General features: G+C 37.7%; 1 protein-coding gene across 2 annotated transcripts; it reads left to right on the forward strand.

Moving 5' to 3' along the window:
- Positions 1–17,303: 17,303 nt before the first annotated feature.
- LOC115222133 (cytochrome c-type heme lyase) lies at positions 17,304–60,666 on the forward strand. Of its 2 annotated transcripts, none has more exons than XM_029792266.2 (6): positions 17,304–17,426; positions 26,990–27,409; positions 38,110–38,257; positions 48,160–48,280; positions 59,097–59,180; positions 60,345–60,666. In XM_029792266.2, exons 2-6 carry the CDS (start codon positions 26,999–27,001, stop codon positions 60,649–60,651), a joined length of 1,071 nt encoding a protein of 356 aa, XP_029648126.1. In that variant the 5' UTR covers positions 17,304–17,426; positions 26,990–26,998; the 3' UTR covers positions 60,652–60,666. The 2 variants fall into 2 exon arrangements, with proteins under 2 accessions (XP_029648126.1, XP_036367009.1); XM_036511116.1 differs by having other exon boundaries at positions 17,422–17,518.
- Positions 60,667–67,042: the final 6,376 nt, after the last annotated feature.

Raw genomic sequence — 67,042 nt, forward strand, 5'->3', positions numbered from 1 at the left:
CTGACACCCAACATGGTTTCCGACCAGGAAGAAGCTGCTTAACTCAGCTCCTACAACACTATGACTTGGTGCTGAAACGACTGCTCAACCACTCAAATGTGGAAGTGATATATCTCGAGTTTGCAAAGGCCTTTAATAAAGTCGATCATGGGATAATATGTCACAAACTGCATGATCTTGGCATAGTTGGAAAATTGGGAGAATGGCTTCATGACTTTCTGAAGGATAGAAGTCAGGTGGTAGTAGCCAAATAGAAGTCAGGATAGAAGTCAGGTGGTATTAGCCAAATAGTGAGCGGTGTTCCACAAGACACTGTTCTGGGACCACTACTGTTCATAATGGCCACGCAGAGAGCCACGATCACAAGTTATGCAGATGATACAAAAGTTTCACAGACAATACAGAACCCTGAAGACACTAACCACCTGCAATGTGAGCTGGACAAATATACAAGTGGGCTGAAAAGAATAGCATGCAGTTCAATGCTGAAAAGTTTCAAGCTTTATACTATCAGCATGCTAAACTAAATGAAATACCCAATAAATACACTGAACCTGGAGGGATTGCAATCCCAGAAGCACAATAAGTGTGAGACCTGGGTATTTACATGAGTGATGATGCAACCTTTCATGTGCATGTTGCTAAATTGGCAATGAAATGTAGGCGGCTGACCTGATGGATTCTTAGAACCTTTAGAACAAGACACCAGGAAACCATGATAGTCCTCTGGAGGACACTTGTCCTAAGCCACTTTGACTATTGCTCTAAGCTATGGTCACCATCCAGTGTCAAGTTAATCACAGAACTTGAGGCGATCCAACGAAGCTACACGAAGAAGATAGCCTCTGTGCAGCATATAAGCTATTGGGAAAGACTCAAGAGATTGAGACTCTATTCCTTAGAGCGTAGGCGAGAAAGATATGCCATAATATACATCTGGAAGATCCTAGAAGGTCTTGTCCCAAACTTTGGCATTGAGAGTTACACAAATGCCAGAACTGGGCGCCACTGCATAGTGCCAAGGACTCCAAATTTGCCATCAAGATGTAGGGCAAAATACTGTGATAGCCTGGGCTTCCGAGGCCCACAGCTCTTCAATATCCTCCCGAAGATCCTAAGAGACCTGAATGGGGTGGATGCAGATGTCTTTAAAATGAAACTGGATCTCTTCTTGTTAGGTGTTTCAGATGAACCAACTTCACGGCAGGAGGTGCAGATGAGGGCAGCTGCATTGAACTCTCTCATGCACCAGATGGCATTTGCTAAAAAGCATTCGTGAAGTAAAATCATGTAGCAACACCAAATGGCGGTGCCCCAGCATGGCCACAGCTTGTGAGCTGAAACTAAATAAAATTTTTTAAAAAATTAAAAAATTACTCCTTCGATCCTTTTTGTTAGAGTTTCTATGCAGTTCTGAAATATGTCTTAAGGCCTATTTGAAGTTTGTTAACCATGTAGAGACCATTGGTTGTATTTGCCAATACACATGCTTTGAATTGAGTGAAGAAAGATTTTGCATCTGACATATCAAAGAAAATAGTGTCAATTGATGGAATGAGAAAAGAATAGGTGTCAATATGTGTATTTAAATGAACCTTGTAATTTACACAAATCCATCTTTTTATTTCTCAACCATACCACAGGTGAGGCACATCTCACTCCAGAGTAATCCAACAGAGTTATGGTACCCATCATTTCCAACCTCTTCGATGCATCTTTAACTTCTTTTGCTAAATGTACTGGAACACTTCTTGCTAAACTCATTACACTATAACTTGCATAAGAGCAACTAACTCGAGCTACAAAATCTTTTACCTCTAGGAACACATCCATGTTCAAACTGAAACGAGACAAACTGTCTTTACTAACATCTTTTCCAATCAGCCCATCAGTGTGGTTGAGATTAAATGTCACTCGCATAGATCCAACAACCTTTAGATCTGAACCATCAAAAGTGGGTAATCTATTGTGGAATGATTCATCTGCAATATCTAAATGTGAAACAAATGATAATGAATACTATCAAACAAGCTTCCCCATTATCCACTTTCATATCTATGTTTCTGTTATAAATAAAGCACTTGCAAAAACCTGCATGATCTGCACTCTCATTCTTATGCATGTTTAGCAACAAACTGTTGATGGATCCAGTCTCGCTTGGAGATACATGTATGTTGTCCACACAGCGATTGTTTCTTGATTGGCTAAATATTGTGAAATGCCCTAATTTGCCACACTTATTACAATTTTTCCCATAGGCATAGGAGTGGCTGTGTGGTAAATAGCTTGCTTACCAACCACACGGTTCCAGGTTTAGTCCCACTGCATGGCACATTGGGCAAGTGTCTTCTACTATAGCATCGGCCCGACCAAATCCTTCTGAGTGGATTTGGTAAATGAAAACTGAAAGAAGCTCGTTGTATATATGTGTGTGTGTATATATATATATACACATACATATATAACATCATCATCATCATCATCGTTTAATCATCCGTTCTCCATGCTAGCATGGGTTGGACGGTTCGACCGGGGATCTGGGAAGCCAGAAGGCTGCACCAGACTCCAGTCTTATCTGGAAATGTTTCTACAGCTGGATGCCCTTCCTAACGCCAACCACTCCGTGAGTGTAGTGGGTGCTTTTTACGTGCCACCTGCACAGGTGCCAGGCGAGGCTGGCAACGGCCACGGTCAGATTGGGGTATTTTATGTGCCACCGGCACAGAAGCCAGTCGAGGCGGCACTGGCATCGGCCACGAGTCGGATAGTGCTTTTTACGTACCACCAGACCAGGGATCCTGGCTGGTTCAATTCGATTTCGATTTCACTTTCGCTTGCCCCAACATGTCTTCGCAAGCAAAGGGGGTTGGCATGGGTGCCTGTCGTCGGATGAGGTTCTATATCGACTTCGCTTGCCTCAACAGGTCTTTGTGTCCAAGGGAGGAAAGGCATTCATAAGTGGGCTGGGCTCACTTGTCCTGCCTGGTCTTCTCACGTACAGCATATTTCCAAAGGTCTCGGTCGCTGGTCATTTCCTCAGTGAGGCATAAAGTTTGAAGGTCGTGCTTCACCACCTCGTCCCAGGTTTTCCTGGGTCTACCTCTTCCATGGTTTCCCTCAACTGCTAGGGATTGGCACTTTCTCACACACCTGTCTTCATCCATTCTCGCCACATGACCATACTAGCACAATCGTCTCTCTTGCACACCACAACTGATGCTTCTTAGGTACATTTCTCTCAAGGTACTAATGCTCTGTCGAGTATGTACACTGACATTACACATCCATCGGAGCATACTGGCTTCATTCCTCACGAGCTTACGCATGTCCTCAGCAGTCACGGCCCATGTTTCACTGCCACGTAGCATGGCTGTTCGTACACATGCATCATACAGTCTGCCTTTTAATCTGAGCGAGAGGCCTTTAGTCACCAGCAGAGGTAAGAGCTCCCTAAACTTTGCCAAGGCTATTCTTATTCTAGCAGTTACACTTTCAGTGCACCCACCCCCACTACTGACTTGGTCACCTAGATAACGGAAGCTATCAACTACTTCTAGTTTTTCCCCCTGGAAAGTGACGGAAGTTGTTTTCTGCAGATTTTCGGAGGTTAATGCTCCCGAGCATCTGCCACATACAAAAACTATCTTCCCAGTTAGCCTACCTTTGACATTGCTGCACCTCTTATGTGTCCATAGCTTACACTGGGTACATCTTATAGAGTTTCTACCTACACCTTTTCTACAGATTGAGCAGGGCCATCTTGCTGAAGACATTTGTGGATTGTCTACCTTCCTACTTATTAGTACTTTGGTTTTAGCTAGGTTGACTCTAAGACCCCTCGATTCTAAACCCTCCTTCCACACCTGGAACTTCTCCAGTTCTGATAGTGACTCAGCAATTAGAGCAAGGTCGTCAGCGTAGAGGAGCTCCCAGGGGCAACCTGCCTTGAATTCCTCCGTAATTGCCTGGAGGACTATGATAAATAGGAGGGGGCTGAGTACTGAACCCTGGTGGACCCCAACCTCTACTTTGAATTCTTCTGTGTACATGTTGCCAACCCTAACCTTACATATAAATATATATATATAATATATATATATATATATATATATATATACATATATATATATATACATACATATACATACATACATACATACATATATATATATATATATATATATATAATATATATATATATATATATATATACGGCGTTAGGAAGGGCATACAACTGTAGAAACACTGCCAGATCAGACTGACTGGAGCCTGGTGCAGCCTCCTGGCTTCCCAGAACCCGGTCAAACCGTCCAACCCATGCTAGCACAGAAAACGGACGTTAAATGATGATGATTATGTGTGTATGTGTTTGTCCCTCAAACATTGCTTGACAACTGATGCTGTTCTGTTTACATCCCCGTAACTTAGCAGTTTGGTGAAAGAGACTGATAGAATAAGTATTAGGCTTACAAAGAATAAATCCTGGTGTTGATTTGCTTGAGTAAAGGAGTATATGCTCCAAACACCATAACTTTGTCTCTGGCAATGACAATGCTGTAATGATAATGTGTTTCATAATATCTTCTGGATTTTCTTTCAACCTATTTGAATGATAGAAGGAAGCTTGAGAATTAATCCTAATAAGGAAGTCTTTGATTGACTCATTTACCAGTTGCTTCAGTCCCAATAATTTTAATCTGTCAGCACTTAACAGTCTTTCTTTCAGCTTTATTAGTTGCTGTAACACATTCATTATTTGTTGGTGTATTGCATTCTGAAGGCTTACCGGGAAAGGAACATCCTTTAAGTTTATTATGACTTCAACTCCACAGGTAGAAAGATATGTTGGCTTCTTTTTGACATCTTCAACATCATCAGAATCAATTTTTGCTTTGAACTGTTTCAGACAGGCATAAGCTTCTTCTAAGTTGTTCAAGTTTAGATGTTTTCCGGTTGTCATGTTTATCCCAAAGAATTGTATTTCATTCTTATAGGACATATGTTGAATATTCATAACTGCAAGTTATACAGCTCACTTTTCAAGAACCACATTCTACTTTTCTTGTGTGTATAGTAGTTATTCCCCTTTTATGGTTGCCAGCTTTTTCATCTCTCATTTCATGATTTTTACATGGTTGCACAAGACTAACTTTGAGAGTTCTATATACATATCAGGATACCAAATCAGCAACTCAATGCAACTATGGTATATTCTTCTAAATATTTTTTGCTGTTTTCAGATCTGGTGGTGCACTCGCAATGGATACAGTAAATGCCTGTCAGTAAGAACAGGGAAATGGCTGGAAGGCTATATTATTATTTAATATGTCCTTCATTTTTAAAATGTTAGAGCATAGTGAGATGGAGATTTGGCTGTTATTTCAAGCAAATGGAACAACATCACAGAGATTACCTCATTGGCACATTTGCTGATGTATATAAATAAACCATAACTGTAAGAAATGGATCTTCATCTGTTTCTAGGATGATCATTCCATTCGTATGATCAACTGAACTGGTTACACATTCAACTGATACTTATTTTATTAACCCTGAAAGGATGAAAGGTAAAGTCAACATAGGTGGGATTTGAACTCAGAATGTAAAGCATTTTGACTAGTGTGCTAATGATTCTGTCAGCTTGTAGTCTTATGGTTGCACAATATTTTAACATATAACTGGTTGAGTATACTATAGCACACATGTACCCACAACATAATTGATAAATAGAATCAGTACAACCCAGTGTGACATGGCTAGGCCTTTTAATTATAGGTCCAGGATCTAATTATAGTGTAATGTAGTTGAGTATTCCATAGATATATGTGGCCTTAATGTTATTCTGGGACAGAATCAGTGTGATACATGATAAAATACACCATTTGCTGAATAAATTATGGAAAGTCACAACAAAATTAAACTATATATCAAATGAATAATTTTATTGACAGGGAGCAGTGGGGAGCTGTGGGTCACAGACTTCTTCATTCCTCCTTATTGGTTACATATTTCATGTGAGACTAGGTTGGCTCTTTAAATTACTTGTATTTCATTTAGCAGGGTTCCACACAGTTTCCTTTTAACTATTTTTACTCCCAATGCTTTGGCCAGCTGATATAACTATCAAGTATCTCACAGACTTGCTCCATCCTCTGATGTCCAGACATTCTATTTTCCCTCTCTCTACCATTTCTTCTGCTATTATTTGGCTTCTACTCCTTTTTAGATGAAATAGTATGTTAAATTTTGCTTGTTTCTCCAATTTCTGTTAGTCTATTGAATATTTTCAGTGAGATTAGTGGTTAAGTTGGAGGGGGGGGGGTTACTTCCACTTTCTAGCAAGCTGGTGCATCGTGCACCCTCTAATATATTTATTGCCTTCACAGTGTTTACCGTTTACAAAATTAAATTAAGAAATTAGACAAAACAGAGAACTCAATTGAAAGAATTAAAAAGAAAAAAATGAAAAGAGAGGAACAGAATTATTGTATATCTGTTTTATGCTAATATCGCTTGCTACGACTAATGTTATTGTTGATATTATTATCAATTATTTAGATTTGCTTCTGCTGATGATGATAATAATCTTAACAAGTATTCAGATAAAAATTTAATCATTTATATATATATATTATATATATATATATATATATATTACGGAGATGTACTCGCATAGCAAGTAATTTGATCTGAGATCGTGTGCTGAAACGAAAACAATTGCAGCGTGGAAGGTGTTTATAAGCCATTTAAGAAACACACAAAAGCCGTTCTATTCACTTCAACATTTAAGTTTAATTTGTCAAAATATTTTCGTCGCTAAAATCCGCGACCTGTTCACTGACAAAGTCCGTGCTGCATCTAAGAAAGTAACAGTTAGTTCGTCATATATATGTACGTATGTATGTGTGTATGTATGCATACATGTGTGTATGTATGTACGTATGCATGTACGCACATACGCCTGTGTATGCATGTATGTATGTATGTATGTATGTATGTATGTATGTATGTGTGTGTATATGCACGCACATACACTCTATAAAACATAAAGCTATAAACCTGTAGCGATGGATGGATGTAGAGTGACCACTCATCACAAAGCTATCAAATTTCAACTTCCTACGGCCGAAGCTAGAGAGTGATTTATGACGCTTACTCCCAAAACTATACCCTAAAATCTATTATCAGATTTTTATCTCTATATCACAGAACTATTGTTTTACTATTGTGCGTATGTATGTATGTATGTGCGTATGTATGTATGTAGGTATGTATGTATGTATGTATGTATGTATGTATGTATGTATGTATGTATGTATGTATGTATGTATGTATGTATGTGTGTATGTATGTGTGTATGTACATACGTACGCATGTGCGTATGTATACGCGCTCGTGTGCATGTGCCCATGTATGTGTGTGCGTATGTACGTGTGTATGCCCATACGTAGGTATGTATGTATGTTTGTATTCATGTGCTACGTATGTATGTGAGTGTCTAGGAGAATGGGCAGATGTGTCTGTGAGAGTGTGTACATGTGTATGTGTATGTGAACGTATGTCCGTGTACTGGCATGTGTCCGTCCAAGTTGTGTACATGACTGTTACTTTGCTGAAGGTTGTATACATATTTACATATATGTTTGTATAGACGCACACACACATATATATATGTGTGTGGGTGTGTGTTTGTTCCTCTCATTATCGTCTAACCGTGAATGGATACAACGCCTAGGTGCAACTGTTCGTATCAAACAACGTCTGCTCATACCGTTGTATATAACTGCACATACGCGTTGCAACCCGTATGTAAGAACTACAGGTAAAAGGGAGAGAGAGAGAGGGGTGGTTATAGAATAATCCTTCTGAATGGGATCTGGATGTTATTCCATTCGGACTTTCGGTTGAGAGTAGGTTTGTATTCTTGTATACAAACAGCTTCTGTGACCTGTCTCAACATTGCATCGGATGATAGGATGTTCAACTTAAGCTCCCCTAAGGATCCCTTGTGACAGTCTACAGCATGTTGGTAGAAGATGGAGTTTGGCTTCCTTTCAATGTAGTTGTCCAGGTGTTCTTTGAACCCTATCATTGATGCTTCTAGAGGTCTCACCTATGTATGACTCTGGGTTAGTCGCGCAAGCTCCCTCCTGGCACTTAATCTGGTATACAGTGCCCTTGGTTTTACAATTTACATGTGGATTTGTCGAACATACTGCACAATTACTTTGACAGGTGATTCTATCAAATGGATATGATCTGCATAATGCCGATTTGATAGTCCTACCTGTCTTTTCTACAACTTTAACTTTTAGGCCCGTAGTGCGCAGGACTTTCTTGAATGCCTTACTTAGCTCGTTCTTAGGTGTGGCGTCAACGAACATCACTCCGTGAAATCTCCTGTTATCGTACCAAGTAACGTTTCTCATCTTTTTGTTGGTGTCCCTCTCTAACCTATTCCAGAACTTGTTGCGGTACAGGGGGCATATACCGTTTTCGTCGTTCCTTAGAATGCGTTCGAATCTAGCTTTCGCTCCTTTGTACACCCTGACTCTATCGTCTTGTGTGTATCCGGAGCGTTGCATTCGGAATATGTATATAATGCAACATGCAGCGATTCATAACACAAGGAGTTCTTTTCTACTTGTAATATTCCAGAATTTTCCGTGTGTAGAACAAAAATTCGCAAAAAAATTTGTGAAAATTACAAAATTTAAAAAGGCTACATGGGATGTTTAAAGCAGAATTCTGCTCTTAGACATCTCAAATCACGTTGTGGTTCTGATCGGTCCAGATGAAAAAAAAAAAAAACATAATCCTATAAAAGGATTCAAACTCTTTTATGTTTCCTGAATAAAAAATGTAGGATCTTTTCCTTTTGAACGGCACTTTGTAACATAATTTCTAGGTAACTAAAAAGTTTTAAACTTCTTATACTGGTAGAATGTGTTAATAAGACATCATTTTCTCTTGGCTCTATTGAAAAAATTCTATAGGTTGTAAGATATTTTGTCTTTAATTTCGAGCATTTCAGCAATTTTAACCAATCGCTGACCTCTATTTAGGTAAATAACATTCTGTGCATAATGAATATGTCCCTCCTTTAAGAAACAGATTGGGTTTATTTACATTTGTGAAGAAAAAAAGATACCCTTCCCCAACCTCTAACCCTAAATGTAAAATAGATTGAAATGCAATAGATCGATACTGGGGCCATAATTATGGGTGACATTTTCATTTGACACTACTAGAAAAAAATCCCTTTTTCCGTAGCGGTGTCATATGAAATTGTCACCCATAAATATAACCCTAGTATCGATCTATTGCATTTCAATCTATTTTAGATTTAGGGTTAGAGTTAGGGTTAGGGGTGGGGAAGGGTATCTTTTTTCTTCAAAAATGTAAATAAACCCAATCTGTTTCTTAAAGGAGGGACATATTCATTATGCACAGAATGTTATTTAACTAAATGGAGGTCAGCGATTGGTTAAAATTGCAGAAATGCTCGAAATTAAAGACGAAATATGTTACAACATATAGAATTTTCTCAATAAAGCCAAGAAAAAATTATGTTTTATAAACACATTCTACCAGTATACGAAGTTTAAAAGTGTTTAGTTAACTAGAAATTGTGTTGAAAAGTGCCGTTCAAAAGGAAAAGATCCAAAACGTATTTCCATATCATAAAAACGTAACTTTATGATGTATCAACATTTATATCACAAATTTACTACATTGAAACCTTACGACGCATCGAGACATGTAACAAACCGGAAGTAGAATTGAAAGATGGTAAAAATTGTGTATGGATGAACAATCAGGTAAGAAATAGTTCCATACAAAAACTAATCAGTTTAGTGTTTTTTCAAAAATCCTTATGAAATACTCTTTCATACTCTTTTACTCTTTTACTTGTTTCAGTCATTTGACTGCGGCCATGCTGGAGCACCGCCTTTAGTCGATCAAATCGACCCCGGAACTTATTCTTTGTAAGCCCAGTACTTATTCTATCGGTCTCTTTTGCCGAACTGCTAAGTGGCGGGGACGTAGACACACCAGCATCGGTTGTCAAGCAATGCTAGGGGGACAAACACAAACACACACACACACATATATATATATATATACATATATACGACAGGCTTCTTTCAGTTTCCGTCTACCAAATCCACTCACAAGGCATTGGTCGGCCCGGGGCTATAGCAGAAGACACTTGCCCAAGATGCCACGCAGTGGGACTGAACCCGCAACCATGTGGTTGGTTAGCAAGCTACTTACCAAAATAACTTATTTATTTTTTTATCTCTTCTCTTTTACTCGTTTCTCCCCCCCTGGACTCGAGCCATGTTGGGGTTCCGCTTTGAAAGGTTAGGTCAAACAGTTCTTTTTCGTTTTCTCCCAACCATTTACAGATTTTTCGATTCTTAATGAATGGTTTTCAGAGTTTTTACACGAATGTAGTTTAGCATTCATTTTTTTTTTCGAAAATAAATTATTATATACAAGATAGAAGCAATTAAAGTTTTTAGACAATGAAATGAGCTGTTTCTTTACAAGGGGTCGTAATTGATTCATATCATAGTTGCTATGGAAACAAACATCGTTGAAACTGAAAAGGGAAGTGCCTAAACTGAATGTTTTTTTTTTATTTAATAACACCAAACAAACAAACAAAATGAGAAGTTTTTTTTTTTTCGAATAAAAAGAAAGAATTTAATGAAAGTTATAACTAACAAAGAGGTTTAAGGCGATGTTTCGCTTGTCATAGCACAAGTTTCCGTCGATTTCCGTAAAAAACTTTTATTTTTTTACATAAGTAATGAGAGCGAAAGAGACTAAGAGGAAGCGATTTTATGACGAGGAAATTTCTCCTTGAAGTCCCCGTGTGTGTGTTTGATGGGGTGTGGGAGACAGACAGTATGTTGTGTAAGTGAAGTGCTTCTGTTAGTGTGTGTGAAGAGACAGAGTAATGTGTGAAAGAGAGAGATAACTGAAATTTTTTACTCGGTGTATGTGTATATGTATGTCTGCATGTATGTGTATATGTATGTCTGCATGTATGTGTGTGTGTATGTATCTATGTATGTGTGTGTGTGTATGTATGTGTGCATGCATGTATGTATGTATGTATGTATGTATGTATGTATGGCCGATTCAGTGTTTACTTTTTTTACGGAAATCGACGGAGGAAACCGACGGAAACGTGTGCTACGACAAGCGAAACATCGCCAGATTTTCTTTTCTTTCAAATAAGATTTTTTGTTTTTTATTAAAGCAAAATAATAAGGAAATAATATTTTCAACGTGCCGCTAGAAATAACAGACGAAATGAAACGAAAATACATGGACTGTCAATAAAAAACAACAATGATGAAATGAAACAAAATGTTATGAAATAAATGAAATTAAGGTATGCACTGCAATATTTTTGAGAACAAGTCTCGTTTTTATACAGGCGAAGCTACAAAAACTTAGAGTAATACAAATCTATTGTAGAACGATTAGTATCGCAGAGCTATTCTACAAGTTTACAAGCTCAATGCTATATTTCACCATTCTAATACATAATTGGTACTCTGACATCTCAGTAACATTCGAGTATGTGTGTCACAGGTCACTGTAAATAGGTGTTCTCAGCAGAATTGATTGCAGAATGTAATCTATGAGTGCACCACAAATTCAAGGGGGCACAGTGAAATATTCCTGATTTTCACAACACACATCACTGAAAACCCTCTGTTTAGGTAACAGTCGGACATTGGTTGTATTTTCTCCTTGAAAATAATGTTTCATCTTCTGAAGCAATTCTGCCAAGACCACCATTAATCTTCATTGGATTGAAGAGCAAATCTTCTGGGCAGATCTCCAGTAAGTAGTTTTTATAGATTACTACAAAAGTGATACCAGTTCCTAATTCCTCCTTACAAAACTCAGCAGCTGTCAATTCTTTCATCCACAGTAATATGAGTAAATAATGATACACTGGAGTTTCCATGACAACAAACAGTTTCGAATTCTGCAATGAGGACACTAGCTTAAAACTGACTGTCTAAAAATACTATATCAAAAGTACATTTTTTGACAATTTCCTGATTAAGATTTGTGGCTGGAAGAAAACAAAAATAAATCCAATTTAAGCAAATTCATCTTAGTACTTCATTTTTAAAATATGGTACATTCCTATTGTTTGTTTTTTTTTAGAATAAACTGCTAAGTTACAGGGATGTTAACAAGCCATCAATTATCAAGCAGTGGAAGAAAAATTACAGAGACTCCTGAGACCTTTGATGATGTGTTTTGCTTGAGAGGAATCGTCAAGTCAAGTGAAATCATAGTTGTGTTGACTGGCACCCATGCTGGAGGCACATAAAGAACACCATTTGACCGTTGGGCCTCACGGAGGCAAGTGGCTGAATTCTTTTTGAGTGTTAGGTCTCATGAAGCCAAAGTGGCTAAGTTCCTTTCAAGTCTTTGGCATCATGGAGGCAATGACAGCTCTTTGGCATTATGTTGTCCTTGAGAAGCATACTCATCAACCTATGTAAAATCACAGTCATGGCAGATACAGATGTCATGCAGACAGCACCTGTGCCAGTGACATGTAAAAGCCACCCATGTAACACAAATGGCATCCATGCTGGTGGTATGTAAAAGCACCCATTACTTGGTGGTAGGAAGGGCATCCAGCTGTAGAAAACCATTCCAAATAAGACTGAAGTCTGATGCAGCATGCTAGCCAGGTTAAACTGTCCAACCCATATATATATATATATATATATGTTTCCTACTCTGCCATACACTCTGCCACTGTAAGGTATTATGAGACAAGAAAGAATAACAGCATAGGTCAGTCATGTCATCCAAAAGTGACTTGTAAATCAAAGGATAAGTTCATCAGAGTCAACAGTCTTCAAAACAGGTGCCTGACATGAAATGAAATCACTGCACAGGTAGGTGAAGCCAGCAACGCTAATGTGTCTCCTACAACTGTGGGGAAAAGACTCATTGCTGCCAGTCTAAATGGCCAGTGCATTCCCAGGAAGCCACTACTTCAATCTGCGAATAGACATAAGCGACTCATAATGGCCAAACAACACCAAACCTGGACAATTGATCAATAGAAATGATTTCTTTGGACTAATGAATCAAAGCTTGAAATCTTCAGATAACAGCATAAAGTTTATGCAAGGTGAAGAATTGGTGAGCAAATGACTCCTAAGTGTATGGTTCCAACTGTAAAGCATGGTGGGGAAGTGTGATGATTTGGGAGGTGTTTTGCAGGCAATAGTGTTAGCGATATTCGCCAGGTAACAAATATATTGAACCAAAACGGGTATCACTCTATTCTCCAGTGTCATGCTATTCCATCAGGGACGAAGCTGATCAGTGATAATTTTATGCTGATGCAAGATAACGATCCTAAACATACTTCTAAGCTTTGCAAAAACCATTTACAGAAGAAAATAGATGAAAAAGTTGAGTGTAATGGAATGGCCAGTCCAATCCGCCAATTGCAACCCTATCGAAATTGTATGGGATGAATTGGATCACAGTATCAAAAAGTGACAGCCAACTGGTGCAGAAACCCTCTGAAGACTATTAGAAAAAGGAGTGGCAGAATATTAATAGTGAATATTTGCTTACATTTGTCAAAAGAATGCCCAGTGTATGCTCCACAGTGATCAAGGCCAAGTGCGGATATTTCGATGAGTCTAAGATTTAGAGTTTTTCTCTGATTTTTCACAGCTTTGTTCAGTTGCTGAGTTAATTATGCCATCCAATAAATGTATCTATACATTAATAAAATATTTCAACGGAGTCTTTCAGTTATTTCCATAAGTACAGAGTTTTTCAAAATAAGTTTAGGTGGTATTAAACTTTTGGATGGTAGTAGTAGTATGTGTGTGTATATATATATATATATTTTGTGACTGAGGGTACTGAAGCAACTGTGTTGCAAGAAGCAAAATTTCATAACTCTTAATGATGTATGATGCACACAATATATATACACTGACAGAGGCGATGACTGCCTCATGAACAACTCTAGAGATCATTGGACTATACTAGTTACACCTATCAGTTGTAGACTAGTCTAGTTCAATGATCACTCATCATTCATGGGGTGATTATCTGTCCTGTTAGTTTATATATTTTATGCACATCATAGAGCATTGAGAGTTTTTAACTCTTATTTCTTGCAATATAAATGCTTCGTCATCCTCACTCATAATGAGTGAAAAAGTTTTCCTTTATTGTTTTATTTTGTGCCTAGCTGTTTATATTAATTTTTAATATACACATTAGCATTTCGCTGAATCAGCCATTAAATAAAATAGTAAATATATGTATACTAGCAGTGCAATTTAGCCAAACCATAGAGTAATTGAGTAGTCACTGCTGACAAGTCTACAATTGATAGGTGAATCTAGTCTTGTCCAGTGATCTCTAGGCATTTATGGTGCAGTTAACTCCCCCATCAGTGTATATATATTATGTGCTTCATACAAGATTAAGAGTTTTTAACTCTTATTTCTTCCTTTATAGATAATTCAGCACCCTCAATTATGAATTAAAGTTTTCCTTTTTGGTTTTATATTACACGTAGCTGTTTACATATACACACATATATAGTCACTCACATAATCAGGTTATTCAGTAACATGTAATACCCAGTAACTGGGGTAGTGACATTGTTATTAGATACTACAAGGGTAAGGGGGATGTGTTACACAGAAGCAATTATAAAGGCATCAACCTTCTGGGCCAGGTGAATACAATAATGGATAGAGTTATAACCCAATTAATTAGGAGCAGAATTAGACTAGATGAAATGCAGTTGTGTCTTTGTACCAGGAAGAAGTACTTCTGATGCTATTTTCATAATCTTAGCTAAGAATAAACCTAAGAATAATTACTTGGCATTTGTTGATCTACAGGAAACTTTTGATAGGAAGTATCCCCACTGTGTGGTATTGTTAGCACTGAGGAGGCTAGGGATAGATTAGTGGTTTGTCAAAGCTGTACAAATCTCATGTACAGAGATGCTGTTAATAAGGTAAGTGTTAACAAAAAGTATGATGAAAAATTTGAACTCTGCACCATACCACACAAGCATCTGCTGTAGTCCTTGCATGAGCACATTGCTTCCACTCGTATGTATATATATATATATATGAATTTTTATATATTTATAAATGTTCATGTATATGTTTCTGCCTATGGATAATAGTAACTAATTGTGCCTATATAAGTCAAGTGTATTGAGGTGGTAGGCAGTTGAAAATGAGGTACTTATATATATATATATGAATTTTTATATATTTATAAATGTTCATGTATATGTTTCTGCCTATGGATAATAGTAACTAATTGTGCCTATATAAGTCAAGTGTATTGAGGTGGTAGGCAGTTGAAAATGAGGTACTTATATATATATATCCCTAGGCCTCGTCAGAGATTATAAAGTACAATCAAAAATATAAATATATATATGAAACAAGATACACACACAATTTAATATATATATAAATCATCATCATCATCCACTTTCCATGCTAGCATGGGTTGGACATTTCAACTGGGGTCTGGGAAGCCAGGAGGCTGCACCAGGCCCAGTCTGATCTGGCAGTGTTTCTACAGCTGGATGCCCTTCCTAACGCCAACCACTCCATGAGTGTAGTGTGTATTTTTTACGTGCCACCAGCACAGGTGCCATGCGAGGCTGGCAACGGCCACAATTGGTTGGTGCTTTTTACGTGCCACCAGCATGGAGGCTAGTCGAGGTGGCACTGGCAACGGCCACATTCGGATGGTATTTTTACGTGCCACTGGTACTGGTATCACAACTGCATTTTCCATTGATTTTTGATCGATTTCGATTTCACTTGCCTCAACAGGTCTTCAGATGCAAAGTTTTGTGTCCCAAGAAGGAAAGGTATGCATAAGTGGACTGGCTACATCTCAGGTAGAGGCCACAGGTTATGGTCTCACTTGTCCATATATATATATATAAATAAACATATTTATACACACATACAAGCATATAGACAATTATATATACTGGCGCATACATATACATCCATATCCATTAGTACACATATAATATTTAATTATTACTAATATTATTATTATTATTAATAATAATATTAAATTCTGTGTATTCTTCACTTCACAATACATAGTATAAGAAATTCAAATATAGAATATACTATAATATAAACATATTTATGAAATATGTAATCTTATTAATTTTAAAATCACAGTCAGTATATTCATATATCATACAGTTAATATAAAGTTATTACATTATTATTTGGCATACACATATGTACATGCGTGTGGGCAACAAATACATGCATATGCATATATATACATACGTACAAATATACACCAAAACCTATATGAAATTTTTTCTTTTCATCATAAGAACAATATACATACATATTACAACAAATTATTCATTATTTAATTTCAAAGAATAATACGTAATAAAAGTCCATATAATAAGAGATAAGCTAAGTGAGCCTTGTTATTCATTATTTATTAATATTTTAGTGGTTTAATATATAGTAGCATGTAACAAAGCACCCACTACACTCACGGAGTGGTTGGCGTTAGGAAGGGCATCCAGCTGTAGAAACACTGCCAGATCAGACTGGAGCCCGGTGCAGCCTCCTGGGTTCCCAGACACCGATCAAACCATGCTAGCAGGGAAATCGGACGTTAAACGATGATGATGATATATATATATATATATTAATCTTTTGCTTAGGCATTGCACACATCTGTAGTTAGGCAGTAGCTATAAATGCAAGCGTAGCTGTGTGATATGAAGTTTACCTCCCAAATACATAGTTCCAAGTACAGTCACACGGCATGGCACCGTGGACAAGTGCCTTCTACTTTTGTCTTGCGCTCACTAAAGACTTTTAAGTGGATTTGGTAGATTGAAACAAACAGAAGCTTGTCGTATATGTATTTATAACTATTTGTGTATGTGAATCTTTGTGTTTAGGTTTGTCACTAAGCACCGCCTGACCACTGGTGTTCGTTTCTTTTCAGCTCAGTAACTTATCGGTTCGGCAGAAGCCTCCGACTTAATAATTGCCAGGTTTAACAAAAAATATGTACAGGGGTCGATTGTTTCTACTAAAACCCTACAAGGCAGTGCCCCAGCTTGGCCGCGGTCTAACGTCTGAATCAAGTGAAAGATATAAAACATTTATACGTGTGTGTGTGTGTGTGTATGTATAAAATTAAACGCCTCTATATAATTAAAACAAGAAGCATCAACTACTTATTCCCAGTTGAATTACAAATTGTAACACTTTTAGACTTCCGTACATTGCACCAGCGTGTTCTCCGTTTATCGAACGTCAACATCGAAGGACGCGTTGTTACCGAGTTGGATTGTTTGGTGAAGGGTAAGTGAAATACTCTCCGAAATCCGGCCTTGCTAGGTTTACAATATTTGGGGGTTTCTTGTAAACGGATTGCTTTTTCTGTTATGTACCAAGTATTTTAAATTTCTTTCGTTTTTTAATTGATTACTGTTGTTACATTGTGGCTCATTTTGCAATCGACCGCAAACACACACACACACACACACAGATTCCCGTCTTTATCTTCCGTTTAAAAAACATTTAATATAATGAAATTATTGTATACGGTGCTCAGGTGCACCACAACTTAATTTCAGGCATTGCAATGCACCCAGCTGGAGCACCGACCTGAACGGCTTCGAGACGAACAAATCGACTACAGTTCTTTTTTAAACAGGTTTTTACTTATTCTGTCTTTTATGCCGAATACTGAACACATGGAAATATACGGATATATATATATTATCAATAATAAAGGGTAAAATCAATTAATTATTAATTAATTTCACCAAGTAGTGTTCAGTATGTAAAAGGACCATTCAAGGTATATAAGTTTCAGTATGTGGTAAAGTAAATTATTTTACTGAGCCCTAATTATATAACATTATATATATATATATATATATATATATATACATACACACACACAAACACAAATGATATTTACGGATGTTTTTATTCAATTCTCTACCGAAATCATAAATTTTTTTAACGATACTACTTCAAAAAATGGCAAAGATTCTGCCGTTGTCAGACCTGGAGCATGAAATGTCAATCAGCTGATACGGGATCAGATCACACTACCAGAAACTAAGTCGCCAATGTCAAAGGGTTAAATAGAAATATATTTAATATTTCGCCTCTCCTCGTTTTTATGAGTAGCGATTCAAGAAAGAAATCAATAGAATAATTATCAGGCTTAATAAGATTAATTACTAGGCTCCAGTGTCCCAGCATGGCCAAAGTCCAATGACTGAAATATAAAGGATATATTCTTTTCGTATGACCCTATCAATGGATTTATGTCTATCTCGTTGCTAATTGTTTCTCGACGATTAAGGGTTTCACTATTTTCTTTTATGGATCTTAGTTATTTTGTAGTTTTCATTCAATACAGAATTTCATCCTCATTTATTGATTAATACCTTAACGTAATGCCAATAAGTTCAATTCGTTACGGATAAAGTTAATTTCTTTACCATTTTATTCATTGCAGCCACAAATTGGTGGATGTTTTGCCTTAAAAATAAACGAAGCTAAAATCCCACCGAATAAACTTAACCATCTCTCTCTTACACACACACACACACACGTATGTGTATATATGTGAGTGTGTGTGTGTATATATATATATAATATATATATATAATATATATATATATAATATATATATAATATATATAATTATAATTTAGGGTATCTACAAGATACCGCCATGCTAAAAATAGCAGTCAAAATCCCGACTCGAAAACCACAATAACGGTTTTAGAGTCATATTTTGGCTGCTATTTTCAGCATGGCAGTTTCTTGTAGATACCTTAAATTATAATTTTAATAATAATTATTACATTTGAAGGCTTTTATTCCCATGCTGGCCACTTTGTAAGATCGATATTTTAAATTGACGATCTTATCCTTATATATATAAACTATGAAAAGGCAATTTTGAATTTAAGGCCTTAAAAACAATGATAGCCTCCTATACTTCTATATTTCTACTACTTCTGAATTGAAACCACTTCAGTCTAGGTTCTAAGCTTTCATCGCTGACTTAGCTACCTCGCTGCGCTTGAAGATGTGGCTATTGATGATAATGGGTGGTCTGAATTTAAAATTATGTCCTATACGGCTTGTTTCTTTTACGTTTTCATCTTTCTCAAGGACATTCCTACTGATTTAGTCTTGTGAAAATTTAGTGAAGGCCTGCTTCTGTTAGGTACTCAAAGCATGATAGCAGTGTTCTCGCAGCTTATACCACTCACGTATCTTAGAATGTGATGTTTTGAGGTGTTTTTATGCTTTTTTTGTCAAGGACATTAGCGTTAATGAATGAAGGGAAAACATTAGAAAAAAAAAATGAGTGGGTGGCAAAGGAAGATTTATTTATAAAGACAGGTGCGGTGAATGAAGATTATTATATTGGTAAGATAATTAGGAATACAAGAAGAGAAGACCACTACAAAAATTACACAACACAATCCGATTTGCTCTGCTGCTGCTACTACTACTAAATTCTAATAATAATTCCTGGTCCAATAGGCACAAGGCCTGAAATTTTGGGGGAAGGGGCTAGTCGATTACACCCCCCCCCCCAAGTAATCAACAGGAGCTTATTTTATCGACTCCAAAAGTATGATTAATAAGGAAAGAAAAGAGAATCATTAATTTTAAATATGTTAGGACTTTTTGTTTTATATGGTGCCCCAGCATGGCCGCAGCCCTCGAGCTGAAACTAATGAAAGAAAAAAACAGTGTGTGTGCATATCTCAGCATACTCATGCAACTGCCTATCTCTACGCAATCACCGTCGAGGTTTATAGCGTTTACACGCATCCTAATCATTATCGATCTCTCAGTCGATCGAGCGATCATTTGATGAATGTGGCTCTTTTCGGTTGGGCTGCTCACGTGTGTGCGTGTCTGCATGCATTTTTCCACAGCCATCTACGTGTTACAAAGTAATTACTTTACACTGCAGTCTCCTTGGTGTCCTCTACACATGTTTCCACCTGTTCCTGTAGACCACCTCCTAACCATCTATATCCCTCTTTGCCTTTTTTTTTCTTAATGACAAGTCCATATTAAAAAAGTAGACCCAGTAAGGCTTTCTGGGGAATGGGGCAGCTGTACTCGGTTTGATATACTATGTTAAGACCAAGGAAAAAGTAGTGAAAATAATAAATATAATAAACAATTTATTTCTATATCTCTTTATTGGCTGTTTTTATAAAGTCTTTTGCTTATTTCAGGCATTGAATTGTGGCCATACTGGGGCACCATCTTGGAGTTTTAAGTTGATCAAATTGACCCTAGTACTTATTTTTTAAGAGTCTGATACTTATTTAATCCTCCCCTTTTTTTTTTGTGGTTTGACTGCTAAGTTAGTGGAACAAACTGACAGCAATTGTAAAATGGTATTGGAGAGATACATATGCCCAGGCACACACTCACATTATGGGTTTCTCTTCAGTTTCAATCTACCAAATTCACTCACAAAGAATTGGTTGACTCGAGGCTATAATACAATACACTTGCCCAAATTGTTGCTCTATGGGGACTGCAACCTCAAAAAATGTGGTTTCCATATAAGTCAACTTGATACATTTATATGTGCTACTTATCGCCTGCTAATTTCTCCAAATCACATGGGCCTATTCAAATACTACCTGGCAAAAATAGAAGAAGTCTTAACCAAACTAGAACAAAACATCATTGTACTTCTCATGGCAGATTTCAACCTACTCAATGCAAAATGGAAACATGGAAACTATCAATTTTTAGTTTTCGTGTTTTCTTTTTCCATTTTACGTTTTCTGTTTTTTACCTTCAGCATTTTCTATATGCTGCCTTTTCAGTTTTTTTAGTGTTTCCTCTATCATTCAATCTTTTTGGTTCATTATCGTATGTGATTCGTGCCTGAAGAATATGTTTGAGATATTTCTCAACATATGAAACTATTAGTAGCATTTAAATATATGTATGGTGTCCTTTAAATAAATAATATATATATATATATCATCATCATCGTTTAACGTCGGCTTTCCATGCTAGCATGGGTTGGACAATTTGGCTGCATCAGGCTCCAATCTGATATGGCAGTTTCTACAGCTGGATGCCTTTCCTATTTCCAACCACTCTGAGAGTGTAGTGGGTGCTTTTACATGCCACCGGCACGAGGGTCAGTCAGACAGTACTGGCAATGGCCACGCTCAAATGGTGTTTTTTTACGTGCCAGTCCAGCAGCAATGGCCACGCTCAAATGGTGTTTTTTTACGTGCCAGTCCAGCAGCACTGGCAACAAACTCACTCGAATGTTTTTTCACATGCCACCGGCACAAGTGTCAGTAAGGCGATGCTGGTAACAATCATACATGAATGGTACTTTTTATGTTCACTGGCAAGGAAGCCAGTTAGCTGCTCGGCAACAATCATGCTCAGATGGTGCTCTTGGCACTCAACTAGCACGGATGACAGTCATCGAATTTGATTTTGATTTCACTTGTCTCAACAGGTCTTCGCAAGCAGAGGTAAGTGTCCTGTGAAGGAAAGGTACGCATAAGTGGGTTGGTTACACCCCTGGCATAGGCCATGAGGTTATGGTCTCACTTGACTTGCCGGGTCTTCTCAAGCACAGCATATTTCCAAAGGTGTCGGTAACTAGTCATTGCCTCGGTGAGGCCCAATGTTTGAAGGTCGTACTTCACCACTTCATCCCAGGTCTTCCTGGATCTACCTCTTCCACAGGTTCCCTCAAAAGCTAGGGTGTGGCACTTTTTCACACAGCTTTCCTCATCCATTCTCACCACATGACCATACCAGCACAGTTGTCTGTCTTGCACACCACACCTGATGCTTCTTAGGTCCACCTTCTCTCTCAAGATACTTACATACACTCTGTCGAGTATGCAACTGATATTACACATCCACTGGAACATACTGGCTTCATTTCTTGCAAGCTTACGCATGTCCTCAGCAGTCATGGCCCCATATGTATATATATATATATATATATATATATATATATATATATATATTGTTGGCATCCTTTTTGTCTCGGGAGACAATGGAGTTGCGCATAAAATAGTCCAGTCCGGCTTTTACATTTCATGTCCTGATACATTTCCTGCTGTGGCTGTGTAGTCCTATCCTGGACAAACACTCCCTCTGGCAGGTACCGCAAATGTAGCGAAGACTGTTCCTGGCTGGTTGTAGTGTCATAGTTTCTTGTTGACGTCTTTTCTTGTCTTTCCATTTCTCCTCTCTCTCTCTCTCTGAGAAATGGAAAGACACACATATATATATATATATATATATCTGTGTGTGTGTGTGTATGTATACTTACATATAAAAGAACGAAGTGTACGTATGCCACTATATATATATATATATATATATAGTTATCCGTAATAATGAAGGGTGAAATTAATTAATTTGGAAAAATTATCAATTACACCAAGTAGTCTTCGGCATGTAAAAGCCTCATTCGAGGAAAATTTAAGTAATACTAAGCAATAAGGGTTTAGCAACGAGTTGCCTTACCACATACCGAATTTAGAAATAGCAGTCAAAGGGTTATAGCTATTTCTTCTACAAAAAAGGGAGATCTCAGTAAAAACAGCATTTGGAAGGCAGACAAAACAGGTAAGAGAGAATGAATTGACTGCAATCTATCATACATTTTTTTAGTTATCCACGGACGTACGTTTCGAAATCAAGTTCTAAGGAAAGCATAAGAATTAGATATTAAATATTAAATAATAAATAATTCTATCTTACCGAAACTTCTTTTCTCTTCAGCGTAGAATACTATAATCATAAATGATTATATATTGAATTTTGAGATACCAGAAGGCACCAACTCCACTCAGTATCAGAGCGAGCTAGAATCCGCAACTGGTATCACCGAATTCAATTTGTGAATGAAACGATTGTGTCAACAGCCCCTTCCCACCCGCGTGTAGCCAAAACAAGATGCTGTGGTCATCTACTGAGATAAAATATGGTATCCGTAATAATGAAGGGTGAAATTAATTAATTTGGAAAAATTATCAATTACACCAAGTAGTCTTCGGCATGTAAAAGCCTCATTCGAGGAAAATTTAAGTAATACTAAGCAATAAGGGTTTAGCAACGAGTTGCCTTACCACATACCGAATTTAGAAATAGCAGTCAAAGGGTTATAGCTATTTCTTCTACAAAAAAGGGAGATCTCAGTAAAAACAGCATTTGGAAGGCAGACACAAACAGGTAAGAGAGAATGAATTGACTGCAATCTATCATACATTTTTTTAGTTATCCACGGACGTACGTTTCGAAATCAAGTTCTAAGGAAAGCATAAGAATTAGATATTAAATACTAAATAATAAATAATTCTATCTTACCGAAACTTCTTTTCTCTTCAGCGTAGAATACTATAATCATAAATGATTATATATTGAATTTTGAGATACCAGAAGGCACCAACTCCACTCAGTATCAGAGCGAGCTAGAATCCGCAACTGGTATCACCGAATTCAATTTGTGAATGAAACGATTGTGTCAACAGCCCCTTCCCACCCGCGTGTAGCCAAAACAAGATGCTGTGGTCATCTACTGAGATAAAATATGGTTATCCGTAATAATGAAGGGTGAAATTAATTAATTTGGAAAAATTATCAATTACACCAAGTAGTCTTCGGCATGTAAAAGCCTCATTCGAGGAAAATTTAAGTAATACTAAGAATAAGGGTTTAGCAACGAGTTGCCTTACCACATACCGAATTTAGAAATAGCAGTCAAAGGGTTATAGCTATTTCTTCTACAAAAAAGGGAGATCTCAGTAAAAACAGCATTTGGAAGGCAGACACAAACAGGTAAGAGAGAATGAATTGACTGCAATCTATCATACATTTTTTTAGTTTAATATTATTTAATATTATTTAATATTTAATATCTAATTCTTATGCTTTCCTTAGAACTTGATTTCGAAACGTACGTCCGTGGATAACTAAAAAAATGTATGATAGATTGCAGTCAATTCATTCTCTCTTACCTGTTTGTGTCTGCCTTCCAAATGCTGTTTTTACTGAGATCTCCCTAATATATATATATATATATTATATATATATATATATATAAAAATACAAAATGGAACAAGAACGCAAAACATCCAGATAGATGATACAAAAATCACGGACGGGTCATTCGAAACCTTTAATCTTCAGTCAAGAACCGGATCATCATCGCAATTTTGGCTGATTAATATATGTATTTATGTACGTATATATAGAGGCGCAGGCATAGCCGTATGGTAAGTAGCTTACTTATTAACCACATGTTTCTGGGTTCAGTCCCACTGTGTGGTACCTCAAGCAAGTGTCTTCTACTATAGCCTTGGGCCAACCAAAGACTTGTGAGTAGATTTGGTAGGCGGAAACTGAAAAAAACCCATCGTACATATGTATTTGTGTGTTTGCTTGTCCCCTCAGTATTGCTTGACAACCGATGTTGATATGTTTACTTCCCTGTAAAGTACTGGTTTGGCAAAAGAGAGCAATAGAATAAGTACTAGGCTTACAAAGAATAAGTCCTGGGGTCAATTTGTTTGACTTACTGAAACAAGTAAAAGAATATATATATATAGAGAGATAGATAGATAAACATAGATATCACCACCACTATCATCATCAATGTTAAACGTCCGTTTCCCATGCTGGCATGGGTTGGATGGTTTGACATGGAGCTGGGGAGCTGTCTGAACTCAAATTGTCTGTTATGATATGGTTTCTATGGTTGGATATGCTTCCTAAAACCAACCACTTTTAAGAGTCTGCTAGTTGCTTTTTACATGCCATTGCCATTGATGCATTTAAGCAGCTGTGACTTGAGTGCATTTCTTGTTAGCCCTGGCACCTGCAAAGGACAAACCTGTATGCATGGAAGACTGCGATTTTTACTTAGGTTGACAAGTACGGCAAATAGCCACAACTCTCAGTCCCTTGTCATTTCCTCATTAAGGCACAGCATACGAAGATCCTTTCTCACCACTACATCTCACATCTTCCTGGGTCTACCCCCACCACAGGTTCCCTCTTCTCCATGTGTAAACGCAAGTTCTACATAAAGTTTAGAATGTAAAATAATTTTATATAGTTTTGTTAAAAATATATTAATGAAGGAATACAACTATCATCATTGGTCTTAAAAACTTATTTTAGCCAGTATATATATATATATAAATGTGTGTGTGTGTGTGTATATGTAGTGTATGTATGTGTGTGTGTGTAAAGTATGTATGTGTGTGTGTAATGTATGTATGTGTGTGTATGTAATGTATGTATGTGTATATATGTAATGTATGTATGTGTGTATGTAATGTATGTGTGTGTATGTAATGTATATATATGTGTGGCTTGCCCACTTGGAAAGTGAGAGAAAGAGAGAGAGAGAGAAGAAAGAAATATGAGGTCCTGGTACAATGTAAATATGAGACATAATAGGAAGTACACTGAGGGAAAATAGTTATATACACACACACACACACACATGATGTTTGTGAGTGTCACTGTCAGACAAGCTTTAATTTACAATCATCAATGGAACATATGTATCACCACCAATGGGAAACAGGCATAGTGACAGGAATGGTATCTGGATGCAGGAAATTTGCCTGGACAAATTCTGTCTTGACCCAGGCAAGCATGGAAAGGTGGATATTATGAACTTTCATTATGAAAAGATCCACCCTCCATTGGTGATGGTGGGGAATGTGTTCATCTTAAACACTGACTTCTATATAAATATCAATAAATGTCTCAATAATTCTACATTTAATAATTGTTCATCTGCAGTAGTGTTCAAAGATGGGAAAAAATATTCTTAGAGCTAATATAAGATTTTTTATTGAACTTTTTCCCTCAAAATAGCATAGTATAAGATTCAAAGTATCCACTAATACTTAATAATAGGATGTTACAAACAGTAAATCGTATATCAAGAGAAATTCTTAGGTTTCAAGACAGTGCAGGTAAAATAAACATCAGAGATGCTTTGCTCTATACACAAACCATTATTGAGTGATATCGCAAGCTATTCTCTGATGGTAACTAAAGTTATCGCACTGTTGGAAAGTCTTCTCTCTCTTCAGCAAGTATCTCAAGATTACAGACATTTTGTTTCTTAACCTGTATGATTCACCTGAATTGGCAACAAAGAGCATTGATGACTGAATTAACCTTTGCCAATTCAGAATGGTCTCATCTGTGGTTCTGTGCTCTCTTGTCAATGATAACCACTTGGAACTAGTTTCAGTTACTATGGCTATCTCCCTTGTAGCTTTTTTCACTTGTTTGGTTTCTGCAGAAAATAGCACACAGATCTTGCTGGAAAGTAAGGGTATGTGATTTCACTAGGGAATAAGGTTGTATGCCATCTTTTGACAAGATGCTCATCAACCAAATTATCTTGATATTTAGCTTTCTACAATTGATGGGAAATGTCAAGCCTGACCTCCATTGCCCCCAGGGCTCTGAGTTCAAATGTGATGATTGTTTTTCCATTCCAAGAAGACAGGAACATGTCTTACAGCAGCATTGTTACTGCCTCCTTTTCTATAAAGATGTGTTTACCTTTAGATATATTAAGGGACATTTTAATGTTTAAATATAGTACATACAATACCATGGGAGATTTTTCTCTGCTAATATTATGCATGGAAACTGATTCATGTAGGAAAACCAAAAGTTAAAAATTTCTATTTATTTTGATTTTTTCCCCCTTTACATCGTTTTCATTTTTAATATTAAAAGTTAAAAACAACATTTAATGTTTTATAAAATTAAAAAAAATAAAATAACCCATCATGCTTTAGGTCTGGGTTTTGAGTCCTGTCACTTCTGTTTTGCAGTGAACCAAAATGGGAATCGCTAATTCTTCCCTGTTAAACTTTGCCTCAGTTCCAATCATTCACAGTGCAACCAAACAGAATTCGGCTAGTCCAACAGACAGTGAATGCACAAAGTCAGTTCCAGCAGAATGCCCAATGCATCAAGAAATAAACAAACCGCCGCCTCCTCCTGAATGTCCTATGCACAAAGAACAATCCAAATCATGTCCTCAGCAAAGCCAAAACAATGCAGCATCAGCTTCACCTGATGGCAACAAATCTTCAATACCAACATCAGCAGTAACAACAGCAAAAGCAGAGGCGTATCCCTCAGAATGTCCCATGCATAACAGTGGTGCTGGAATGCCAAATGTGCCAACAGCCTCGTCAGAATGTCCGATGACTGAAGCCACAAATGAAAATGTTGATCCTGCAAATATGGTTTGTTTGTGTTTTTTTCCTTTTCATCACCAGTCTAACTTCCACTTTCCCATTCTTGCATAGGTCAGATGGAATTTATTAAGGTATATTTTCTATGTCCATATGCACTTTCTCTTGCCAGCAAAAGCAACAATACTTCTCCATAGCCAGACACGTTTTTGCAGGATTTGGGAAATGAATGACTTTCATATGAAACAATTACACACACACACACACATCTTATATATATATGTGTGTGTACGACAATATCAAACTGTAGGAATGCATACTCAACACTACATTTGTGGAGAAATATTCTTTATTTGTTGAATAACAAGCTTCCCATTGGTTTATATGCTTAAAATTCTCAGAAATTATCAAGCTTGCCACATGGGACATTAGTACTCATCTCCATCTCAAATGAGAATACAATGAAGGTACACAAAACTGGGATTTCAGAATAAACTAATTAATAAACAGATTAAGGGAAGCAACTCCTAATTGTTATCTTCGTTGCATTAGTTGTGGCCACATTAAAATTTATAAATATAAATATGAATACACATGTATATGCATATGCACATTCATGCAGAATAAATGCACATGCATTTATATATGTGTATACAGATGTATTCCTACTCATGCCTTTTATTTGTTTCGGTCATCAGATAGTTGCCATGCTGGGGCACTGCCTTGAAGAATTATAAGTCAAAGGAATCGATCCCAGTACTTTTTTCTTAAGCCTGGTAAATATTCGATCAATTTCTTTTACCAAAATGCTAAGTTTTGGGGATGTAATCACATCAACACCACCTGTTGAGTAGTAATAGGGGACAGACATGGACACACACACATAAATATATATGTATATAGATATCATCATTGTCATTGTTTAATGTCCATTTTGCATACTGGCATGGGTCAGACGGTTTGGCTGAGGGCTGTCAAGTCAGAAGGCTGCACCAGGCTCCAATCTCAGCTGGCAAAGTTTCTACAGCTGGATGCCATTCTTAATGCTAACCACTCCAAGACTGTAGTGGTGCTTTTTATGTGCCACTGGCATGGGAGCTGGTCAAGCGGCACTGGCATGGACCACGACAATGACTTCTGCCAAATGATTGAAGGGGCCAGTTATGCTGCACTGGCATAAGCTATGGTTACAGTCTCACTTGGCTTGCTGGGTCTTCTCAAGCACAGCACATCTCCAAAGGTCTCAGTCGCTTGTCATCGCCTCCATTAGGCCCAACTTTCAAAGGTCATGCTTCACCACTTCATCCCAGATCTTCCTCGGTCTACCTTTTCCACAAATTCCCTCTACTGCTAGGGTATGACACTTTTTCACTCAGCTGTCCTCATCCATACGCAGCACATGACCATACCAGCACAGTTGGCTTTCTTGCACACCACATCTGATGTTAATATCCAACTTTTCTCTCAGGGCGCTTTCACTTTATCATGTATGCACACTGACATTACACATCCAATGGAGCATATTAGCATCATTCCTTGCAAGCTTACGCATGTCATCAGCAGTCTCGGCCCATGATTCTCTGCCATGTAGCATGGCTGTTCGCACACATGTGTCATACAATCTACCTTTTACTCTAAGCAAGAGGCCCTTTGTCACTAGCAGAGGTAGGAGCTCTTTGAACTTTTCCCAGGCTATTCTTATTCTATCATCTATGCTCTCAGAGTATCCACCCCTACTGCTGACTTGGTCACCTACTTAATGGAATCTATGAACTACTTCTAGTTTTTATTCCTTTTCTATGGTGTTCTGCTCTTGATTATTTTATTTCATTTTATTTTATAATTATCTTTCATTTATTTATTTATACAATTATTCTAAGTCTTGTATCTCTATAAATTTCATGCTCAGCTTATATAAAGCTATGCTGATATATTTACTACTTATAAAAAAATCTGCTCACACTAAAATTTTTAAATTTATAATTAGCATGTTCTTTTACCTAAATACCCCTTTATTAATACTAGTAAATATCATTTAATCAATATTCACAGATACCATCTGATGAGTTAGTATTTAAGTATACAATATGTTGAAATATTAAACTATTTCTATATAATTTCTTTTCCTATCTCTATTGTGGTAAAAGTTTGATATATACTGAAAAGTAATCATAAATTTCTATCTTTTTGTTACAATATTATTCTTAATAATCTTTTGAATAACCCTAAACTTTAACTGTATACGATATAGCAACATTGCTTTAAAATATTTAATTAAAGTGCTACTTGATAAGACTTCCCCTGTTTCATTATCAATAGTCTGTTAGTGGGTACCCCTTAATTATCAGCTAACATTTTGTTTTAAGTTTTCCCTTACTAAACCTCATGAGATTGCTTCTAATAAAGATGTTTATGATTATACCAAAATATCTGTCTACTCCCTCAACCCTACTCTAAACAAATACTGCCCTCTGTTTCTCTCAGCCTTACATATACAAGAGATTTGATAAACTAGTCTCTAAATTAAAAATGACCCCATAAAAAAGCAAAAAGTTAGCAACAAGCAGTGTCTTGTTAAAAATTTTAGTTACAGCTATGCTGTTGTCGGTACAACATGTTCTTTTTCTATCTCCTTAACTTCCTGGAAAATTTAGGTATAATTATACTAATGTGTCCATCTGTTCTAATTTAATTAAAGTCTACGTCTTTGTGCATCTGAAGATGCTCTACATTTTAAATTGATGTAATGATTGCATTGTTCAATTAAATGGAGTTGCATGAAATGATTGTACTGCATTACCTTTGGATATCCTTGTTGCTTATTTTCATTGTATATATAAATTTTTTTTATGGTTATCAAGATTATTGGGAATGAGAATTTTAGCAAAAACATACCACTTTTTTCAATATTTTGAGTATATACAAAATTTTTTACCACATTAGAGGGAGGAAAAAGAAAATTGCAAAGAAATAGATTAATATTTATATACTTATTACTTATCTAAAATATTCACTTATTATAAGGTTTCTATGGAGATTGATCAAATGGATTTAACTTGTATTTAATAGGGGGGGGGCACTGAGTTTAAAGAACATGTCAACTATATACTGATTTAATTAAAGTTGAACTAATTTTAAGTTGTGGAGATATCGTTATTAACTTATATAAGCTGAGTATAAATTAATTGGGGTACAAGGATTAGATTTATTTAAGGCTGCTATAAAAATAACAACAATAATAAATTGATCAGTTAGGGTAGAGCATTATGGAAAAGGAATAAAATAGACTAATCACTAAAAAACCATAATAAAATAAATAAAATATTCATACCTTATTTACTCTAATAGCAAGTTTTTATCGAAAATGTAAAATAATTTATGAGCTAAAAACTTATTTAGCTTACAATAATCAGGGTTGAAACTCGGTATTAGTTGAAAAGATAATTTTTGTTACAAGGACAAGGTACCCATATACTAATATTAAATTAAGAGGTATAATATAGATTTAAAACCAAAATAAATACCAAATTTAAGAGGATGGAACTTTTAAAATGAAAGGAATAAAAAACTTAATTACTAAAACTATTGAACAATATTTAATTTTAATAAGTTTAAAATATAAGGTTATCATGGAGATATACCATTTAGGTGAGAGAAACATATTACAAATTAGTTAAATTTTAATTTAGGCAGTAAAAAAAAAAATAACAGAAAAATCAGTGACAGGCAATGTGTTCTTGAAAAATTTCAGTTACAACAATGATGTTGGTACAACATGCTGTTTGTCTATCTCCTTAACTTCTTAAAGATTTTAGGTAAAATTATGCTATGTTATTCTGTTCTAATTTAATGAAATTAAATTCTATGTCTTTGTGCATCTGAAGATTGCTCTACATTTTAATTTGATGTTATGAAATTATTACATTGTTCAATTAAATGGAGTCACATGAAACGATCATACTGCATTAACTCGGGATATCCTAGTTGCTTATTTTGATATATATATATATATATATATATATATGACAAGCTTCTTTCAGTTTGTTTCTACTGAATTCACTAACAAGGCTTCGCTTGTTCCAGAGTTTTAGTAGAAGACACATGTCCAAAGTACAACATAGTAGAACTGAACCAGAAGCCATGTGGTTAGGAAGCAAACTTCTTAACCTCACAGCCATATCTGTTGTGTGTCTGAATCAGTGGTGTGTCTTGCCGAGTTTGATAAGGCTATGCCATATTCCTGTATGTCTGCATGTCATAAAATTGGCTAAAAACATTGGTACCATTCACGGGGATCTTGTCTTACACAACAACCTCAAAAAAAAGTCACCATGGTAACAGTTATGGGTCCCGCAAGACCAAACCCTGCTTTCATAAGAAAAAAATGGACTTCAAAATGCACCTTGTTTTTAATGTAACTTTGTAATATTGAAGAGGCTGCAAAGGCTGGAATAGTTGTACATGGATTGATATATATATATATATATATATATATATATATATATATATGAATGAGTGATTGTATGTGTGTGTGTGGGAGTATGAATAAGTAATGTGTAGAAGTATAGGGCTGCTTTATAAATATATCTGTGTCTATATGTTTATGTGTATGTATAGATATATATATGTGTGTGTGAGTTTGTGTACGTTTTTAGATATGTTTAATTTATATATATTAGTCATTTCAAATATCTATATAAGTAGATATAGACTAAATTGGATATTAGAATATGGATTTTCTACCTTATAAATTAAAGTTAATATTTAACATTATAGTCGATTTCGATATAATCATATTTCATAATAGAGTTTATTATAAGTAAATTTTTATTTAGATTATATAGATTATTTATATCTTAAAAATATTGATTATATTTTAGGTTTTGAAACCACCTGAAGAATGTCTCATAGAAGTGCTGACACGAAACAATCGTAGTGGTTATTTTAATTAAATTTAATTATATAAATTATTTTATGTATTGGCTTAAGTCTTTCTTTGTTTGATTTGCATAATAGTGGTTTTGTCTCTAATTTAATATAATATATATATATAGTAGCAACTTGTGAAAAATATGAGAATCATATAAATCCCTGTGGCTTGTGGATCCCTGTTCAAACCCACTGCACATCTCCTTGATCAGGCAGTATTCAGTTGTGGCCTTGATTGGTCTATATCACGTGAGGAAAATTTTATAGATGAAAACTATATGGGAACCTGTTGTATGTGTGTGCGCATATGTGTGTTTGTATACATGTTTATATATATGTGTGTGTGTGTGTGTAGTTCTGTTTGTGTGGCAAGTTTTCTACAGTTAGATGCCCTTCTGTTACCAATCCCCACCCATATCCAAGTGAGGTAGTGTTTACTTTCATATATATATTTAGGCACAGGCATGGCTGTGTGGTAAGACATTGGCTTCCCACCCACATGTTTCCAGGTTCAGTCCATGGGTAAGTAGTTTCTACTATGGCCTCAAGCTAACCAAAGCCTTTTGAGTGGATTTGGTTGACAGAAACTGAAACAGGCCCATTCTATACATATATACATACATACACACACACACACACAAAATACATATGTTTATGTGTGTGTCTTTGTAACTGTACTCCACTACTGCTTGGCAGCCGATGTTGGTGTGTTTATGTCCCCATAATTAAGCAGTTCGGCAAAAGAGACCATTAGAATAAGTACCAAGCCTAAAAAATAATAAGTACTGGGGGCAATTCATTTGACTAAAAATTCTTCAAGGTGGTGTTCCAGCATGGGCACAATGTCATGACTGAAACAAGTCAAAGATAAAAGATGTGTGTGTGTGTGTGTCTGTGCATGTATTGGTGTACATCAGTTTTGTGACCCTTTAAATCAAAATGAAACTTGATTTGATAAATAGAAATCAGTAAAACCAGTACAAGGATCAATATAATTAGCTAAAACCATTAAAGGCGGGCTCCAGCATGGACACCGTCCATTACCTACAATCTATAAAATAATATGTGTATGTATTGTTATCATGTGTGTAAAATCAATATAAAAATGTGTGTGTGCATATGTGTTTACATTATACGTACATGTACACACATGTATTTTTATATCACACACACATACATGCTCGCATATCAACACATGCTGTTTTGTAGAATGAGATAACGAAAATAACCAAATACTTGAAGCAAGGGAAATAATCTTTGCTGGTTGTCTTGTTTCTGGTGAAACTGCTTCTCATATCAGTTTCATTTAATCTCAGATTTTAGTGAGGTGGGTATGGCTGGACTTTGTATCACAGTATTTACTGAGAATTCTCCACTTGGTTGATAGCTGTCAGGACATTGCATCCTTCAAAAATTCCATGCTTCCTGAAATTTACCGACACTACTCCATACAAGTTTGGCCACCTTTCTCATTTCATTATGTCTAACACTCAAATGCATGCTTATAAGATGGAGAAAAGGAAAGAACCCAGAACAGCACCCATGACTTTTGGAAACATTTTCACACTCAGAATTGTTAAAGCATGTTGATTGTTTGGACACTGCATATTTTGAAAATTCCATGCTTCCTGAGATTCACTAATACTACTCATGTGCATTAACATCCTTTCCTTTTTATGGTTCTTTTACTGTTCACTTTTCTGTTTTAGATGTGTTACAGTGTATGAGGGTTTGTTGCATTCAAGAAACAAGGTTAAGAGGAGCTTTTGCCTGGTTCCTCTCAAACAAAGAACATAGATATAGGGCCACTGACCAAGTTTGTGACTGGTGCAAAGTCCCTTCCAAGCCTAAGGTGACATGGTGGTGGAACAGTGTAGGGTCACTGCGAAGAAGCAGGCCTGGAAGGACTGGGAAAGTGGTGGTAGCAGAAAACTATATCAGGTAGCTAGAAGGGAGGCTAAGATACATATATATTTAGCTTGGGGAGAAGTAGAAAGGAAGAAGTTTGCCAATGTTCTGTGGTATGAGGACCAGAGACTTGTGGTATTTTAAATTGCAAAACATTGTTTAAGAGAATATTATGTTGTAGGAGAGAACTGTGTTTGCATGTATGATAGTTCACTTGTAGTTGGTGATTCTGAAGAGTAAAAGGCTTGGAAATGCCACTGTGAAAGTCTGCTAAGTGCAGAGAATGCATGGGAGAAGAAAATTCTACTTAATGTGGACCTGACAGAGGAACCAGCTATCTGGATTGATTGCAGCTTGTTACAAAGATATCAAATTGTTGGAGCAGGTGATGAAAGTTACAGAAAAGGTCATATCTCAATCAATTAAGAAGAGAGTTAGTGTAGATGAGATGCAGTTTGGATTTTTGCCAGAAAGAAGCACAACAGATGCTATATTCTTGGTTGAGGCAACTGCAGAAATATTTAGCCAAAAATAAACTTGTACTTGGCTTTTGTTCACATGGAGAAAACTTTTGACAACATCCTCTGCTCCATCATCCGGTGATCAATGTAGAAGCTAGGGATAGATGGGTGTTTGGTGAGAACAGTACAAGTCATATACAAGGATGCTGTTGGTAAGGTGAAGGTTGCCCATGAATATAACAGTGTACAGGTAGGAATTCAGCAGAGATCAGTTCTCAGCCCCCTCTTGGCCATAATTGATGAATTTAAGACTGGCAGTTCTTGAAAGCTCCTCTACTTTGATGACTTTGTTCTTATAGCTGATTCACTACCTGAACTAGAGAATAATTTTCAGGTGTGAAAGAGGGGTCTGGAACCAAGGAATCTTAGAGTTAATTTAGCAATAACCAAAGTCCTTGTAAGTAGGGAAACACACAAATCACTAATCCCTTGAGGGAGATGACCCTGCTTGATGTGTTGAAAAGGTGTTGGTAGAAACTCCATACAGTGTACCTTGTGCAAGCTATGGACACATAAGTGGTGCAGTGGTATCCGGGGAAAGTTAACAAAGAAAATAGTCTTTGTGTATGGCTGATATGTGGGTGCAATAAATACTTAGAAGCGGCAGAGAATAGAATCCGTCAGATATCTGGGGTGATCCTTAGAATTAGTAAATAGCTTCCATTACCTAGGCAACCAAGTTAGCAGTGGAGGAGAGAACTCTAGGATGGGAAAAGTTCAGAGAACTACTACCTTTGTAAGTAACAAGGGGCCTTTCCCTCAGAGTGAAAGACAGATTTTATGATGCCTATGTATGTACAGCTGTGCTATGTGGCAGTGAAACGTGTGCTTTGACTACAGTGTACATGTGAAGGCTTCAAAGAAATGAAGCTGGAATGCTTCGCTGGATAGATAATGTCAGTGTACCTGTACTACAAAGTGTAAATGGTTTAAAGAGAAAAATTAGGTATAAAAGGCTTTAGTTGTAGTGTGCAAGAGAGAGGATTATGATAATATGGTCATGTGGTGCACATCGATGAGGACAGCTGCATGAGGAAGTGACTATCTGTAATTTTGGTAAGAATATAGGAAGACATGGGGTAATGGTAACAGGAGATATTCAGGTGTTGAGTCTCAATGAGAAGATGACAAGAGAACAACACTTTTGGCAGTTAGGTTTGAGAAGATATCAAACTAAAAACAAAAATGTGGCAATCCATGTCTATAGGCATGTCCTCTATGGCCATGCTTTCCCTCTCACACACACATAATTCTGTTCTATATCATATTTCCCCACAATCTATTTTCTCCAACTCCTGCCAACCACTGCAGCAGCCCCAGCTCTCTTCCTCATATGCTTCACACTCTCCATGCCCTCATATATCTTCCATACACCCACCGCTCCAGCCACTTCCAATTCCTCTCACCATCACTTGCTATCTCTGCTTTCTATAAATATCTTCCCTCACACTCTTATGCAACATCTCCCTCCTCTAACCCCTCTATACTACTTCTACTGCCCCCACTGTTTCCTATGAGCAGGTCCTCTCTCACTAACTGTCTCTCTATCACTCCTAACTCTCTCATCTTCCTCTCCTTCCTTGTAAGAGGGCTACCTTTGTCCCTATATCATACTCTAATCTTTCTGTTCAGCTCCCTCCCTCTGTTGAGATCCTTGTCTTATGAGTTTGTGGGTGCTGGTACTACATAAGAAACACCCATGTTAGTGTCATAAAAACACCCACGTTCATGCGATGTGAAAATCACCCCTGATGGTGCCACGTAGAAAACATCCAGTACACTCTGTAAAGTGGTTGGCTTTAGGAAGGGCATCCAGTTGTAGAAACCATGTAAAAACTGATAATTGGAGCTCTCTGACTTGCTAGCTCCTCTCAAACTTATGCCATCATGGAAAGTGCATGTTAAATATGATGATATGGTGTATGTACTTTTAGATTTCATTGTTGTCTTTCTTTAATTGACTCATTGTTGCTTTCTGTCTCCTATTTTAACCTTTTTCTAATGACTTGTAGTACAAGTGTGCACTGTTTGTTGTTGTTGTTGGCGGCGGCAGCAGCAGCTTCTTCTTCTTCTTCTTCTTCTTCTTCTTCTTCTTCTTCTTCTTCTTCTTCTTCTTCTTCTTCTTCTTTTCTTCTTCTTCTTCTTCTTCTTCTTCTTCTTCTTCTTCTTCTTCTTCTTCTTCTTCCTCTTCTTCTTCTTCTTCTTCTTCTTCTTCTTCTTCTTATTATTATTATTATTATTATTGAGTGAGAGAGCAGTTCATGCCATCAAAGTGACACTGGGGTAAAATATACGAAGCCCAATATACCCGTCTGATAAGGGTACACCAGGCACATGCATCACAACCATATGTGCGCGACATGGTGATCTCATATCAAGATAAACAGCACATGACCTTGCAGGTGGGGCCCAGTTAGAATTTTCTTCTGGTCGAATAACCCACCCCGCTCAAAAGGTCCCTGAATAAGGATTGTTTAAGGATGTTGAACGAAACACCCATGTTTCCAGAAGTGAATTATTCAAACCCCAAAGAATCCCTCTCAACACACGGCTATGATGCTCCCCCACTACTTCTGCTCGTGATCAGAGATGCACATATCGTCAGCCACTAAGGGACATGCTCAACTGGTTAAAGTCAAACAACTGACAAGCAAATCTGTGGTATTGAGCAGAATATTTGCTGTAGCCCATCTTTTATACCAAGACAAAATTATTAGTATTATTATTATTATTCTCCTCCCCCCTCTCAGAACATTCGGTCTTGTTTGTTCTGGTAGATTCTGTGAGAGTAGACAGCTTTCAGAGCTCCCTCCTCCACTGCCCTTCCTAGTGCCAGCAATTTTATGGCACAGATTTTATATATATATATATATATATATATATATATATATATATATATATATTTCTTTCCTTTTTTTCTCTCCTTCTTTTCTGTGTCCCTTCTGTAGAAGAGCGTAGGCTCGAAACGTAAAAGACTTTTTCTATTCCTGAGTGTTATACTAATACATCTGTTTGTTTTGTACACCACCTGTCTTTGTCTTTTGTTTTTTTTTCCGTAAACTCTCCCTATATATATATATATATATATATATAAAGTAATCATGGTAATAATAGTAATACTCCTTTTGCTCTCTTTTCTGTAGTTCAAGTCTCATGAATGGGTCTTCTCATTTCCTTCTCAAATTGCTTCTTATAACATCCAGTATCATTGAAATTCAATAGAAAGCTGGTAAATGATAGTTATGGGTTTCAAATCCCATTGCTAGCTGTGGATATTTTTATGAAAATGATGCTATTAATGTTGAGTAATTTTGTTCATCTTCTGAATTTTCCAATTCTTTTTATTTTATTCATTTTCATATTTAAAAAAAATTTCCTCTTTTATTGTTTCAGATGCCACCACCAAACCAAAGGCCCTCTGATGACCAACCCTTCCCCCTCCCATTGAATCGAGAAGTATCCTCAATACCAAAAGCTGGTACCAACGAGACTTGGGTTTATCCTTCTCAACAGATGTTCTGGAATGCAATGCTTCGGAAAGGTATGTTTTGTATCTTTTTATTTTTTACATGACACATATGTTTTTGGTTTTTGAAAATACAACATTGAACAAAGAATATTGTAATATTTGAATGAAACCATTTTACATTGTGGAACAAGTTGCTTCTGTATGATAAAACTTAATATTTATTTAGCTGTCAATCAGTGAGATATTAGACTAAATCAATTAAAGATCAGACAACATACTCCGTGTTTGTCAATTTGTATTCTGTCATCTGTAACTTCAACACAAGAAAGTCTCTTTTTCTAGTATGAACCTTATGAAATTTTGCTCATCATACATTGAAGGGCAAATCTTTCAATTTATAATTTAACAAACATAGTGTAGCATTTAGTACACTGTATATTACTCTACATTCTTGTTTATCACCAAAGCAAATTGACTTTTAAAATGTGAATAAAACAAACCTGTTTTTGTAATCCAGATTTTCCATCCAATGTAAGCACAGGAATCAAACATTGGATTGAAAGAACTGAATAGTGGTTTAAATATCAACACAATTATTTCTTCTTCCTCTTTTTCTTCTTTCTTCCTTTCTCCAACGACACCCCTTCCAGATTCACAGGTACCCACCCACACACACACACACACATACCTTCACAAAACAATAATAAAAAGAAATCCAGACAATTGTTTTTTGAAATGGCCAATTTCTAGAAACCAAAAACCATTTACAGTTGCAAAAAATAAAAACAAAAATTTGCATTGATTAGTCTTAACAACTTGACCATTCCTCCTTAACATTTCTTTCAGATACAAAAACCCAAACACACGCACCACACACGCGTGCACATAAACACACACACACACAAACACTCTCTCACAAGACAATGATAAAAAGGAAATATAATTTATGGTCTTCTTTCTCTCCCTTTTCTTCTTTCCTTTCTTTTTCTCTAACACTACTTTCAGATACAAACACACACACACACACACATGCTCTCTCACTTTCTCCCCATTCATCACCCTCTTGTACTCTCTTATATCCCTCCCTACCACTACACACTCAATAACACTATAAGATGTTCAAATTTTTTCCCCAAGATCTTAGACACCCCCCCCTTGGAGTGAACATCCTGACTAACTACAAAAGAAACCAGCAAAACATTTTTTTCTTCTTCCCACTCTCCCTTTTCTTCCTTCCCCTCTTTTTCTCTAACACTACTTTCAGATACAAAAACACACACACACACTCTCTCTCTCTCACTTTCTCCCCATTTATCACCCTCTTGTACTCTCTTATATCCCTCCCCACCACTACACACTCAATAACACTTTAAAATGGCCAAATTTTTCCACAGGAAATTTTAAAAATCCACTAGAATGGACGTAATTTGAAAAATCCACCAGAATGGACGAAAGCGCTAATATATGATATATGATAAAAGTTATATGATGTATAAAAACATGTAATATTCAAATAAATATCTGTAAATATAAAACCATCCGAATTTCTGAGTACCTCATTTCTTCTAATATAAAATACCTATACATCATCTCCAAACCTTCTAACATATACATATATATAAATATATATATATATATATCTATATTGGATGAAATGAAGTAATCAGAAGATCGGATGGTTTATATTTACAGATATTTATTTATATATTACAGTTTTTACATATATATCATATCATTTAGATCATTAGCGCTTTCTCCCATTCTAGTGGGGTTTTCATGTATGAATAAATATTTTTTTTTTTTTTAGTGTTAGAAAATTTGGACTAGTCTGCTGATAGGTTTTTCTTTAAAATTAGCCATGCACTTTTTTGTTTTGCTCTGTGTGTAGTTCCTGTTTCCTGTTCATTTTGATGAGGGGGTCATTGCCATGATGCACCCTATTGTAATTGAACCGAAGTGGTGAGCTCTCAAAATGGCCATTGATGTATTTGAATTGACCTTGTGGAAGTCTGTTTGCTCATGAACTCTAATCTACCATGGTTTTAAAAATTGAACTTTGAACGTACTTTGTGTGAGGGGAGTAAAAAAAAATATTTTATAATAATTTTAATCGTTTGATAAAACATCTTTAATTGTTTGAAACTATATTTTATCTTAGTTTATGAGTTTTTTGGTAGTATGGTACACTCGAGAGTTTTTATGAATTTTTAGTTGTTTATATTTAGCTTTTTGATAGGCCGTTCTATTTGTATTTTATTCACATATACATTTTTACCTTCTGTGTTTTTATGTATAAATATATATATATATTCTTTTTAGATGTTTAAGAACCATAGTAATATTTATATATATGATTAAATATTTGAGGTATGGTGTTATATAACATCCTATGCCCACTTATGCATAAATATATACATATGGATGTAAGTATGTACATATACATATGTATATATATGCATATATGTATATATATATCATCATCATCATCATCGTTTAACGTCCGCTTTCCATGCTAGCATGGGTTGGACGGTTCAACTGGGGTCTGGCAAGCCCGAAGGCTACACCAGGCCAGTCAGATCTGGCAGTGTTTCTACAGCTGGATGCCCTTCCTAACGCCAACCACTCCGAGAGTGTAGTGGGTGATTTTATGTGCCACCGACACAGGTGCCAGACGAGGCTGGCAGACGGTCACGCTCGGATGGTGTTTTTTATGTGCCACCGACACAGGTGCCAGACGAGGCTGGCAGACGGCCACGCTCGGAAGGTGTTTTTTATGTGCCAGACGAGGCTGGCAGACGGCCACGCTCGGATATGGTGTTTTCGGTGTTTTTCTTATGTGCCACCGACACAGGTGCCAGACGAGGCTGCCGAACGGCTACGATCGGATGGTGTTTGTTACGTGACCACGGCACGGAGGCCAGTCGATGCGGTACTGGCTACGGTCCCGTTTGGATGGTTTTCTTATGTGCCACCGGCACTGGTACCACAAGGATACAAATTCCATTGATGTTCATCTATTTTGATTTGGTTTGACTTGATTCGATTTGACTTTGATTTGATTTGCCTCAACAGGTCTTCACAAGTGTCACAAGCAGGAAGGTATGCACAGGTGGACTGACTACGTCCCAGGTAGAGGCCACGGGTTATGGCTTCACTAGTCTTGCCGGGTCTTCTCACGCACAGCATACTTCCATAGGTCTCGGTCTCTAGTCATTTCCATGGTGAGACCTAACGTTCGAAGGTTGTGCTTCACCACCTCGTCCCAGGTTTTCCTGGGTCTACCTCTTCCACGGGTTCCCTCAACTGCTAGGGATTGGCACTTTCTCACACACCTATCTTCATCCATTCTCGCCACATGACCATACCAGCGCAATCGTCTCTCTTGCACGCAACAACTGATGCTTCTTAGGTACAACATTTCTCTCAGGGAACTAACGCTCTGTCGAGTAAGTACACTGACATTACACATCCATCGGAGCATACTGGCTTCATTCCTCATGAGCTTACGCATGTCCTCAGCAGTCGCGGCCCATGTTTCACTGCCATGTAGCATGGCAGTTCGAACACATGCATCATACAGTCTGCCCTTTACTCTGAGCGAGAGGCCTTTAGTCACCAGCAGAGGTAAGAGCTCCCTAAACTTTGCCCAGGCTATTCTTATTCTAGCAGTTACACTCTCAGCGCACCCAACCCCACTACTGACTTGGTCACCTAGATAACGGAAGCTATCAACTACTTCTAATTTTTCCCCCTGGAAAGTGACGGAAGTTGTTTTCTGCAGATTTTCGGAGGTCAATGCTCCCGAGCATCTGCCACATATAAAAACTATCTTCCCAGTTAGCCTACCTTTGACATTGCTGCACCTCTTATGTGTCCATAGCTTACACTGGGTACATCTTATAGAGTTCTACCTACACCTTTTCTACAGATCGAGCAGGGCCATCTTGCTGAGGACATTTGTGGATTGCCTACCTTTCTACTTATTAGTACTTTGGTTTTAGCTAGGTTGACTCTAAGGCCCCTCGATTCTAAACCCTCCTTCCACACCTGGAACTTCTCCTCCAGTTCTGATAGTGACTCAGCAATTAGAGCGAGGTCGTCAGCATAGAGGAGCTCCCAGGGGCAACCTGTCTTGAATTCCTCTGTTATTGCCTGGAGGACTATGATAAATAGGAGGGGGCTGAGTACTGAACCCTGGTGGACCCCAACCTCTACTTTATATATTATATTTATGTATATATATATATATATATATATATATATATATATATATATATATAATGGCTGAAGATAGTTGTGTGCAAAGGTGCTACACCCTAGCAGTTGAGGGAACCTGTGGAAGAGGTAGACCCAGGAAAACCTGGGACGAGGTGGTGAAGCACGACCTTCGAACTTTAGGTCTCACCAAGGAAATGACTGAAGACCGAGTCCTATGGAAGTGTGCTGTGCATGAGAGGACCCGGCAGGACTAGTCAGGCCATATCCCGTGGCCCCTACCTGGGACGTAGTCGATCCACCTGTGCATACCTTCCTTCTTGTGACACTTGTGAAGACCTGCTGAGGCAAGTGAAAATCAATCAAAATAGATGAACATCAATGGAATTGTATCTTGTGGTACCAGTGCCTGTGGCACACAAGAAAACCATCCGAACGTGGCCGTAGCCAGTACCGCATCGACTGGCCTCCGTGCTGTGGGAACATGGTGGCACATAAAAACACCATCCGAAGACCCGGCAAGACTAGTCAGGTCATAACCCGTGGGCCCTACCTGGGACGTAGTCAGTCCACCTGTACATACCTTCCTTCTTGTGACACTTGTGAAGACCTGCTGAGGCAAGTGAAAATCAAATCAATCAAAACAAATCAAAATAGATGAACATCAATGGAATTTGTATCCTTGTGGTACCAGTGCCGGTGGCACACAAGAATCCATCCGAACGTGGCCGTAGTCAGTACCGCTTGTGGTACCAGTGCCGGTGGCACACAAGAATCCATCCGAACGTGGCCGTAGTCAGTACCGCTTGTGGTACCAGTGCCGGTGGCACACAAGAATCCATCCGAACGTGGCCGTAGTCAGTACCGCATCACTGGCCATCGTGCTGTGGGCACATAACAAACACCATCCGGTCGTGGCCGTTTGCCAGCCTCATCTAGCACCTGTGTCGGTGGCACATAAAAAGTAATCAGTACCGCTTGTGGTACCAGTGCCGGTGGCACACAAGAATCCATCCGAACATGGCCGTAGTCAGTACCGCATCACTGGCCATCGTGCTGTGGGCACATAACAAACACCATCCGGTCGTGGCCGTTCGCCTGCCTCATCTAGCACCTGTGTCGGTGGCACATAAAAACACCTTCCGAAGACCCGGCAAGACTAGTCAGGCCATAAACCATGGCCCCTACCTGGGACGTAGTCAGTCCACCTGTGCATACCTTCTTCCTTGTGATACTTGTGAAGGCCTGTTGAGGCAAGTGAAAATCAAAATCAAAATCAAATCAAAACAAATCAAAATAGATGAACATCAATGGAATTTGTATCTTTGTGGTACCAGTGCCGGTGGCACACAAGAGAAAACCATCCGAAAGTGGCCGTAGCCAGTACCGCATCGACTGGCCTCCGTGCTGTGGGCACATGACAAACACCATCCGATCGTGGCCGTTCGCCAGCCTCATCTAGCACCTGTGTCGGTGGCACATAAAAACACCATCCGAAGACCCGGCAAGACTAGTCAAGCCATAACCCATGGCCCCTACCTGGGACGTAGTCAGTCCACCTGTGCATACCTTCCTTCTTGTGACACTTGTGAAGACCTGTTGAGGCAAGTGAAAATCAAAACAAATCAAAATAGATGAACATCAATGGAATCTGTATCTTTGTGGTACCAGTGCCGGTGGCACACAAGAGAACCATCCGAACGTGGCCGTAGCCAGTTCCGCATCGACCGGCCTCCGTGCTGTGGGCACGTAACAAACACCATCCGATCATGGCCGTTCGCCAGCCTCATCTGGCACCTGTGTCGGTGGCACATAAAAACACCTTCCGAAGACCCGGCAAGACTAGTCAGTCCACCTGTGCATACCTTCCTTCTTGTGACACTTGTGAAGACCTGTTGAGGCAAGTGAAAATCAAAACAAATCAAAATAGATGAACATCAATGGAATCTGTATCTTTGTGGTACCAGTACCGGTGGCACACACTTTGTGGTACCAGTGCCGGTGGCACACAAGAGAACCATCCGAACGTGGCCGTAGCCAGTTCCGCATCGACCGGCCTCCGTGCTGTGGGCACGTAACAAACACCATCCGATCATGGCCGTTCGCCAGCCTCATCTGGCACCTGTGTCGGTGGCACACAAAAACACCTTCCGAAGACCCGGCAAGACTAGTCAGTCCACCTGTGCATACCTTCCTTCTTGTGACACTTGTGAAGACCGGTTGAGGCAAGTGAAAATCAAAATCAAAATCAAATCAAAATAGACAAAATAGATGAACATCAATGGAATTTGTATCTTGTGGTACCAGTGCCTGTGGCACACAAGAATCCATCAGTGCTGTAGTCAGTGCGGTGGGCACATGACAAACACCATCCGATCGTGGCCGTTCACCAGCCTCATCTAGCACCTGTGTCGGTGGCACATAAAAACATCATCCGAAGACCGGCAAGACTAGTCAGGCCATAACCCATGGCCCCTACCTGGGACGTAGTCAGTCCACCGGTGCATACCTTCCTTCTTGTGACACTTGTGAAGACCTGTTGAGGCAAGTGAAAATCAAAACAAATCAAAATAGATGAACATCAATGGAATTTGTATCTTTGTGGTACCAGTGCCGGTGGCACGTGGCACATAAGAAAACCATCCGAACGTGGCCGTAGCCAGTACCGCATCGACTGGCCTCCGTGCTGTGGGCACGTAACAAGCACCATCCGATCGTGGCCGTTTGCCAGCCTCATCTGGCACTGTGTCGGTGGAACATAAAAACACCATCCGAGCGTGGCCGTCTGCCAGCCTCGTCTGGCACCTGTGTCGGTGGCACATAAAAACACCATCCGAGCGTGGCCGTCTGCCAGCCTCGTCTGGCACCTGTGTCGGTGGCACATAAAAACACCATCCGAGCGTGGCCGTCTGCCAGCCTCGTCTGGCACCTGTGTCGGTGGCACATAAAAACACCATCCGAGCGTGGCCGTTTGCCAGCCTCGTCTGGCACCTGTGTCGGTTGGCACATAAAATCACCCACTACACTCTCGGAGTGGTTGGCGTTAGGAAGGGCATCCAGCTGTAGAAACACTGCCAGATCTGACTGGACTGGTGCAGCTTTCGGGCTCCCCAGACCCCAGTTGAACCGTCCAACCCATGCTAGCATGGAAAGCGGACGTTAAATGATGATGATGATGATATATATATATATACATACATATCATCATCATCGTTTAAGATCCGTTTTCCATGCTAGCAATGCTCAATGCTCAAGAGGAGCTAAAAGTGACATGTTGTGGTAATAGCAGTATTGATTGGAATTCTTCTGAATTAATTCATGGGTAGCGACTGTTCTGAATATATCGTTTTTAATATTTGCATGGGTATTATTCTATGGCCCTTGTAGTAGTGTCATCTGTGGTGGAAGCATTCAAAAGAGGTTTTTGTTTTGCGATAATATATGACTCTTTGCTAATGCAAAAGGCCCTTTGTTACCAGCAGAGGTAGGGGGTCTCTAACCTTCGCCCTGGCTATTCTTATTCTAGCAGCTACACTCTCAGATCATTCCTCACCCCCACTGACTTAGTCACTTAGGTAATGGAAACTATGAACTACTTCAAGTTTTTCCCTCTGGCATGTGATGGAATCTGTTTTCTGTATCTCTTCAGTATTTATTGCACCTGTGCATCTGCCACACAAAAAAAATCAACCTTCCTTTGATATTGCAGCACTTTTTGTGTCCATAGCTTACACCAGGCAAAGCTGGGAAGCTGCAATAGACTAATTAGGCAAATTAGGTTAACTCTCTCCCTAATTAGTTGGGCTATGACTCTCTAAGATTCATCATCTTATCCAACAATTTGATTTACAATACATCTGACTGGACCGTAATCCACAGCACCAGATATTTTAATCATGATGGATCAAGGGGCTTTCCCTGTCTTCATATCCTTAATTGCTTTATCTACCAGGGTACTGTTGATTCGGGTAGCTGGTCCCTCAATTGGGTCAACATTTGGCAGACTCTCCTCTTCCCTTTCATTCTCCACATTCAGCAGTCTTTCATTATGGCATTTCCAAGTCTCTTCCTTTGCAGAATCATTAGATGCAAATGCACCATCATGCATTTTGACACATTTCTCTCCTATGACATCACGATTTTCTCTCACACACTGTCTTGCAATCCAAAGCACTTGAGTTCTTTCATCCTTACATTGCTGAACAAACGCAAACTTCTTTCCTGCTTCTCCTTTAACTACATATATTTGTCTACTAGCTTCCTTTCTGGCTTTCTGATACAGTTCCCTGCTACCCCCACTCTTCCATTTCTTCCAGGCCCCTTTCTTTGCACTAATGGCCCTGTCAACTGCATCATTCCACCATCACATTTCCCTAGGTCTGGAAGGGATTTTGCACCAGCCACAGATTTGGTCTGTGGTACTCAGCAAGCTGTCTTGCAGTAATTCCCAGTTGCCCTCTATGTCACAAGTATGTCCTACCTCTCATCAAATTTCTCAATTAGGATGTCCCTAAATCTCTGACCATATGAAGGGTCCTTAAGCTTCCAAATCCTTCTTTTCCAGATTGGTCTGCTTTTTGGCATCCTTCTGACTTAAAGTATAAAGTCACTAGTGACGAGTCTATGCTGGGGGATACATTCTTCACCAGAGGGGGTCTTTATATTTAAGAGCAACCATGCATCCCACTGCCTGGTGAGAATGTAATCAACCTGGTTAGCGTAGCCACCTGATTGATATTTAAGCATTTGATCAAATTCATCCTATGACAATTCTTGACATCCTATGACATCTGATCAAATTCATCCTATGTTTGCAGAACTATTTCCTGAGGGAAACGCAATCTTTCAGGATGATAATACACCAATTCACACAGCTGAAGTTGTCAGTGAATGGCACATTCTAGTGAAGTTGAACATCTTATCTGGCCACCAGTCCCCAGATCTCAATATTATTGAACATTTATGATGCATTTTAGAAAAACAAGTCAGGAGTAGATATCCTCCACCATCATCACTGCAAGAACTGGAGACTGTTTTAATTGAAGAATGGACAAACATTCCTTTGGAAACAATTAAAACTTTGTACGAGTCCATACCTTGTAGAATTCAAGCTGTAATTACTGCCAAAGGCGGTCCTACCCCATATTAAGAGAAATTTGTTTGAAATTTTAAAGTGGTTCCTTATTTTGTGCAACCCTTGTATATGTATATCTGTGTGTGTGTTTGTGTGGGCATGCTTGCATGTGTGTATTTGTGTAAAAAGTATCTGTGTATTTGTGTAAAAAGTATATAAATCACTGGTGCTGGAGCACATACAAATCACCCAGTACACTGTAAAGTGGTTGGCATTAAGAAGGGCATCCAGCTGTGGAAACTGTTCTAAAACAGATAAGTGGAGCCTGGTACAGCTCTCTGCCTTGCCTCTTCCTCTTAAACCATACAACCCATGCCATCTTGGGAAAATGAACATTAAATGATGATCACACACACACACACGTAATGTTTGTCTCCAATCTTCCATTAAGTAAAGCATGTTTACTCATAGGGAAATATTACCTTGCTTTCAAACGGGCAAGTGACAGGGAAGGCATCCAGCAATAAAAAGATCTGCCTCAGGTTGATCTGTTTGAGCCATTGAAGCATTAGGAAGTGGCCATTAAAATGATGTTGATGATCTGTTTGTCTCTATAGTTGTCTGCTTATTTGTCTCGCTTTTTGCTCACTTGCTTCTCTGTCTTTTTATTTATTCCTCCCTACAGGATGGCAGTGGCATGCAGATGACATCAAACCAAAAGATATGGAATATATTGTCAAAATACACAATGCTAACAATGAACAGGCTTGGCAAGAAGTCTTGAAGTGGGAGTCTTTTCATTATCAGTAAGTTGAACCATTCAAGAACTGACTCCTTGTCTGTCTCTGTGTGTGTCCTAGTTTGTCTCTCTGTCTCCTTGTTTATCTATCTCTATCCTATTTTGTCTCTCTGTTTCCTTGTCTGTGTCCTTATCTCATTTTCTGTCTGTGTGTCTCATTTTCTTTCTCTGTGTCTGTCTCCGTGTTTGTCTCTCTGTTTTATGTCTTCCTTCATACCCGTCCCTACCCACACTCCCTCTTCCCCTCACTCTTATTTTTCAATCTAGTACTATCATCTGTTGGTCAACATACAATAGACTGTTGTAGTTTGCCATTTGTATAACTTACACCTTGTTATAACTTACAGCTCGCAGGATAGACTGTATGCTCAACTTTAATCTTTCAACCTCACCTCCTGTGCTGGTGCCATAATACAAAGCCATCAAATTGTGCCACTTCTTGAGAGACTGGTGGCCACAACAACCTTCTTAGTGCTGTTGTCACATAAAATCCACTCTAAATTCACTGATAAATGGTTGGCAAATGAGTACAGAAAGTGTAGAGTTGTGAGATCTGCATAGTCTTGTATGATGTGTATGAGCACCTAGTGTTTGGGGGAAATAGCTTCTAATAACAAATAACTTGGATTGTGATGACTTTTCCAACCCATTCCAGCATGAAAATCAGACAGTAAAGTGATGATTATGCTGATGATGATGATATATACACACACACATATATATATATATATATATATAAACAGGGTGTACCCAAAAAATGTATACACACTTTAAATAATTGTAAAGTAGGTGTTTATTGAAATACATTTCATTTTTAAAATTGACTGGATTCTACAGGCATTATCTAATTGTTTTATCTATGCCTGTTTTCAGATTGACATCTGTTCTGGCCCAGGCACTGGTGACAACACAAAGCATTAGAATCACAAACATCACGAAACAATTTGTTTCGTATTTGCATGCATTCTCATTCAATGACTGCTCAAATCTGACTGTTGCAGGTTTCATAGCATAGACTTTGTCTTTTAGGTACTCACATAAAATAAGTCTAGAGGTGTGAGGTCTGGTGAATGGAGAGGGTATTCAATGAAACCCCTATGTCCATTCCACCTGTTTGGCAGGATCTCATCAAGGAAAGATCTAACATTGCAATGGTAGTGTGAGGGGTGCCCCATATTGCTGAAAATAAAACTCCTCATCTTCAAAGTCTTCTCTAATGCTTGGCATGACAGATTTGCAGCAAGTTTAAGTAAACAGGACCAGTCACAGTAGCATCAAAAAAGAATGGTCCAATTAATCCTCTTGATGATAAGCAACATCTCACTGTAACTCATGGTAAATTAACCCTTTCGTTACCAAACCGCCCAATGCTACCCGAAAAAATTTTGGTTCATTTGACCAAGCCACCCAAAACCGCCCATAATCACCTATTCATATTAAAATGAGAATATCAGAGCAATCTCAGTACATTCATGAAAATATGTGATTATACTTCGTAAACAGTTCATCTACAGTTTTGTACAACAATCGACATATAATTTTCATTCTGTGAATTTTGGGAGATTGATTTCCAAATTTGTTCCTGTTGTGTTTTCAAAATTTGTAATTCTGACAAAAAATGGATATGAATTTCATTCTGTCAAACAGTGAGTCAGAATTCGAAGGATTTTCCACTGAAGACCTTGATAAATCTAACTCTATGACCGAAAAAGAAAAAAGCACGTGGTATTTGGTAATGAATCTGATGTTTCATTTTCCCAAAGTGAAAGCGATAAAGAAAACGAATTGGCTCCTGAATGGAGTGAAAATTTAAAAACTGTTTCTTTCAGTGATTGTTCTGAAGAAACTGGACCAAGTTACAGTCTTTCTAAGGAGAGTAACGTGTTAGACTATTTCTTTTTACTTTTTCCAATGAGCCTATTTGAAATCATTACGGCGGAAACAAACCGTTACACTGAAAGTAAACAAAGCGAAAAAAAGGATAGTTTGTGGTTTCCCACTAGCTTAAATGAAATTAAGGCATATTTTGCCATAAATATTATTATGGGTTTTAGAAAGTTACCCAGAATAACAATTTACTGGAGTTGCGATGAGCCCTTTAGAGATGAATATGTCTCAAGTATAATGACGAGGACACGATTTTTGAAATTGACTCAGTATTTACATGTAAGAGACACAAGCAGTACACCAGTGCGTGGAGAACCAGACTTTGATCCCTTATTTAAAATAACACCCCTCATTGACTGTGTTCAAAAGACATATAAAACTGTTTATAAACTATGGAGATATTTATCTATTGATGAGGGTATGGTGGGCTATAAAAGCCGAGTGCATTTTTGACAATATATGCCAGGAAAGCCCACAAAAAGGGGAGATCAAAGTTAGGAAGATTTGTGAATCAAATACTGGTTACTGCTCGGGATTTGAATTTTATACTGGAAAAAGAGACAATTATGTAAGTCAGCATGGCCTAGGGTATGATGTGGTCTGGAATTTATCCCTTCCATACCATAACCAGGGCCGTTTATTATTATTTGACCAATTTTTCAGTTCGGTCAAACTTGCGGAGAATTTAGATACTGTGGCTACACATACATGTGCTACAGTAATCGCTAGTAGAAAAGGACTGCCATTTTATATAAAAAAGCAAAATTTAAAAAAAAGGTGAAATAATTCAACGGCAGAAAGGAAATTTGCTAGCGACCGCATACAGAGATAAGAGGCAGATCAATTTTCTGTCTACCTGTGCACGGCCACATGTGGATGAAAATGGCATGCCGTTTGTGAACCTCGATTATAACAGGTACATAGGTGGTGTTGATCAGCTGAATCAGATGATGTCTTACTATCCAGTTGGCAGACCGGGGAATAAATGGTGGCGATACCTGGTTTGGTATATAGTAAACATGAGTATTACTAATGCATTTATACTATATACCAAATCGGGACCGGATTGATAGCGATGCAGATATAGCAACGCAACTAAGAGCTAGTTATTCCTCAAAAAATAAATGTAGGGATAAAAAACAAAGCGTGCCTGAGGAATATCCCTCTCAATTCAGCTGATCTCCATAAATTAGAAAAAATCGAGGGTCGCAAAAAGCAGTGTCACGAATGCCTTCATCAAAAAAGGAAAGCTCCTAGTGGAAGGGTTGTTGAACCCTAACTTTCCAATGTGCATTCTGCAAGGTTGCATTATGTAGAGTAGGGTGCTTTACAAGTTTTCATGATAGGATATTGTTTGATTTGTATATATGTGTGATTTGATTTTATAAATATTTTCAAATTTTATTCGTTTTTCTTTTTCTTTGTGTAATTTTAATTTACCTGTAAGGTGAGTGACGAATTTTGATTAATTTCTTTTTTAAATCATTATTGTATCTATGTATGTATCTATACATTATTGTATGTGGGAGAGCTTATTTAATCTAGTTGATGGTGTGTGTTTATTTTGCTTTCTAGTTTTCTTCACAGACAAATTCCAGTCTTTCATTTTACTTATACCTTCATGGTACATCTGTCTTTTGTGTGTTTAAATTCACCTGATGAATCCAGTAATGTGCACAACTCTTCTATAGTAAAATTTTGTTGTATACCCAATTGAATATTAGCTAATAACCCATTTTCTATAGTGATGTTTGAACAAAAATTTTAATAATTTTATATTTTATTGAATTTACCTGTATCTACCTGCAATTAGAGTCACTTTGTGACAAAAATTATGGTATAGAATTGGCTGAAAACCTTTTGTTAAATTATTTTACAAAAATCACATTAATATATTGATAAATAAAAAAGTTATAGTTGTTTAATGAAACCAGGCTAAATTCATGATTATGTTAGAAATTGATTGAAACACATAAGGGGTATATTTTGGTTAGAAATATAGTAACAAAAGGGTTAACATAATGTTCCACCATAGCATGGATAATCAGGTCCCCAGTACGTACTATTGTGGCAGTTAATTGAACCATTTAATTTGAATGTGGCCTCATCACTCCACACAATCTTTGTTGGAAAGTGTGCTTCTTTTACACATCGTGCCAAGTACCACTCACTCTTCAGTCTGGTTCATCCTCATTAATAGCATGTATTAATCTTGGAACATAACTTTTCCATTGACAACACTTCAAAATGCGTTGGACAGACGATTTTGAAATTTTAACCCTAACCTCATGCCTTGCTCACTCGCCCCATAGATTTTCTTGGATTTTGGTGACACGTTTCCAGCACTCCTTGCTTTTTTGGGGTTGTCAATGTTCATGATCTTCTGGAATGCTTCTCGTTGACATTCTGAATAGTTCCATCGGCTTCAAACTTGTCTCTAATTCGAGGGGATCTATTTGAAACTCCCTCCTAAACTGTCTTTACACTTCAACTGTGTTTACACACATTCAGTAGCAATTTAGAATAAATTTCCTTTTTTCAAAGCTTAGTCTGACTGCCATCATTAATTCCAATGAGTTTAATCTGGAAAGAAAAACATTGATTGAGTTATTAGCTGCTAAAGTGTGTATACATCTTTTCGGGACACTCTGTATATATATATTTTCAATGTATGTAATGCAGTGAAGTGTTGTAGAAAATAAAATTGTGGTACTTTAGTTCCGGCCATTTTCGTTGAATTCAAATCCCATTGAAGCCAACTTTATCCATCATCCGTCTAAAGGAGATAAAAATAAATTATCTTTTAATTAGTAGATTAGCATACTTTCGTATCCTTGTATGTTGGAGAAAGAAAGTCTGTACATGGGGAAAGTATGTACAGGGGGAAAGAAAGTCTGTACATTATTATTACATACAACTCTATGCTGTCAACCATGTCTCATAGTGAATCGCTTACCAACCCGAAATGCCAATTGCTCACAGTTATTTACTTTATAACCATGAGACAGTCTACCTTTAGTCACTTCAGGGGTGGTCGGAATCCTTCCACAACACATAACTTTTTATACAGTACCTTGAATAAAGTACCTTTGAATCAGTTGATTTAATTAACCCCAATATCCTAGGGTATATGTAATCAACTGAAACAGGTGTCTTGAAGTCTTGAACTATGAGGCTGTAGCAGAGACCCAAATGATTTCTCTTAGTGCTGCAAGTGGACAAAGGGTAAAACCACATATTGTAACCTTTGTGAGGAGCAGTGACCTCCTTAGGAAGATAGTAATAGATCAGGGCTTGTCTAAGGTGTCTTGCAGTGGGACTGCATGGTACCTTGATCTTGTACTCTAGCCTGGATTGACCAAAACCTTGTGAGTAGATTTAGTAAAAGGAAACTGAAAGAAGCCTGACATTTATGTATATCATCATCATCATCAGCAGCAGCATTTAATGTCCATATTCTATGCTCTCCTGGGTTAGATGGTTCAACAGAATCTGATGGCTCCAAGGACTGTGTCATACTGCAGTGTCTGCTCTTGGCATGGTTTTTATGGCCAGATGCCCTCCCTAACTCCATCTGCTTTACAGTGCTTACTGGGTGAATTTTGTGTCAGCCACACTTGTCAGTTCTCTATGTAGTTGACAAAACTAAGAACCCCAAGGGAATGAGTTACTTTATTCTCGAAGATAAAAGAGTACGAGAGAGGGAGGCAAACAGTTTTTTGTAAAGGAGTTTCATGGTTACTTACACTTAGAATAAATGGGGAGAATGAACAAGTGGATCTGCAAAGAGCGAGTCTGATGTATCCAGGTGACCCCTAAGAGTGTAAAGGAGTGCAAGAGATGGGACACGGGAGAGGAGGTAGGCAACAACTGTAAAGATTGAGGTTAGGGTACATGAGTGTACATGGATATTTGTGTTCCCTTGTCTTGATTTGCTGTAAATGAGTGTAAGTAGTTGTGTCATTCATTTCTAATATTCTGAGAAAATGTCTGAATATGGGGAAATATTACCTTGCTTGAAAAGATGAAAGTTAAAACGACCAAAATGACAACAATGATGTTATTGTTGTGGATATTTACTCTCATGTCAGACCGAATGAAGGGATCTGGTTAACATTTTCCTGTGTTGGAAAGATTTAACTCTTGTTTTTTTTTATAGTTTGGGTGACGATATAGCGTCTTTCTTGGAATATCAGGTTCTTTAAGGGAGGTAACTTTCTAAAGCGACCTGAATCTAATTTTTCGGTTTGTAGGGTTTCAGAAAAAATGTTACCAAACTAAGCACAGTGGTTGACGGTGGTGGGGGAATATAATTAATTAAAATCTTTGAAGGCAGTGCTGAAGCATGTTTACTGTTCAATTATTGAGATCAGCAAAATAATAAAAGAGAGTGGTTTAAAACTAGAACTGCGCTACCCTGTTTCATATTTGCTGACTCAGCTGGCGTGCGTATGTGAAGGGACATAACTACATTAAACTACCATAAAAGAGTTGTTTCCCTTGATGTTTATTATGTATATATATATATATATATATATGTGTGTTGGTAAATGGATATGTAAGTAAACAGATAGGTAGGTATATAGGTAATACGGACAAACATACACATGGAGAACATATCTCGACATAACAGACGCACATACATAGTCACACAAACCCATACACATAGACAAACTCAAACATGCACACACAAAGAGTCAGAGGTACAGACACACATGAATATGCAGAATACACACATATAACGTACACACAGGCATACATCATCATCATCGATTAACGTCCGTTTTCCATGCAAACATGGATTAGACGGTTCGAGTGTGGTCTGGGAAGCCAAGAGGCTGCACCAGGCTCCAGCCTGATCTGGCAGTGTTTCTACAGCTGGATGCCCTTCCTAACACCAACCACTCTGAGAATGTAGTAGGTGCTTTTTATATGCCACTGGCACAGGAGCCAGAGGGGGTTGGCAACGACCACGATCGGTTGGTGCTTTTTACGTGCCACCAGCACAGAAGCCAGTGAAGGTGGCATGGGCATCGGCTACGTTCATATGGTGCTTTTTACATGCCACTGGCATGGGGGTCACAACTACAATTTCCATTTGGCTTTGATGTACTTGACTCAATAGGTCTCCTCAAGCACGGCATGTCATCCTACAATCCAAGGTACTTTTGAGTGGGCTGGTTATGCGACACTGGCGTAGGTTGCAGCTGTGAACTCACTTTATTTGCTGGGTCTTCACAGTCACAGCATATCTCCAGATGTCTCATTCTTTTTTCATTGCCTTTGTGAGGCCCAACGTTTGAAGGTCATGTTTTACCACCTCATCCCATATCTTCCTGGGTCTCCCTCTACCCCAGATTCCTTCCACTGTTGGGGAGTGGCACTTCTTCACACAGATCTCCTCATGCATCTGTAGTACATGGCCATACCAACGTGAATGTTTCTGTTGCATGCCACATCGGATTCTTCTTATGTCCAACATTTCTGTCAGGGCGCTTACACTCTGTTGTGTGTGCATCCAGCGGCTCATGCTAGCTTCATTTCTTTCAAACCTACGCATGTCTTCAGCAGTCACAGCCCATGTTTCACTGCCATGAAGCATGGCAGTTTGCACACATGCATCGTACAGTCTATCTTTCACTTTGAGCAAGAGACCCTTTATCACCAGTAGGTGTAGGAGCTTTCTGAACTTTGCCCAGGCTATTCTTATTCTAGTGGTAACACTCTGAGCATCCACTCCCACTACAGGCTTGGTCACCTAGGTAGTGGAAGCTATCAGCAACTTCTAGTTTCTTCCCCTAGCATTTGATGGAATCTGTTTTCTGAGCATTTGTGGTGTTTATTGCCCCTGTGCATCTGTCACATACGAAAGCGATCTTCCTAGTTAATCTTCCTTTGATGTTGCTGCACCTCTTATGTGTCCATAGCTTACACTTGGTACATCTTATGGAGTTTCTACCTACACCTTTTCTACAGATCGAGTAGGACCACGTACCTGAAGGGGTGTATGATGTGTTCACCTTCCTAATTACTAGAACTTTGGTCTTTGCAACATTGACTCTAAGGCCCTTCAATTCTAAACCTTGCTTCCACACTTGAAATTTCTTCTCTAGTTCAGGTAGAGATTCTGCTATAAGGGCTAGGTCATCAGCATAGAGGAGCTCCTAGGGGCAACCTATCTTAAATTCCTCTGTTATTGCCTGGAGGATTATGATAAGATGGGGCTGAGGGGTGACCCTTGGTGGACCCCTACTTCTACCTGGAATTCTGCACTATACTCATTTCCAATCTTAACCCTATTAATGGTATCTCTGTATAGGGCATGTACAGCCCTTATTAGCCATTCGTCAATCCCCAGTTTCTGCATTGCCCACCATTTAAGGGATCAAGGACCCTGTCAAAGGCTTTCTCCAAGTCCACGAAAGCCAAATTTAGGGCTTTATCTTTGGCTAGGTATTTCTCCTGCAGTTGCCATACCAGTAATACAGCGTCAGTGGTGCTTCTACCTGGCACAAAACTGAACTGCATTTCATCTAAGAAGACTCTCTCCCTAATGAGATGGGCTATGACCCTCTCCGTGACCTTCATCACCTGATCCAGTAGTTTGATACCCCTGTAGTTATTTCTATCTACAGCATCACCTTTACCTTTGTAGCAGTTGACTATGGTGCTGCTACGCCTTTCATTGAGTATGACTCCATCATGAACTACCTGGTTTACAATGCAGGTGACTAGGCCATAGCCCACACCACCAGATATTTTAAGCATCTCAGCAGTGATTTCTGATGGGCTGGGGGCTTCTCCTGGCTTCATATCCTTAATTGCTTTATCTACCAGGGTGCTGTCTATTCGCATAGCTGGTCCCTTTACTGGATCAACATTTGTCTGGCTCTCCTCATCCCATTTATTCTCAATGTTCAGCAGTCTTTCATATTGGCTTATCCAAACCTCTTTCTTTCATTAAAAGCAAGTGCAACATCATCCATGCGGACACATTTCTCTCCTGTGACATCAACATTTTTTCTCACACACTGTCTTGCAATCTAGAATACTTCAGTTCTTTGGTCCTCACATTGCTGGACTTTGACAATCTTCTTCTTTTCTGATTCGCCCTTTGCTATGTATACCTGTCACCCAGCTTCCCTTTTGGCTATCTGGTACGGTTCCCTGCTACCTCCACATGCATACGCACACACATAGGTACATGCATACACGGGTTTAGTTCACTGGTGATCTGAACGAATAGGTATGTTGTGTAAGTGCTATAATTAATCATCTGTTACATTCCAAGTTCACAGCTGAAGCTGGAGCTAGGGATACATAGCAGGCTTCCAAGGTAGCAGGTGTATATTAGAGGAAAAAAGCACAGGAAAACCAAGGCAGAACAAGTATTTCAAGTAATTTAGCATATTTAATTAGAGTAAGGTGAATGACTCCCTCTGGAAGATGGGCTGTGAACTTAATTCTCCTCTCTCTCTAATCATGCTGTTTTACTCTTTATTCTTCTGTAGACTATTTTATTCCTTTATGCACTGAATTCTCTGTTTAGAACTTCCCTACATACTTACCTTGTCTCTGATGAGAATACCCAGTGTATGGAGATGCTAACCTATCACTTGCGATATCCCAGCAATAGCTGTAAGACCTTCAATAATTAATTAATTACTACAAATTCACTTTATTCTAATTAAATATTCGAAATGACTTGAGATGCATGTCCTACCTTGATTTTGTTGTCCTTTTTCCTCTAATGTGTGTGTGTGTATGTGTGCACACTTTTATATATATGTGTACATGTGTGCACGCACAAACATTATAACTGAAGGACTAACTTCCAGTTATTTGTTTCTGATCATCAGCTGCAAAACTGAACCTTTTTTTTCTTTTGTAATATTCAGTGTTGGAATAAGGCAGCAAAAGTGGGCAGAAACGTTGGCATGCCAGGGGAAATGCTTAGTGGTATTTTGTCTTTATGTTCTGAGTTCAAATTCTGCCATTTTCGACTTTGCATTTCATCCTTTCAGGGTCGACAATTTAAGTACCTGTTGTGCACTGGGGTTAATTTAATCGACTGGTGCCCCCCCCCCCCAATTTCCGGCCTTGTGCCTAGAGTAGAAAAGAATACTCACTGCTGGGATATTGTTTTGAAATGCAAAATGATGATTGGAAATGAGAAACTTACAGTATTGGATATTGGAAACTTTAAGTTACAATGTAGTATAGAATCCTCCATGTTTGCATTGAGTTCTGGAATTCATTGCTTCTGACAAATCAATACACACACACACATAATCTTTTTCTTGTTTTAGTCACTGGATGGCAGCTATGCTGGGGACAGCAGCACCTGGAAAGATTTAGTCAAACAAGTTGATCTCTGTCCTTTTCTTTTTATTGAGCCTGGTACTTATTCTATCAAACCCTTTGTTACAGAACTGCTAAGTTACAAGGATGTAAACAAAAGGGCAATGTTTGTCAAATAGTGTGGGGGGTGAACACAGACAATAACACACACACACACACACACATGCATATTATATGGTGGGCTTCTTTTAGTTTCTCTCTATCAAATCCAGGTTGATTCACAGCTATATTAGAAGATGCTTGTCTATGCAGTAGGACTTGTCATGGAGCCTTGTGGTTAGGAAGCAAACTTCTTTACAATATACACACACATATTTGCTTTGAGTTATTTAAATGCTGATGATACATCCAAATTTATAAAAATAAAATTTAAGACTTTGGAAAATATTTTTTAATGTTTTGAAGCTTTTGTAGAATGTGTTCTTCCTCTTCATCACCATTTTATCGTCCACTTTTCCATGCTTGCATTGGCCAGATAGAATTCTTTCTATGACCAGATGCCCTTCCTGCCATTCTCTATCTCTCCATATCTTTCACTTATTGTGTATATCATTCCTTAATTTTATTTCTTTCAGTTACTGTGATACACCCAAGTTGAAGAGATTTGGTGGCAAGGCTACAGAATATTCTCCAAGAGCAAGAATACGGCAACTTCTTGGGTATGTTTGTGACTTTTGTCACAGCTTCATTTAGGTGTTCATAAGAACTTTTTGTGTATTTGTTTGTTTGTCTTTATCTTTCAGTGTGTGTGTGTGTGTGAGGTATTTTACCAGCCTCTATATATGTATGCTTGTAGGTAGCAGTGATATACTGAGATTTTATTCACTCTGCTATATAAGCCATTCTACAGATTTGTAAGTTTACTGCAAAGTGAAAATTCTTATCAATTATTGAATTGATTGACCCCCACCCTTCCTACTGGAATTTCTGGACTTGTTCTTGTCTTAGAAATGAGTGATTGATTAGCAGAATCATTAGAGCACTGGATATAATTCCTCCTGGTATTTCTTCTGGCTCTTCCTCTTTTGAAATCCCACTGAGGTTAATTTTTGCTTTTCATCCTTTCAGATTTGATTAAAATACCTCTCAAGTGTGTTGTATGTTTGCGTTTGACTTGAGAAAATAAATACCAGTTGAACACTGAGGTAATTTACTAGCTACCTTCTCTCCATATTTCTGGCATTGTACCTGTAACAGAAATAATTATGGTAAGGTAGCAAGCATATCAATCAAAATGCTTTGTGATATTTCTTCTAGTTTTTGCATTAAAATCCTGTTGAGGTCAGCTTTGTCTTTCGCTTGATAAAATAAATTACCAGTCAAGTATTTGGGTCAAGGTAAATGGATTAACTCTCACTGTGAAAATTACTGGCTGGCAAGCTGACAGAATCATTACTCACCAGGCAAAATGCTTACAAGCATTTCCTCTGTCTTAAGTTTCGAGTTCAAAATCTGTTGAAGTTCACTTTGCCTTTTATCCTTACAGGGTTGAAAATAATTACCTGTTGAACAGTGGGATCAATGTAATTGACTAGCCCCCACTCTCTAATTTCAGGCCTTGTGCCTATGGTAGAAAGAATTATTTTTATTATGGTGGTGAGTTGGCAAAATTGTTACTGCTCTGGACATTTCTTATGGTTTTATACTCTGAGCTCAAATGCCACTGAGGTTGCCTTTGCCTTTCATCCTTTCACGGTCAATAAAGTCAGTACCAGTCAAATACTGGGGTTAATGTAATCATCTCTTCCCTCCCCACAAAAGCTGCTGGCCCTGTGCCAAAATGTGAAACCATTTTTATTATTATTATTTATTTACTCTTTCAGCTATCCATTGCCATTTGATCGTCATGACTGGATAGTTGACCGATGTGGTCGAGAGGTTCGTTACATTATTGACTACTATGATGGTGGACAAGTGAACATGACAAACTTCCAGTTCACAATTCTGGATGTGAGGCCAGCGTTTGACTCATGGAGTGCATGCTGGGACAGGATGCGAGCATCAATGCTGCGGTGGGCTGCCTCGTTCATGCCCAAGGATCAACAGAACATCGAAACTGGCTCTGTACCTCACATCCAGCCAGAATCTACACAAGACTCTTCTTCACCTTCTTCAGGAAATGCCAGTTGAGAATACTTTTGCTTTCAAAATTGACAGAAACAAAATAGGTTTTTTTTTTTCATAATTTAATTTTTTTTACATTAAGTTAATTAATAAATTATAAATTACCCTTGTCCAGTTTGTCTTTGTCTTTTCCTCTTTTACACCCTCCTCTTTTTTTCATATGTGGAAAAAGTAGTTTAAAGAAAGATAACTGTATTGTTAACACCATTTGCAGACCTCACCACTCCCTATCATCATCATCATCATCATCATCATCATTTGATGTTTGGATCCAATGCTGACTTGAGCTGGAGAGTTTTACAGGATCCAGTGAGACAGAGCTTCAATATCTGTTGAGCAGGGTTTCTGTAGCTGAATGCCTTCCTCGATCATTTAACGTCCGTTCTCCATGCTAGCATGGGTTGGATGTCAATCATTTTTACAGAAGAGTTTTGTACAATTTAAAAGATGTAAATTTAAAAGATGAGAACTACAAAGAGTGATAAATTTAAAGAATTGGCATTCTTTGCTGCAATATTTTAAGTAAAAAGTCTCTTATTCTTTACTTTTCTTGAAGTAATAGTTTGTCCTGTACTTTTCCAGGTTTATAATCTTCAGAACATTACTTTTCATGCTCGCATTTTCCCATGTCATATAATATATATATATCTTTATATATAAAAGTCAAGTTGTGTGTCTGTCTCCTACGATTTAGATTCCTAACTACTCCCACATTTTGCGGTGCAGTTTAACCAAAACCGGGTATCTTATAGTCGTGATTCATATCGAGCCCTTCTGGGTATTAGTGCGCGTCTACGATTTAAAAAAAAATTTACAAACATTTTTTTCCATTTTAATGCATTTTTTCGCTATTATATAAGGGAAGTAACTCTCTAAAAATGTCTACGATGAGTCAACAATTTAAAAAAAAATTTACCATCATTTTTTTTCCATTTTTAATGCATTTTTTTGCTATTTTTTGGCTATAACTCTCTTAAAATGCTTATATAGTTATTTCTCTTACAAACCTGAGCAACGCCGGGAGATACTGCTAGTATATATATAAAAAACTAGGAAATGGAGTAGATAAACTCCCGGCTACATATATTTCGTATTTAGCGGAACCTCGGAAGTAGTAAATTATTCAAACGAGAGGTAGGCCAAGGATATCTTGATTATATGAATTGTATATTATCGTTAGTAGATCCCGTGTTAACTCATTGAGGATTCAATCTAAGCCCCTACCAGTTAACCCGGGATCACCACGACTATGTAAACTTCATATAATCAAGGATGCTTAAACTGAAGAGTAGCTTGCAGTCTACCCCTCGTTCAGATAATTACTTCTTCCGACGTTCCTTTTCCTATAAAACATATGTAGCCTGGATTTTATCTACTTCATTACTTAATTTTGGAATGTTTATTCATATATACAGTAATCCCAGTTGCTAACCGTAAACTATAAAATAACCTTTTTTCGGCCTATCGTACTTTCGATACGGGCAAAATTCACAACCTTCTGCGCCATAAAGTTCTATTGTTCTTCAAAGTTGTTTTATTATATCTTCTATGGATTGCTAGAAGCTCATTAGCTTCCTACACCTAGATCGTTGAATCTTACCTTTACACAGACACACACACACGTGTGTGTGTGTGTGTGAGAGAGAGAGAGAGTTCATACACTCAAGCACATACAACATATATATACACACACATATGTACGTGTAAGTTCACGTATATATGAACATATATACGTAGATAAATAAACATGAATACAACAGGTTATATCTATAGGTACATCCATACATATATATATACTCACCTCAAACTAATGTATAGAATATCTGAAACTCGACTGTCAAGTATTAACAAGTGCGTCTATGTGTGTGTGTGTGTGTGTGTGAAACAAAAGCGTAAATATGTAGCCATCTGGTACCAAATCAATTTATAACATATTGGAGAAAAATGCGGGTATACACACACATCAGGAGATGGTAGAGTGCTTGTCATTTGATATCTTATTACCCTCCACTTACATAAACATTTATGGGTGGATGTGTATGTATGTGTGTGTGTGTGTATGTATGCGTGTATGTATGTATGTGTGTATATATGCGTGTATGTATGTGCGTTTTATATGTATATACACGAACGTTATATATTTATATACACAGATATATAAATATGTGTATGCACATACGTAATAGAACAATTATATATGTTTGTGTGTATATGCATATATATATTTATTTCGCTATTTATATATAGATACATATACACACATACATATATCTCTCTATCTACATATTTTTATACAAACACATGCAAATGCGCCGAAGTTACACCTAACTCCAATCTACCTCCCTCCAGCGATACATACACCAACTGACACTTAAATTGTCATACGCACACATAAAAACTTGTTCACGTATACATACGATTTCACCCTTCCTTCCTACCACACTCTCACACACACACACACACACACACACACACACACATGCATGTACGCAGACGCAGAATCTGTGTCAGCCCAAAAGTTCTGCACTGAAATATGCCACATAATCAAATTCCTTCGTCAGCTTCCCGGCTCCTGCTGCCTCCATCACTTACTCATATATACTCACACGCACGCACATACATACGCAGGCCCGTATAGGAACCGACTCCACTCCCCGCTAGCCACCCACAAACGTAAAATAATAAATGAAACGAGTAATTAAAACGGTAACTAGGCAACGTCAGACGTATAAACAAACACTTGCACGTGTAATAGCGATGCATTAGCAGCGAACCAGCCACGTACATACACGCTCACTTGTACACACACACATCTACACATATTCATAGAATATTTGTATACAATATGATGGGTGTTTATGTGTGTGCGTGTGTGTGTGTGTATATGAATTTATATATGTATATATATATATATATGTGTGTGTGTATATATATGTATATATATATGTATGAATCTATCTATCTATATATATATATATGTATGAATCTATCTATCTATTTATATATATATATATATGTGTGTGTATACATGTCGCTTAGGCATTGCGTGTAGAACTCAGTATACATATGCTTGAGAACGAGATGTTGATCGAGTACAGCGTTGTAATAAGAAAATGAGATGACCAAGGATTAAACGATAATCTTATGAGCTTTATTAACTTAGTGTTGTATCTGCTATGAGAGTCACTGGACTCATAGTTGAGTACCCCTGAGCAATGCCTTAAAACTTCTTCGGAGCTTCGAATATGAAGTGCAGTTTATGAAATAAATTGCACTTCATATTCGAGGTCTCAATAAAACGATAAGGTGTTACTTATGTACTCAACTTACATTGCACGTCTTTCAGACATTGTTTTTTTACTTTTTCTTTTATCAGGAGGAAACGAAAATAACTAAAAATATAGTTAAGGGTTGAATAATTAGTGTAGAGGGCATGCGAGAAAAATAAGACCAAAGTCTTGTGAGTGGATTTCGTAAAAAGAAAGAAGCCCGTTGTATGTTTGTATGTGTGTATATATATTTATATCTAAACAGTCCGCCATTTGATCTGAATACTAGCTTACACTACCCTTTCCGAAAACCAAACCAAACTTTCCAATATATCAATGTTTCCTCAAATCATCCCAATCAACCATCAATAGCATCGTAACTGCAATTTCTAACAGAATCGTAAACCTATCGGCGAATGAAAACATCTTTAATCAACACGCCCCAATATACAACAACGCCTTGAAATTGAGTAGGTTCACAAATAATATTGAATACATACACAATACACAATACAAAATGAAAAATTAAATTGGCCAGCATGGTCCGCGACGATATGAAACGGATTTCGGATGGCAGTGGCTCCCCTCATGGTTCCCAAGGAGCTAGCTAATAATGACCAATATTTATGCTGATAAAATGAGTTTTGGAAATAGGAGAAATGAATGCGATGTGGTTGGTCTTGTAAATGGTAACCACGTTAATAAGGCTAATAATGAGATTTGTAAGGATGAAAATACCAGTGATGATAACAGCAACGGGAGGGAAGGGGTTGCAAATAATATGAATCATAAATGTGAATTAAGGTATAAAGTTGGACTTAGGTCTAATGAAAGTGATAATAGGAATAAGAATAATACTGGTAGTAATAGAGATATGAATATTAGTATTAGATACAGGAGTGCCCTTACATCAAGCCAAGCAACATATTGTAATCCCACTATTAATACTAAGTCTAGGATTCGTCAAGTTACTTGGTTTGCCCCTCCCTTTTCATTAAGAGTGAAAGGTTTACCAAAGCTATTTTTTATGTTATTGAAGGAAATTTTCCCAAAACACCATAAGTACTATTCAATATGTAACAAGTCAACAATCAAGCTGGCCTACTCAGTCACTCCCAATGTCGGATCTATTATTGCTTCGTTGAGCAGAAGTAAAATAAGGCGCTATAATGATAGAAATGATGACAGAAGCTTTAATGGAAAATTCATTGGCATAGATGATGGTATTAATATTAATAGTACGTCTTCTGAAATCGATTGTGAAGGGCGTGTTGGAGTGACAAATAATGCAAATAGTAGAGATAATCATAATAATGATGTCGGTGATGATATTAGTGATTATATGATTATCAGGGTGGTAATGATGGTGTTAATAGTAGTGATAATGGTAATAAGAATATTAGTAAGAATAAGAATAAAAATAAGAAGGATGGTAATAGTAAGAATAATAATAGAATAATTATACCGGAAAATAGTGCGAACGATGGTGTAAATGATATGGCGGATCGTAGTACTGGGAGGGGGCATGGTTTCGGAGTGATCAATAATACGGGACCCCCGTAGCAGGTTGAAGAAATGTAATTGTAGGGACCCAGCAGAATGTCCGATTAGCGGAAATTGTCGCCAGGAAAATATAGCTTATAAATGTAGTGTTGAGGCTCAAGGAGGCCAGAGAAAAATATATATTGGAAGCACATTATCGATCTCACCTAAGCTCTTTCAACAATCCTAAATATAGGACCTCTACAACATTGGCATTACATGTTAATGACCTTAAGGAAAAGAATGTTGAATTTAAAATATCATGGGCTATCCTTGCGCATGTCTCCCCTTATAGAATTGGGCCCACTAGATGCGGTTTATGCATAAGGGAGGCATATACTATATTGAAAAATTACAACAATGCAGTGTTAAATAAGTTCACTGATACAATACCGGTGTGTACGCATAAGATCCACTCGACGTTCCATAGGAGATTTAGAAATAGAAATAGCAATAAAAGTTAGAGCCAAGCAATAACAATTGAATTAAGTTTAGTAAGTATAGTGAGTGGTAAACGAGATATAACTAATGTAATAATTTTAAAAAATAGCTAGAAAATTTAGAAATAGAAATAGCAATAAAAGTTAGAGCCAAGCAATAACAATTGAATTAAATTTAGTAAGTATAGTGAGTGTTAAACGAGATAAAACTAAAGTAATGTAATTATTAAAAAAAAATAGCTGTTAGGCGAGGACTCAAAACTGAATATGTGGCTTTGCATGTATGGGAGAATTTATAAAATTGAAATAAAATAAATTAAGTGCTGAAGTGAAATGGCCCAGATGGCGCTGTGTGCATACAATTTACTATGGCGGCTGGATCGAATTGTATACGCATAAAGTTCCATTCAGGATCGACGAAAAGATTTCTGGGAGTACGTAAATGCCGTGTTCTGAGAATGGCCGGTATGTGATTGTGTATTTGTTTATTTGTTCATGTTTTATGTGTTGTATAGGACATCCTGATGAGGGGAGTGCCAATTTTAAGTACTGATATGTCTAATATTAATTGGCACATCCCCGAAACTGTATATCTTATATTTTTGTAACTTGTATATGTATTATATTATATGTACTATTCGCCGTAATTTTATTCGTCTTTTGATATGCCATATTTTTATTTTATTATCATTATATTTATTTCTCTTATTCTAACAGTTTTAAGCGTGTTATATGCAAAATTTATATTTATATTTATATTTTTATTTGGATACTTATATATTACTGAATTAAAAATTTTTTTTAAATGTTGGACTGTTTAGATATAAATTGATATATAAGATTTGTATGTGTTTGGTTTACCTTTGAAGTGGTTGTTGCTCGCATTGCCACCCCTTGGATAAAAAAGTGTATACAGCTCATTGGAGCACTTCTATTTCCAGTCCATTGTATATCTTGAGCTTTGTTGTCACTCAAGATATAACTTTATATATATATATATATATATATATATATATACACACCCACACACATTTATAAATCAAGGATGTAAGCATTAAAATTATAGAATTAATTTTTAAGTATATAATTATAATTAAGGGCTCTGGAATGCCAGCGCCTGTACGCTAAAAGTAGATGTCAAATACC

Source organism: Octopus sinensis, linkage group LG19, assembly GCF_006345805.1.
Source record: "Octopus sinensis linkage group LG19, ASM634580v1, whole genome shotgun sequence".
NCBI classification, from domain to species: Eukaryota; Metazoa; Mollusca; class Cephalopoda; order Octopoda; family Octopodidae; genus Octopus; species Octopus sinensis.

Bases quoted from the DNA above. Each gene is read 5' to 3' on its own strand.
- LOC115222133 (XM_029792266.2), top strand. From the start codon at position 26,999: ATGGGAATCGCTAATTCTTCCCTGTTAAACTTTGCCTCAGTTCCAATC. The intron at 27,410-38,109 runs GTTTGTTTGTGT...TTATTGTTTCAG, and splicing joins ATGTTGATCCTGCAAATATG to ATGCCACCACCAAACCAAAG. The intron at 48,281-59,096 runs GTAAGTTGAACC...TATTTCTTTCAG, and splicing joins TGGGAGTCTTTTCATTATCA to TTACTGTGATACACCCAAGT.